At 28.0% G+C, this 55,179-nt stretch overlaps 6 protein-coding genes across 6 annotated transcripts in view; 2 read left to right on the top strand and 4 right to left on the bottom strand.

Annotated features, from left to right (window-relative positions):
- LOC132937020 (probable mitochondrial glutathione transporter SLC25A40) overlaps positions 1 to 2,683 on the bottom strand; it is a 4,161-nt gene extending 1,478 nt beyond the window's left edge. The window contains exons 1-5 of the mRNA XM_061003845.1: positions 2,566 to 2,683; positions 2,295 to 2,494; positions 1,846 to 2,236; positions 1,531 to 1,625; positions 913 to 994 (exon numbers count right to left, since the gene is read on the bottom strand). Coding sequence (XP_060859828.1) covers positions 913 to 994; positions 1,531 to 1,625; positions 1,846 to 2,236; positions 2,295 to 2,494; positions 2,566 to 2,683 — 886 coding nt within the window. The remainder of the gene's footprint in view (positions 1 to 912; positions 995 to 1,530; positions 1,626 to 1,845; positions 2,237 to 2,294; positions 2,495 to 2,565) is intronic.
- Positions 2,684 to 18,014: 15,331 nt separating this feature from the next.
- LOC132932495 (RING finger protein 141-like) lies at positions 18,015 to 20,006 on the bottom strand. The gene is made up of 3 exons (XM_060998885.1): positions 19,902 to 20,006; positions 18,601 to 18,685; positions 18,015 to 18,332 (listed from the first exon to the last, which is right to left on the bottom strand). The coding sequence occupies exons 2-3, from the start codon at positions 18,608 to 18,610 to the stop codon at positions 18,109 to 18,111; spliced, it is 234 nt and encodes a 77-aa protein (XP_060854868.1). The 5' UTR covers positions 18,611 to 18,685; positions 19,902 to 20,006; the 3' UTR covers positions 18,015 to 18,108.
- Positions 20,007 to 27,682: 7,676 nt separating this feature from the next.
- On the top strand, positions 27,683 to 31,814 carry LOC132936396 (meiosis-specific with OB domain-containing protein-like). The gene is made up of 8 exons (XM_061003119.1): positions 27,683 to 27,897; positions 29,214 to 29,374; positions 29,742 to 29,870; positions 29,946 to 30,015; positions 30,114 to 30,306; positions 30,369 to 30,522; positions 31,011 to 31,193; positions 31,528 to 31,814. The coding sequence occupies exons 2-8, from the start codon at positions 29,257 to 29,259 to the stop codon at positions 31,716 to 31,718; spliced, it is 1,038 nt and encodes a 345-aa protein (XP_060859102.1). The 5' UTR covers positions 27,683 to 27,897; positions 29,214 to 29,256; the 3' UTR covers positions 31,719 to 31,814.
- LOC132936398 (protein hold'em-like) lies at positions 31,754 to 32,336 on the top strand. The gene is made up of 2 exons (XM_061003121.1): positions 31,754 to 31,936; positions 32,148 to 32,336. The coding sequence occupies exons 1-2, from the start codon at positions 31,754 to 31,756 to the stop codon at positions 32,334 to 32,336; spliced, it is 372 nt and encodes a 123-aa protein (XP_060859104.1).
- On the bottom strand, positions 32,321 to 40,115 carry LOC132936397 (probable dimethyladenosine transferase). The gene is made up of 7 exons (XM_061003120.1): positions 39,925 to 40,115; positions 35,972 to 36,158; positions 35,633 to 35,800; positions 35,321 to 35,456; positions 35,027 to 35,248; positions 33,667 to 33,773; positions 32,321 to 33,507 (listed from the first exon to the last, which is right to left on the bottom strand). The coding sequence occupies exons 1-7, from the start codon at positions 39,971 to 39,973 to the stop codon at positions 33,465 to 33,467; spliced, it is 912 nt and encodes a 303-aa protein (XP_060859103.1). The 5' UTR covers positions 39,974 to 40,115; the 3' UTR covers positions 32,321 to 33,464.
- Positions 40,116 to 41,914: 1,799 nt separating this feature from the next.
- On the bottom strand, positions 41,915 to 45,291 carry LOC132934444 (mRNA export factor Gle1-like). Its single transcript, XM_061000744.1, has one exon. It carries the CDS (start codon positions 44,472 to 44,474, stop codon positions 42,672 to 42,674), a length of 1,803 nt encoding a protein of 600 aa, XP_060856727.1. The 5' UTR covers positions 44,475 to 45,291; the 3' UTR covers positions 41,915 to 42,671.
- Between the last annotated feature and the right edge of the window lie 9,888 nt (positions 45,292 to 55,179).

The following is a 55,179-nucleotide window of genomic DNA, read 5'->3' as shown; positions in this document are numbered from 1 at the left end:
TGCGGCAACAAGACTCAAACATAAATCTTCATAAAATTCATTTACATTTTTTTTAGAAGTTGATTCTGATAAAAACAATTGTTTTGAAGTGTTTAACTTACGCTTTTGAGCTTCTTGGTGTGAAAATGTATCTACATGTTGTGATAACTGAGACTTTTTAATGCATGGTACATTTTTATTACACACTTGACAAAAAAGAGTTGTGCCATCAGTTGTACAATTTATATTGTTTTTATTTAATGGTTGAATCCACTGCGAAATTAAATCTTTTAATTTAGTTGATGGTGTTTTCGGCATTATGAACAAGTAAAAACAAGTAACTAATGAAATATAATGAAATTATAATGTATACCTCGTCAACACTACACCACACGCGACAGTGCGACACTGCAGTGTTGTACCGTACATGTAGTAATAATCAAACGCCTGGAGCTAGCTATTTTTAAAGTGTAGTAATAATTCCATTTCTTGTCGGGCATCGTTATCTTAGATAAGTCTCTTATCTACTACAGAATATTACAGTACATTACTAATTAATGCATGCTATATGATGGTTATAATACGTATATAATGTATCAATATCATATCACTATTATCGGACACATAATTTATATTATTTACGCCACTGCAACAAAAAATATCGAATGTCTATACAAATTAATCGATATACCTATTCTCAAATATTCTTTATTGTACGAAATATTCTCAAATATGCTAAAAAAACTTTTGCCATTAATTAACCGGTTTCATGATTTGTAAAGATTTCGAACCCCCGTCTGACTGCATAGCCTCAAAAAAAATATGCAAAAGAATATAATTTCGGCCCTTAATCATCATCATCATCATTATTATTATTATTATTATTATTAGTATTGTTATTACTATTATTATTATTATTATTATTATTATAACCTGTAATAATTTCTTTTTCAGTTAATTCGACTTGACGAATTGTTTTGACAACATCAAATGGCGTAGTTAATGATGCAGCCAACTAAAACATTTAACCTTAATTAAATTATTGAAAAATAGAAATTTTATTAGATTACAAATAAGCAGTTCACTGATTTTAGAATGAATTATTTTATAGTTTCTGCGTTATTGAGTTTCTTAAATTTAATACAATTTGTTTGTTGTACAATACGATACGCTTAAAACGAAATAAAATATTTTTAATGGAGGGGATTTATGCACTGGATAGTTACTACATTAGCTAATAATTTAAACTAATGTGTCAACCTGTTATGAAAATCCAGGACAGAATATTGGTGATATAGATAGTAAAAATAAATTTTAATGAATACCTACCTACCTATTTAATAATAATACATAATTTTTATGGACAAATTAACAAGAAAAATCCCCATTACTCTTAATTTTATTGTAAAAGGTAAGACATGAGTTTCTTACACATTAATTTATTGAGATTATTAATATGAATAAATTAATACCCATAGGATACACTGTTTTTTTTTTTACTAATTCAACTTTTATTCAAGTAACAATTAAAATTAAATTAAACTTTATTACCGTTCCGGCTATGCTCCCTGCTATAAAGTTATACATAAATGATGTTGATTGGCCTGATATTTGTTTAATATATCCATACATCACCCAATATATACCTTCAAAAACATTACATAAGAAATAATTTATATTAATATTAATTATTTAATCAATAAAGTAGGTAGGTAGGTAATTTAATAAAATAAATAATTATTAATATTTTGAAATAGTCAACATTCAAATTTTTATTAGGTACCTTATTATCCTTTATCAGGACTTAAATAAAAACAAACGACAAAATTATAAAACCATTTGTAACAAAAAAAAAGTATAACTCACCAGAAAAAGGAACATCTCTAAGTAAAGTAGAACCAAGACCTTTCCATAGACCTTTATAGCCATGATACTTTAATAAGCTTTGCATTGCTTGATGTACTTCTAAATAACTAAGTTTTTTTGATTGCATTTTAGTACGTATGAGTTCTAATGGACTGACTGTTGTAGCAGCTCCAAAGCGAGCAACACATCCTGATACGCCAGAAATCCACAATGGTTGATTTTGATTATTGTTTGCATAATATGGTTTGGTTAAATCATGAATATGACATCGTAATTGTTCGTAAGATACAAAATAAACAATTGTGGCAGGTAATGCAAGTATTAATGTCGGACTCAACCCACTCCATAATGACAAAATTCCTTCATTTTTAGCAATTTGTTTAAACGCATCCTAAACAACAAAAATATTTTTAAGATTTTTAAATCATTTCAATTAAATAAGTGTTTACAAGTGTTCCGTTAAATTTGATAGGCCTGTTATACCATTGGACATTTTTGTTATATGGACTATCAGAGGTTTTTTTTTTTAATGTATTACTACATGGACAAATATGATCCATTAAACCATTGGAGTATACAAAACATTTATGTTTATTTGTTATTCTGGATTGTGCTTGCATGCGTACTTTTACTACATCTAATGGAGTAACTAAAAATGTGTAAATACATATAATTATGATTCAATGTTTAAACATATTTTAATACAAATAAATAACTAACCAAAAAAGGAAGTAATTAACGCTCCTGTACAAGCAGCAGCCATTTGTTGTACTGGTTTTATTCGAAACCGCGGATCATCAATCAATAATTTTTCATTTGAGTTATATTTAGAATCCATGACTTTACAAATAAGTTGAACCGAAAAAAATTGTTCATTAAAAAATATATTAAATATCTATTACTTGTATTATTATATCTCTATTGAAAGCTCTTTTCGGCTATTGAAATTCGTCATCAAATGAATTAAATTTAATTAGACCCTGGTTGACGTGTATGAGCCATAGACACGATAAGATACGTATAACAAATGTTACTTTGTAAATAGATTATTAGTAAATAATCTTGGTTACTAAGTGAAAATATAATAATGCATTTCCTCATTGATCTAATAGCCACTGGGTAGGGCACCACTGAACCAATAATAATATTATTATAAAGTCTTTGTTGTTTTTTAATTTAGAAGAAAATAACCTACGGTAAACGGGAATATTCACGTAATATTGTCTGGCAAGGGTGGGAAGTGAGCTATTTCAGTCTCGGGTGACGTGTGCGACACTCGTTAATACTCGGCGGTAGCTCGGAGTCCGTCAGAATAGCCACATGATCAATCATCATGTAAACTGTTTTATTTAATTATGTTAACATAATTAATATTGTGTTCAAAAAAGCATATTACTATTAAAATTGCAAATACCGTTTCGTTTATATATGTACATTCATAACATATTCATAACATGTACTAAACGACAGTACTTAAATGAAAACCATATAGCTGACATGTTGTTAACTAATATATTATTATATCACTACTTTTATAAAACTCAAATATTACATAAAACAAACAGAATTTTTCTCATATTGCCGCCAAAACTTCAACAAATGTCACGGACTAAGTTTAATGTGTTTTTTGACATTTGACTGACTTAACCGTTATTGATCACAGGACGCCATCGCCATTATTTAGTCGTTGGCGCAACTATAGGGGGCATTTAGGGGACTTAGCACCCCCCCTCCCACCAAATGTTTTGATTACCTATTTAAGATTTAATAATAATTCGAGCATGGGGTAGTGAGATACAATAGCATATGCATTACGCAATGTGAGTATAAGACTAATATTGTATCATAATTATTCAAAAGTCGATTGTATAAATATAAAATAAAACAACATTTTATATAGTTTATTTTGTAATACGTAATTGTTAATTAATAATAATATTTTTATCAAATTAATATTATGCGGGCATACGGCGGTCACTATCCAATATTCCAACTGGCAACTACCAGTATTCGATTGTGCCGGTATTCCAGGATTCTCCACTAATGAATTGTGTTTTTCGTTCGTGTTTAAATGAAACATTAATGCAAAAAGAATAGTAAAATAGTAAATTGTTTGTACATCTTAAAATACTCATAACTCGCTTTAAAATTAAAATATAATAATAATCTTACCTTTAAATTTTATATGAGGTACATACACTCTAATTTTAAAAATAACGTGATATGCTGAGCGTAAAATTTCGTATGTTGCGCACTTGTAAGACGGTGACAACATATACGGGTGCCACGTCCTCTTAAGTCTTAATAGAAAGAGATTTAAGTATTTAACCAATACTATAGATAGTGTTACTGTATTAGAACATTTTTTAGCTAACAATAAAAATAGAAGAACCAACGACCAGGCAGGGTCACGCTAAGTGTAAAAAGAAAAGTGCGCCTTAAAATATTACGCAAATTACATACAAAAACTGGCGGTCCATAATTACAGAAAGCAACAAGATTCACAAAAAAAAAAAATCTTGAGAAAGCATAGCAAATTTGTAGTTAAATAATTAAGCTTGAAAATTCAATTATTTAATTAGTTTGGCTACCGAAGACAAAGCAATATGTACAATAATAATAATAATAAAAGAACAGTACATCAGTATTATTATATACCTACATTAATAAATCCATGTTGTAACGAACAAAGAATTTTATATATAAAGACTTTGAGCACATCTTCGTTAACTCAATGTGTCGTTTTATTATTTATTGTATTCATGAATACTTTTCCACACTTAACAAAAGATTTGAACTACATTTTTTGAACTGATTATATAATGTTATGGGTTTTATACATTTATCTAACAGTAATGCTCTAATTATTGTCTAATTAATGCAATGATTGATGGGAAGAATTCTCAACACTTCTTCCATAGTACACTAACGTCAAAATCTTTGTTACAAACTAACTTTAACATTATTCAACAAGAAAAAACCAACTATGAAATTGTTTTTAAATCAAAAAATTTAAAAAAATAATAATTTTCAATTTCCAAACAGTTTTTATTTTTAATATTAAAGTAACTATTAACAACTATTTAATATACTGTATTGTATATAATAAAATTGAATTTAAATAAAATTCACATACTTTAAGTAATAAAATGTTTACATATTAAAATTTAAATATTTTAATTTAAATTGTGTAAATTAAAAATTCACATAATATTAAACTGTTTTCCTTTACTGGAATTGGCCTTTTTTTGAGATCGTCGTACAATTCCCAGTTATGCGTACCTCTTTTAGCATAAGCTGTATAATGGCCTATCGAATTCCTCAATCCACTTTTTCCTTTATAGAAATGTATAGCACCTTGAAGTTCAAATGTGATGCTTTCATACACAAGTATCTGTGGAATATCACTCAGTTTTACTTGAACCATGCTAGCTGCTTCAGTACTACACATGGATGAAGTTAGATCATTACCTACAAAAAATATAAATATGTTTAGATTTTTAGCTGTTGATAAAAATTATTTTTTACTTATAGAACTAAAAATATATTTACCTTCCCATTGCAAAACATCAATAAATAAATGGTGGGTTGATATTTTTGAATGTACAGTTTTCATACCATCACAATTCTCACAATATTATATTAAACTGACCATTATAATGCTAAATACTATGATATTATACTGGATTTTATAATGATTAATATACTCTACAGTCTACATTTAATAATTAACGTTCAATTGTATATAATGCTTTATTAATATATTTATTTACATACTATATAGCATATAGCTTAATTATATAGCTATATACATATTATTTATGAGTATAATAATATTTATAAAAGAAATAAACTATATTTTATATAATAATTTATTATTTATTATATCTAATACATACATTTATGCATAATGCATATATATTATATTAGTATATAATAATATAATAACAATTTTATTTTATTTTTTAACAAAACTTCTAATGTATTTTCTTCATACCATAATATTGTCATCTCTGTGATCAATTTTGTTAATTATATGCAATATAATAACAGTCAGATCACTAATTTTCTTTTAATAAATAATATTTAAAAAGTGTATGGATATAATATAATTGAGTACCTACATTATGTAGGTATATAATATTATTGATACTAAAAATGGTAATTCACCGAATACGTAGGTACAAATAAGCGATTTAAGGTTTATTACACACAATATTCATACGAATTAAAACGGTTAAATAATGTTTAATTTAGTCTTCGACGCTGAGTAGAAACAGTTTAAATGCTCGAATTTTTGCAGGAAAAATCATCTGATTAGCTAGGTTATCCCGTAGGCTTAGGCGATAGGCAAAGTGACGTTAGGTAGGTACAATTGAAATTCAAATTTAAAATGGTTTTGTTTTATTAACAAAATTATAATTACATAATAATAAAAACATATTATTACATAAATAAACAATAAATACATACCTATATATTTATATAGTTTATAACTTTCGTAAATTATTTCGTATGTTCTTCGTATTTCGTATTTGCAAAGCCCAAGAATTTTTTTGTCATTTAGGGGGGGGGGGGCGGAGAAATATCTAAAAAATGGTATCGCTCCTGGTACTTGGTGCTTTGAATGCAGGGTTCGAAATAGGTCACGCAAATTCACGCCAATTGCACGCTAAATATTGGCGTTGAAAAAAATTCGGAAAAAAATGTTTTTGTCGTCTGGTGGGTGGTGGGGGGGCTGAGGAAATGGCAATAAAGGGGAAAAGCCCACAGTACTTGGGGCTTTGGGTTTACGGTTTCGAAATAGGTCACGCAAATTCACGCCAATTGCACGCTAAATATTGGCGTTGAAAAATATTCGAAAAAAAATGTTTTTGTCGTCTGGGGGGGGCTGGGGAAAAGGCAATAAAGGGGAAAAGCCCACGGTACTTGGGGCTTTGGGTTTACGGTTTCGAAATAGGTCACGCAAATTCACGCCAATTGCACGCTAAATATTGGCGTTGAAAAATATTCGAAAAAAAATGTTTTTGTCGTCTGGGGGGGGCTGGGGAAATGGCAATAAAGGGGAAAAGCCCACGGTACTTGGGGCTTTGGGTTTACGGTTTCGAAATAGGACACGCAAATTCACGCCAATTGCACGCTAAATATTGGCGTTGAAAAAAATTCGAAAAAAAATGTTTTTGTCGTCTGGGGGGGGGCTGGGGAAATGGCAATAAAGGGGAAAAGCCCACGGTACTTGGGGCTTTGGGTTTACGGTTTCGAAATAGGTCACGCAAATTCACGCCAATTGCACGCTAAATATTGAGACAAAAAAAAGTCCTTAAAGTTCAAAATTCGGATGAGGGGGGGCTGTAGAAACGTTTCTACAGCCCCCCCCACTTTGTTTACATTTTTAAACCTGACCTAGTGCCACGCAAATTTCAAAACCAGTCACGCCAATTCACGCTAATTGCACGCTAAATATTTAACCGAAAAAAAGTTTGAAATTCGAAATGGGGGGGGCTGGAGAAACGTACGTCCATATTTCAATGCACTATCCGACACCTATGGTAACCAATAAACGAAAAAACAAAAACAAAAAAACATCATAGTAAAACCAATATTTTCCCAAAATAATAAATAATCAAATAAAAATTAGTGATATCCCAACAAAACTACCTAACCATTCCCTGTGGAAAAAAAAGCCAAGTATAAAAAAAACGGCTTAAACTAAAAGTTGTGATATCATTTTATTGGTAGCTAAGTCTTCGAACAATAGATATTATTTATGATATCTATAGTTCAAAGACTAAGCTACCTATAAAATGATATCACAACTTTTAGAGCAGTTTTTTGTACTAACTTTTTTACAGGGAGTATGGCGGAGTGTTTTTGTTAGGTAGGTATATCTTAACCAGTAAATTATAATCCATACCATATTTTATGTACAAGCACATAATATTATTCTTTAATACCTATATTATGGTTATAATGGTAATATTATAATAATGTAATGCTTGTTTTTATTTGAAGTAATAATTTTATGGTGGGTGGTGGAAGGCAAATCCCCCCGGCTCATATATTTTCTAAATTAATTTGTGGGGCTTCAGCCCCCCTGTGGCAATTTTAGCATATGTAGATTTTTACAAAAATAAGATGTTTTATTTTTGCTAAATTATTATGATAATTTATAATTATATTATTACCATTACATTGGTGACAGACTGCAGGTATAGTTCCTAGTTATCACTTATCGATGTCGTGGTAATGTCGTTTCAAGCGTTGATAGGTACTCGAGATTCGAGATTGGTGGGAGCTAAGATCATTATACAATCAATGTATATGATCAAAGGGTGGGTGCAACGATGTAGGGAATATAAGGTGATACCACGAAAGCCATTTCGATACGTCAGTTTAATAGTGCATTAATGCCTCGGGATGCACGCAGTCTAGGTAACGACACCTTTCGTTAATCTGGCCTGTTTTTTCTTTTTTTTGCATGTAATACACGTTGAAAAGAAGATTTTCTTTGTAAAATAATATAAGATTGTGAAGTTTAAACATATACAAGTGATGTACTTAACGAACTTCCATTAATTGATTTTTGATATCTTGTTGTAATTCCAAAACAAATTATACCGTATACACTTGCCATTTTCAACAAATATTTATATTTTATATAATAGTTTCCACATTATGGTAAATTTTTCAAACTATTTTGACTCATTTCGAGCTATAAAAAATTTTCAAATTTTGTAAATTATTTTACAGTTAGAAATTTAGAAATGTTTTTCTTTCCAGAGCTAACATTAGAAATGTTAATAAAAGATTCGCCACATTTTTTTCTACCCTTATTAATAAAAATTTTTGATAGGTTCCTCACACGTGAGCATGCAACATATAGAATATAGTTGGGATAAACATGAATTTTCCAAGTCCAAGCCGCAAATGGATTATCGCCGGAGATCCCTTCCTTGTCCCTTTGGGATAAAAATTCATACTTGACGCTGTACAATACACGGGAAAATGGGGGCACAGCCAAAACCACGAACGACTAATTCCACAAGCGCCGGAGATAAGAAATAAAACTATATACTTACTTAAGTAAATGGTTCAAGCCGTTCAGGGTCTTCAATTCACTTAACTTAACTTAACCTGCACTTACTTTTCACTGATGAATACTGATGAATACGTCGTACCGAACTTCGCCTATTATACCTTTGAAGAATGAAATTTCTAGAACGAAGCATTTTATACGACGTCACTCACTATTCTCGAACATTGTTGATCTTTCTGGAAAATTCTATAACTTTTTTTTCACAATTATTGCAATAAAACAATATTAGGGCCTTAATCGAAATAAATACTATCCTATAGATTTTTATATTGAAGATAGCTAAATTACCTGGCGTTACTCGGGAAAAAATTTTAATTAATTAACTCCTTTTGGGTATAATTCACTGTGCATATAAAAGCCAAATCATATTATATTTTAATTTTTAGCCATCCCGCGTAGCGTTGCCCACGAGACTCCTGACTCGCTTATGGTTACGTGAACAGTTAACAGTATATTATCACTTATCAGGTAGGTAATCTAACTAAGGTACACAGCGAAACAGCGAGGTGGGTGATAAAATAAAACCTATATTATTATAATGTTAGTATATGTTTGTAGTTCAAAAAATTTTTTATACAGCGTAAGTACCTAAAATAGTATTAAAGTCATAGTTTATCATCCCAAATTTTTGGGAGCATTTAATATTTATATATTAATTTATTTCGGAGGTTATTTTATTTTAATTTATTTCATTTTATCGGCGTAAACGTAATCGTATATATAACCTGCAACCAAAAGCAACCATTAAACAAAAAAAAAAATTTCAATTTCCACCGTGAATCTTAAGATCCCTGTTTGACCACCTCTTCAAAATATGAATAACAGAAAATCCTTTAATATTGCACATCTAGATCAATAAAGGAACCACTATTTCAAATATCAAGTACGTACGTTTTATATTTTAAAACCAATATTGTAAATTTAAACTAAATATTGCTTGATAGATGGAACCACTGTTGTATTCTTTCAACCCCCCCTTTTACCCCCTTAGAGGTCGAATTTTGAAAAATCCTTTCTTAGTGCGCCCTTACATTGCTTAAGGAACCTATGTGGAAAATGTCAAGTCTCTAGACCCAGTGGTTAGGTCTGGGCGTTGATGAGTGAATCGGGGCGGTCTCCTATATGTATATTATTATTATAGATTATAGATAAGCGTCGAACGTCGGACGGAATATTGGCGGCTCGTAGGAATACATCGATGAAGCTCGTCGGGGTCGAACTGCAGGACCGGTGTCGGAATGGACCGGACCGCTAGTTCGCAATTGCGGACGGGGCCTCGGCTTAATTATGGTAATTGGGGGCCCCTGATTTTGTACGTATCAATATTATTACTATTCGTTTAGAGTAAATAGAAATACGAAATAAAATTTTTTTTAATTTTATTAGTTTTTGTTTACGATCTTGAGAAGTTCTCAATAATTATTAAAATAATGACATTATCATTATCATTCTACGAATTTAAGGGGGCTGAAGCATACCATGTTTTAAGGAGTAGTGCTTAGGCATTTAATATTACATGTACATTTTGGCTGTGTCAATGTGTGAAAAGTAAATGAACATTAGTGTGTGTAATCCGTTATCGCACTTTTCACGATGAAATTTGAATTCCCGGATTTACAATTTATTTTGTATTGTCGTAACAACTATCGTATTATTTCGTTTCCGTAGTCATTAGCTTTAATTGATTTATAATCGTTCGGAATGCAGGTAATATTTAATATTTCTATAATATTCTTAGAAATGTTCTAACACCCGTACGCGCATCCGCATGTCAATGAACATGAAGAAAATACTTTTGCTCCGGCTGTAGGGCAGAAATTTGATGTAAACAGTACTAAAAGAGGAATAACAATTCACCTTGTTACGATTGACTTATATTAATTTTGAAAAGATGAGCGTATTCGTTAGTCTATTTTCTAGGTTTTCTTGGAAATATATTTACGACTTTATTTTTAGTTAATATAATATGATGCATAGTAAGTTTATATTTTTATCAAAATAAACTTATACTTGACTTAGTTGTAGATAGCGACGAAATGAAAAATATAAGAATCCACTTCCGAGCAAACTAAGAAAAGAGGAATACAAACTAAATTTACTTTTCAATATTGAAATTGAGCTACTGGAAGTATGTTTAATTTTCTTTCGCTTATTGAGCTAAACTTATGAAGAAAAATGGTTGCTCCGGCCCCCTTAATATAGCTGTCTAATTACAAATATTATCATTGAATATAAAAAGTGTAAAATTGTTGTGACTAATAAATAATATTATATTGTTATATTTATACGGGCGTATGCGTATGACTTGGTATTCGCATTATCGCTTAATATAACTGAATTATTATATTTTGGATAAGTATTGTACTCGTGCACAATTCGACACAATTTGAATCGGCGTTTTTCTTTCTAATGTTTGATGTCACAGGTAGTGTAGCTAGTGTAGGGTCTACGCCAGTGGCGTAATTTGGTCGTTGGATGCCTGGATAAGAGGGATTTCCCCTGTCTGACAATAAAAACAGTCCGATCTTGTCGTCAATTTTCTTAGAACCTGCAGAAAATGTCTAAGAATTTGAGAATATGCTTAATATAAATAAATTATAAATTATATATTGAAAATAGAGTAAAACCAGTTAATATATTCGAATGGTTGAAATGTAGTTATGTGCGTATTTAGTTATTTTTGCCTATATGGCTGTATGATAAATATGCAAAATGACAATTGTATTGAAAAAAATAATGTTTTATGTAAATGAAAATTGGATTGCGAGCGAAGCGATGTTTTTTTCTGGGCTAATCAAAACATTTACCATTTGCTTGTTGGGGGCCCTTTTTTTCCAAATCGCGGACCGGGCCTTTTCGAGCCAGTCCGGCACTGAACAGGACCCTGGTTGTTTCAGACGAAAAAATAAAACATCCACAGAGCAACATGTTCTAGGGCCGTTTCACATGGACGCGTATACCGTACAAGCACGTTTTCATATACATTTGTTAAATTCATACGCGCCACTCCGACGATGGCCCGTTTCCCTCGCTGGTATGAACTTAATCAATTTAAACTAAAAACGCGCGCGTAAGATACGTACCATACGATACGCGTATGATACGCATCCATGCGAAATGGGCCTAAAGGACGGGAAAGTTTTAAGTCTTATTTTAAAGTCTGTCTCGGTGTCCCGACAAATGCTTTCAGGGCGCTTAAATGTCCCGTTCCTTAAAATATGTCCCATTTTTATAATTCGGAAAAATATTTCAACATGTTTTTTACATAATCTATAAATAGTTTGTATAATTTTCTTTTTTTAAATGTGATGTGATAATGTAATGTAATATGTATAATAAAATGAAGTGGAATTATATTCAGTTAATCTACTCTGTTACTAATAGTTTGTAATGACTATGGACGCAACTATAGACTGTCTAAAAAGGTATACCGGGACGCAAATAGGCTATGGCCCTTTTTAAACCTTTTTTTGCGGGACGCAACTTACCTATTGATAAATATTTTGGACGCAAGTAATATGCACCGAAAAAATGTCCTAAACAATTTTCTAAGAATTGATCCCGAATTTCTTCAGAATCAAGATAAATTTGTGAATTATTTTTTTTTTTAAACCAGATTACTAAATTAATTTATGTTGTTTTTGTACAATATGTGTACATATTTATATATTATTTATATTTTTATTTAGTAAGCTAAAACGTAGACCTTGGAAAGCATTGTTTCTAGCATTCTAGAAAAATGATACAAATACATCGAAATCCACGACCTAGTATAATAGGCTCGACCGATTTTGCTATTTTTTTTATGTTCGTAATAGTTTAAATAAGTTTGTTAACGTTTTTATACGGAAATAAATGAATAAAGTTGAATTATTAGAAAATTTGTGAAAAGCTGAAAGTGCTTTTTTGAGAGACTGCAACAATTCTCACTTCATGACTGACTGTCTGACCAACGTAGAGTCTAAGTTATGATAGCTGGAGACATGATATTTTCAGTAAGGTTGTACTAAGAAAGGATTTTCCAAAATGTTCACAAAATGATTTTGAGATTTATGATAGACCACAAAAAAATGTTAACACCCTTTTTTATTTTTTTTCTTGGTTGACACAAACTGAAATATAATAAATTCGATCTTACAATCAAAACAAAAAGAATTCTTTAAAAAGACTGGTCGTTAGCCTCAATACCGCGGGAATCATCGTCCGTCGACTGACGTTTCCATTATATAGTCATTGAAATTTGGTTGACACGGCATATTTTGTTAACTTCTGCTTCGTATGAAATAATAATTTGTGGGTAATGTGATATATTATTTTTATACATTCATATTTACAACAGTTGAATAATAGTGTGTACAACCTATAATAATATACTTTCAAAGTTCAAGGACTTGATAATATTTTTAAATTACAACAAAATAACCAAAATATAGGTAGTTATTCTTCATTTGAATATTTAATTTCGTAAAAATTTGAACTTCAAATTCAAAATTAAGCGTAACAAATATATCAACCTACTATAATAATTAAAATCAGATTATATGTTATTATTAACCTTATGATTAAGTAAGTATATTATGATTTATGACATAACAAAATATTATTATAAGCTTGACAAATGTTTAAATTTGAAAAAATATAATATTTATTTATTATTTTTCACAAAGATAAGTCATATTAAAATAAAAAAAATATGTATTTATTATTTAACCTATAATTAATATAATATTTCTATATATATATTATATATATATAACAAATACAATGGAGTCATGATAACTCAAAGTTGAAGGGAGATAAAAAATCGCTTCGAAATAACAAACTAAAATTTATCCTAACCTAGTCCAATAACTTAAGTGGGTGACGCTCTGCGTACAGTAGGTTACAAGTGGGTCACTGTAATGGATGGGGTTAAATTTGAAATCAATGATATAATATCATAGTACCATTCATACGCATTATACGGGATTATCCCGTTGTCCCGACAAAAGTTATACAGGACGCCGTTTGTCCCATTTTTTCAAGTCTATCCTGTATTAATCTTTTTCTCCTTACTGATGATTTATAATTTTTTGAAATTTATTTTATAAAAAAACTGTTTTCTCTACTATATTTTTGTATGACAATATCCAATAGAATATTCGAATCTATACTTTTCAATGGTATTTTTGGATTCTTGTTTTAACTATAAATTATGCGGGTAGAAAATAAAAAACTAATAATGTCATACATCACTGTCGACAACGTAAAACGTACATAATATTATTATTATTATATCGGTGTGTGGCAACGTCGTCGCCTAAGCAAGTACCACCCGCGTGCCACAGCCAGTTTGTTGACAATTGTGTGCGTGTTGCGGATTATAATATCTACTTGTATTTTATAATATCAACAGTATTAAATATTTATATTAAATTATATCTATGTACAATTATAAATAGTATTTATTATTAATATTGATACACGAGTGTGTAACTAATAAACTATATTACTTGAGAAAATTTAAAAAAATGTATCCAATTTCTTATGGAAAATAACCAAAAAAATTCAAATTTAAAATTGGATTTGGATCATTTATTTGATGAATTCAGTCACGTAGAACAAGTTTTTAAATCGGAAATTTACGAATGGCAAAACAATTCAGCCTAAGTTGAAGTTAAGTGGTGTGAAATATTTGAGTAGGTACCCTAAAGCTCATAACATTGAAACGATTAATATATCAGTAATCGTAAAGTATTCTTTGGAAATTCCGGATACAAATACTGTTGCAGTAGAACGGATGTACTGTGGACAGACGAAAAAAAATCGTTTTTTGGTTGAAACTATCAAATCATAATAAATTATTCATTTCATCGTAATAAATTACGATGGAAAGGTACTTTAAAAGGAACTCAAGACCTTGTGGAACGATGTGGAACTTTAAAGTTTACTTGTGTGAGCAGTGAAGGGGCATTTATAGAACCATCGATTAACATTCCCAAAAAGCCTAGGTTAGCTTTAACGCATCTGTCTGCTAAGGATGTGAGGTTAAGTGCATGCAATACTGGAGTATAGTCATGAGGAGGATGGACAATTTTTAGCATGTATGCTGCGGACGACAAAAAGCGCCTTTGAATTCGCTCTAAGTGGCAAGAATCAATTATGAATATATGTTAAATCAACGACAAAACCGTCTTAGCTCAAAAACGACGCTCAAATGTGTATAACAATGACACTTATTGTTGTTAAAATAACTACAGATTTCTATGCGTGTAGTTAAACACAAAAGTAGTAGAAGAATAAATTTACAAGCCATCATCTACTTTTGTGTACATATAAATAATGTGTTATTTGTACCTATTTCAAAACTATTATACAGCACACATTTAATTTGTTTTTTAAATTATTATATTTAGTAATGTAGGTAACTAAATAGTGTCCTGTATTTTTATTTTATTTTTATGGTCATCACCCGTATTGTATACGAAAAACGATTCTGAGCGGAGACGGTTTGTTAGCCTAAGATATTTTTAATTATATTTATATTGATATTATTAATACGGAAGCCGGCATGTTGAATTAATATTATTTGTATATAATAATATATACTTTAGAAGTTTCAAATAGGTACCCACGAATAATATTTTTAAATTGCAAAAAAATAACTAAAACGTTATTCTTGATTATTTAATATGTAGTTTCGTCCAATTTTAACTTAAAATAACTATAAAAAAACTATATTTATATATTGTTAGATACTTAGATATTTTGGTTATACAATTAACTATTTACGTGGAACTTTGTTTTAATTTTACAATCCTTAGCTATACAAGTTGAACATTTATACATTTTTAACTTAGTAAAATAGTTAGCAAAATTTGAAATTTAAATGCTTATAAAAAAAAATAGTACTTACCTATCGATGTATTTTTAATATTTTTCATCTGCTATTGTAACGATATATCAGGCGCTTTGTATTAATTGTTCAAGCTTTTTTATCCAACGAACACAATGTAGACAAATAGAATTGTATTATCATTCATGGAAAAAAAACTAAAAAATTGAAGATTGAAAATGTCCGTATCTAAGCATCTCAAAACGAGTCAAAACATTTTGAAAATTGTATGAAGTATAGAAAATGATAAAATAGCTGGTGGTGGGGTCACCGGCCACTTTTCGTGTCACGTACTATTATTATTATTAATTAACAACATTGAAAAGATATTTACGAGTATTGTGTATTTGTGTATACGAAATAATGTTTATTATTATTATAAGTCATGTGCAATTAAAATTGGTTTAGAGATTGTTTATAGTCCATAGATTTATGATATAAAACATAAAACCTGAAATATATAAATAGCATCTCATGTATTGCTCGTCAGACTTATCAATTGTCATTAATTTCAGACGCATTACAAATACGGAAAGAATATACGGCTGGTTGGTTTTTATTTCTCAATGAATAATATTATATTCTATGGAATTTTGTTTGGGACGGCGGTGGTTATAACTTGTCATCTGTTCTATTATTCGTATTTTAATTATAGTTTAAAAATATTTAAAAAATTCTGGGAATTTGACATATTTGTTGCGACAGTAATATACTAATATAGGCTAATTACATAAATTAATTAGTATATTATTTTATATATTATTAACCGAATACAGAATATTAATTACTAATAAGTAATAAGTACTAAATAGGAATAATTTATAGTCTTTTCAGAATAACGTCATATATTTTTAGCCCTGGATGTTATGTTACGTACAAGTTGTGCCTCAGATAATGAGAATAAAAATAAAACATTTTCGAACAGATCTAGCTAATTTTCTCCAAAAAATTTATCTTGTAAATTTATCTAGATAAGTTAAATTTTTATCTAAAATAAATACTTAGATAACTTATATTTATTTATCTAATTAAGATAAAAGATAAAAAAATAATTATCTGGATAATTTATCTAGATAAGTCCTAACACTGTGAGTGAATAAAGAAATCTGTTATCATATAAATTGATGCCGGTGAAATACAGATTTTAGTCGACGACGGTACGTGTATTACGTAGGCATACATAAATATATTCGTAGTACCGCGTGTACTATACTATAATAATCGTATAATAATCAAAATCTTATAATTGATATTAATTAATTAGAAACAATATAAAGTTAAGTATAGACGTAAATTGTAGATCACACGTATATGATGTGTACCCAAACGTTCTCTGATTTACCTGCAGATATACAATTATAAAATACGTTTTATTCAATGGCTGTTTGTAACCAAACGTGTCGGCTTTTAGGCCAATGTGCCCAAACGTTCAGCGCCTGCATCGAGTATCTACTATTACAATATATATCTATATGAGGACAGATATATGAGTACCTATCTATAGTATCGCGATACTGATTTTTAAATATCTTGTCCATCCCCGAGTATGCACCTATAATATTAGTAATTTATATTACAATTATTATTTACTATCGTTAAACCTACAACTGTAAATTGTTGGTAAACGGCCACTATTTGTACTGTCCATTGATAGCTTAATGACCTAGAACCATGATATAGGGACTCGCATTTTCCTTAATTTGTTAGTATAGGTACATATTTTATAATTTTTAAATTGTAATGAATTTGAATATTTTTCATAATAATATGCAATACAATTTTTAAACTTTTATATGACTCATAAGTGTTTGGCTTCTGAGGACCCGATGTAAGTATCTACCTATATTAAAACTTAAAAATAGTAGCTTACAGCTTAACAAGTTAAGTTTGGAAAAATTATTTACACTTACCTATTCAATACACACAATGATACATATATTTATTTTTGATAAATCCTTTTAAAAATATCCAGACACTAAATATAGTCAGTGGAGAGTATATCGAATTTAAAATTAAATTAAATAACAATTAAACAGAACAGAAGTTTTCTCGTAAGAAAAATAAATTTTAAAAACAAATATCTTTTACAAATTTTATTTTAATCAAATATACACATGAACATTTTTAAGAAACATACAGGTAAAATAAAATTGTTTTCCTTGTAACTAATTTCATTTGTAATTAAGGTTTTTGAAAGTAATCATATTAAAATAAAATTTCAGTTTGCATAAATTGGGGAAAAAAATTAGATTAATTATTGTAAAAGGAGATCTTTTCAAAAATAAAAGTAATTTTAATCAATCGACATTGGATCTATATGTGATATTTGATTCACTTGCCTACGGCAAATCGGACAGTTATTTATATTTTGTTCAGTCATTTTTACAACGCACGCCGAACAAAATTTATGTTCACACGGTGAAAGCTTGACACAAACACATTTATCATAGCAAATAATGCAGCAGCATTCTCTGGATGAATCTCTTGCTCTGCAATTGTTAATGGCTGGTCCCTGGCCTAAAATTGAATTAAATGTTTTATATTAATATAGAAATTATAACATGTAATTTTATAAAATATACTACTATATAATATGTTCATAGTAAAATAAGAAATTCAAAAAATGTTCAAGTGGGTGCATACTTCAAAGCCCCTAAAATTTTTTTTTAAATTGAAATTTTATCATTTTAGGAGAATATTTTTCAGTCTTTATTTACGCGGGGTTATGCCCGAGGGGGGACACTGAGTTCACTGCTATTATTCAAATTAGTATCTTGTTTTATACCTTGGTTCATTTTTCTGCTACAACTACTTTTGTCTTCACTGCACACCGTGTTCTTAATCGGTTTTTCCAATTACTTTCTCGATTTCTAGATTATCAAAAACAGAAAATATTTAAATCTGCAATAGACATAGTTCCAAATTTGTAGTAATTAGGTATATACTGTATCAGTAAGGCACAACCATATTCGATGATTCAATTTCGATGGGAGAGAGGAGGGTAGGAATACTATGTATATTACGTATAATTTGTAAACTTCATATTTCGGAGGTGGAATAACTACCACTGGTTGTTCCACTATAATAGGTATGTATAGGTATGAAAGTATTAAATACATGATAAAATTCAAATTTGATGTGGAGTAACTATCCTTGATTTTAATTCTGTCAAAGTAGAAATTGACGTATTCACTTTGACAGCTGAAGATCAATTTGTCAATTAGGTAGCTAGTATAGTAACAAGCAAATTAACAAAATAAATATACATAAATTAATTGTTATTGATTAGTTCTATGGTACCTATAAGTATACAAACAAAATTGTATAACAAAAAACACCCATTATTACATAAGCAATATTTTTTTTTAATTTAAGATATTTACATTTTAAATTAACCACTTTTATAAATTTTTTTTAAAAAAATAATTGTCTACAAAATGCTTAATTGATGTATTAATATAACATTTATAAATTATAACCATCAAATATTGAGCAAATAGTTGCGTATTGATGATGAAAGTTCAGATAATTGGTGTGAATGTGAAATATAAGGTGTCCCTCAAAAGCTTTAATAGTAGGTACTAGCCGGGATATTTGTATAGAAATCATAAATATAAATATGTATATTTATGAAATAACCAATATGACAACATGTATAAGATAAATACAAAATTACTAGGTACTGAATCATTTGGCATGTTATACTTTTAAAAATTTACAGTATTAGGTTTTTAAAACTAAAATCCATCCCTTAATACAAACATCAAATTGAACAATTATTTTTTCTTAGTCTTATATATTGTTTACATTATGAGGGGGTTACAAATAATAATATTATCTAGGATATTTGGTGCGGCACCGCACAAGAAAACAACCCATATGAATAATACATAGGTACTCGTATAATAGTTTTAGCTGAAGCATTTGCAGTGTTATTATTGCTATGCAAGATTGAATATTTGAATTATACTTGAATTTTACGTTATAGTTATAATATAATATGTTATAATAAACTACCTACCTATTTGGAAGATTTAGAGTGGGGTGAATGAGAGAAAATAAATTATAGTGCACTAGCTCACTCACAATAGAAACCTGTGTTTAGACGGACGACGATTCAAATACAGTTCAAATACAAGTGTAACGTCTAAGATTTTAAATTATTGTTCACAACTACGTTCTACGCTTCACGACACTTGACTGACGATTGAAACGTTTGCACGAATTGATAAAGCTGGCGCCCTGCATAATAATAATAATAGTCGACGATTACGCACGAATGGTGCGCACGATTCGCGTGGCCTTGTCAATGTGATTGATCGTCAAAATAGGTCACCACCCCCCAAACGGTCACCCAACAAGTCAATACCCAATAGCAACAGATGTTGCTTTTAGTATTATTTATTGTTTAGGAATTTCGTGTATAGGGTACAGATGCGGCATGATCATACATTTTGTGGTTCACTGAACCACCAAAAATCCTGGGGTGGGTGTCATTTTAATAGGTAGGTACTTGGTTTTGGTAATCAGTGTCTGGTATAGCCGTATACAGTATAGGTAATATAAAAATGGTTAATTTGATGGCCAATTCATTATTAGCAACAAATAGATACAATCACATAGGTACCTACATTAATAATCAACTTATAAATTTTATAAACCGCTTTATGACCAAAAAGGAGGGTAAGTGGATGTCGCTCTGCTGTACAATACGTTTCAAGTGGGTCACTGTATAATGGATGGTATTAAATTTGAATTCGATGATATAATATCATTGTATACGAAATACGATTCTGAGCAGTGACGGTCAGTCAGCCTATGATATTACCAAGTATAATTAATGATATTATTGTGAATAAAGTAATTTATATATAACCTATTTACGTAGAGCCTTGTTTTAAATTTTCAGTCCTTAGCTATAAAAGTTGAACATTTTATAAATTTTGTCAAAATTTGAACTATAAATTCTTATAAAAAAAAATTGTGCCTATGTATTTTTAATATTTTTCAACTGTGTGGATATCTTATATTATGTATTAGATTCTGAGCGAAGCGATGAATGTATTGATTTTACGATGATGTGTGTTTTTTTTTTATTTTTTTTTTTTTTTTTGTTTCTGTCATCACCTTTTAGGACAGTAAAAGTGCTTGGATTTTCTTCAACAGTAACTTTTCTGATAGGAAAGTGAATCTAGTTGGTACTTTGGGTGGGGGGGGAGGGGTCAAAAGTAAAAATTAAGGGAATAAGGGAATTTTTACACAAATTCTGTTTTCGAGAAAATCGATTTTGGTTTTTGGTGCAACTCTAAAACAAATTACCGTAGGTACATGCAATTTCGACTGAATGTTATAACATAAGACCCCTAGGTTATTGTTTCAAAGGCAGATGAAAAAAAATTAAAAATCCTTAGTCACAGTTTTTATTTATAAGCATTTAAAGTTCAAATTTTGACAAAATACGGAAAAATCACAAAAATTATTTTGAGTTGAGAATTCATAAAAATTTTTCTTTTTAAATCTAAGATTTGAAAATGTAATACAAGATTATCCATAAGTTTGTCAACCTTTATCAAAAAAAAAAAATTCTACAAGAAAATCAAATTAAATTTTTATGAGCGTTTGAAATTCATATTTTTACAACATTTGATATTCACTCGATATTTCATGTACATAACGATTTTCTTATTTTGTTGTAATTAAATACGTATGACTGTAGATACTTGAAAATTTCACTGAATGTTTGTATTAGCATTTTCTATACACGATAAAATTTTGACTTTTTTTGAGCTGTATACGGACATTGTCAGTTCTCAAATTTTTAGTTTTTTTTCTATAAATATATATAAAATTTTATTTGTTGAAAGCGTGAAAATTTAATATAAGGCTTCTGATCGTTCTTATAGCAGTTGAAAAATATTAAAAATGCACAGGCACAATTTTTTTTATAAGGATTTATTGTTCAAATTTTGACAAAATTTATCAAATTTCAAATTTAATAATTATTTTGTAATTAAAAATTTATAAAATGTTCAACTTTTATAGCTAAGGATTTAAATTTAAAACAAGGCTCCACGTAAATAGGTTATATATAAATTACTTTATTCACAATAATATCATCAATTATACTTGGTAATATCATAGGCTGACTGGCCGTTTTCGCTCAGAATCGTTTTTCTTATACAATGATATTATATTATTGAATTAAAATTTAACACCATACATTACAGTGACCCACTTGTAACCTACTGTACACAGAGCGTCACCCACTTAAGTTATTGGACTAGGTTAGGATAAATTTTAGTTAGTTATTTCGAAGCGATTTTTTAACTCCCTTCAACTTTGAGTTATCATGACTCCATTGTATTTGTTATATATATATATATATATAGAAATATTATATTAATTATAGGTTAAATAATAAATACATATTTTTTTTATTTTAATATGACTTATCTTTATGAAAAATAATAAATAAATATTATATTTTTTCAAATTTAAGCATTTGTCAAGCTTATAATAATATTTTGTTATGTCATAAATCATAATATACTTACTTAATCATAAGGTTAATAATAACATATAATCTGATTTTAATTATTATAGTAGGTTGATATATTTGTTACGCTTAATTTTGAATTTGAAGTTCAAATTTTTACGAAATTAAATATTCAAATGAAGAATAACTACCTATATTTTGGTTATTTTGTTGTAATTTAAAAATATTATCAAGTCCTTGAACTTTGAAAGTATATTATGTTAATATCATGAAGCCCGGCAACTATAGCCATTAACTTTTTTTTCTGTTTGTAGGGGAGGAATTTGTAGGTTGTTAAACAACGCGTGTTTTTGGGTTGACAGATTTTTTAGTGGGCATCTGTAGGTATCTGCCATGCCCGGGTAGGGGATGGCGGCACTTCTTTCCGGACACCGTGGATACTTGCCCGAAGAAAAATACCACCCGCTGCCGGGTTCGAACTGGCGGCGGCGTGCGTCACAACCGACGCCTTAATCCACTCGGCTACTCCGCTACACTGCTACCTAGTTTCTTACTCCAAAAGTCCAAAATAATATCTAATATATTTTTTTTTGAATCCATAGGAATTGCATGTCAATGTTGCTTGTCAATATCAGAGTAGATACCAGTGTTAGTAGGTACTAAAAATACTTACTTGTGTTTTTCAGATAAGAATTTTCTAAAAAAGTTATCGAAATGGTTGTAAAATATATATAATTATATAAATCACATCTTTTTATTACAAATGTACCTAATATTTTTTAAAAATAATTTCCAAAAAACAAAATGAAAATTAAACGGATAAGTGTAAGGCACTCTGCTGAACAGTAGGTTACAAGTAGGTGACTGTAATGGATGGTGTTAAGTTTGAATTCAATGAAATAGGTAATATAAATATATACGAAAAACGATTCTGAGCGGAGACGGTTTGTCAGCTTAGGATATTTTATATTATATTAATACTGTGTTTTTAAATTTTTTATATTTTCTGGTTACAGAATAACCTACTTACTGGGAAGCTAGTTTTAAATTTTCAACCCTTAGCTATAAAAGTTGAATATTTGAAAAATTTTTAACCAAAAAACCATTTTTAAATTTTTTTTATTTGATACATTTTGTCCAGATTTAAACTTTAAATGCATATAAAAAAAAGGTGGATAAGTGGATGTCGCTCTGCTGTACAGTAGGTTACAAGTGGGTCACTGTAATGGATGGTGTTAAATTTGAATTCAATGATATAATATCATTGTATAAGAAAAACGATTCTGAGCGAAAACGGTCAGTCAGCCTATGATTTAACCAAGTATATTTGATATACTTATATATTTACTATATATATTTTAACCACAAAATAATTAATAAATTATAAATTTGATAAATGTTGTCAAAATTTGAACTTTAAATGCTTATAAAAAAAAATTGTGCCTATGTATTTTTAATATTTTCAACTGCTATTAGAACGATATATCAGGAGCCTTATATTAAATTTTCACGCTTTTTTAACCAACAAATAAAAATTTATTGATATTTATAAAAAAAAAAACTAAAAAAATTGAAAACTGACAATGTCCGTAAACAGCTCAAAAAGAGTCAAAATATTTTCAACATTTTTTCGTGTATAGAAAATGCTAATATAAACATTCAGTGAAATTTTCAAGTATCTACAGTATTCGTTTATTAATTACAATAAAATAAGAAAATTGTTACATGAGAAATCGAGTGAATATCAAATGTTGTAAAAATATAAATTTCAGACGCTCATAAAAATTTAATTTAAGTTTCTTCAAGACATTTTTTTTTGATAAAGGTAGACAAACTTATGAGTAATCTTATATTACATTTTCAAATCTTAGATTTAAAAAGAAAAATTTTTATGAATTCTCAACTCAAAATAATTTGCTAATTTTCGTGATTTTTCCGTATTTTGTCAAAATTTGAACTTTAAATGCTTATAAATAAAAACTGTGACTAAGGATTTTTAATTTTTTTCATTTGCCTTTGAAACAATAACCTAGGAGCCTTCTATTAAATTTTCAAGCTTTTTTACTCAACAGATCAAATTTTATTGATATTTATAGAAAAAAAAACTAAAAAAATTGAAAACTGACAATGGCCGTAAACAGCTCAAAAAGATTTTTTTGTAAATTTTATGGTGTATAGAAAATGCTAATATAAACATTCAGTCAAAATTTCAAACCTACGGTCATTTGTTTTAGAGTTACACTAAAAACCAAAATCGATTTTCTCGAAAACAGATTTTGCGTAAAAATTCCTGTTTTTCTTTAATTTTTCTTTTGTTTTTCATGTCGCTTGTGAAAACTACTGGGAAATTTTTACTTTTGACCCTCCAAAGTACCAACTAGATTCACTTTCCTATCAGAAAAGTTACTATTGAAGAAAATCCAAGCACTTTTACTGTTCTAAAAGGTGATGACAGACACAAAAATTAAAAAAAAATTAAAAATCAATACATTCATCTCTTCGCTCAGAATCTAAAACACACATCATTGTAAAATCAATACATTCATCGCTTCGCTCAGATTATGCTTTTATGCATACCTATATATTTTTAATATTTTTCAACTGCTATTATAACAATATATCAGTAGCCTTGTATTACATTTTCAAGCTTATTTACACAACAAATAAAATTTTATTGACATTTATTCACAAAAGAAAATAAAAAAAATTGGAAACTGAAAATGTCTGTCAACAGCTCAAAATAAGTGAAAATATTTTGAAAATTGTATGATGTATAGAAAATGCTAATATAAACATTCAGTCAACATTTCATGCACCAAAAATCAAAATTGATTTTCTCAAAAACAGATTTTGCGTAAAAATTCCCGTTTATCCTTAATTTTACTTTTTTTTTCACGTCGCTTGTGAAAACTACTGGAAAATTTTTACTTTTGGACCCTCAAAGTACCAACTAGATTTACTTTCCTATCTGAAAAGTTACTGTTGAAGAAAATCCAAACACTTTTACTATCCTAAAAGGTGATGACCGACACAAAAAAAAAACAACACATATCATCGTAAAATCAATACATTCATCGGTTCGCTCAGAATCTAAAAAAATATACCTATACTTAATAAATTGATGGGCACAACATTTTTTCATAGTCATATTAAATTTAAATTTGCTAAAATATTGATTTTTGAATTTTTCATATTATGATTCTTGCTAGTTATTATATATACCTATTACCTACCAATTGTTATTAAAACAATATTAAATTGACAGACTTTAAACTTTTTACCATTATGTATTGTTATTTTACTACATTTTTATATGTTCCATATCGTACCTGGCAATACATTTTCAACATATTTTGACTAATTTAAGCTATTTATATCACGAACCAATTCAAACTATTCTACGATGTACGCGATATTGACAATAATATAATAGATAATAGGTATATTCTAGGTTTATGGCTAAAATAAATTCAACATACCAAACCTACAACAAATAACTCATATCTAGTATAGATAAATCATAAAATATCCTAAGAAATAGAGACTGACAAACCGCCTCCGCTCACAGCTGCTCAGAAAAGTTTTTTTGTTACAACTTACTGTTAAATTCAAATTTAACACAATATCCTTTATAATATCTTTAGGTTGGTAGGTACTCAATGGCGAGGTTCACTCAAAATCTTCAACAAAGCAAAGCAACTTCTCCGGTATTTTAATATGTTACTCATATAATTTCTTTCAGACTTTTTAAATGCATTTAATTATATTTTAGATTCCGTACAATCATTAGTCATTAGGTATTGTATGTAGGTACTATGAAAACATGGTAAATTGACAAGTTTTAGCTCACACTCAGTACTCAGGACTCAGGCACTCAGTAAAACATATTTTGCCAATAAACGATGAAGATGTTGATTTCTCTTGCATACTTCTACCTACATATATAATGGTCGAGCTATATATAACAATAGATACCTAATTTATTGGAACAAATTCACTTTAGCTACCCAGCGCGTTTTTGGAATTTTTTTTTTTTCGAAATATACGTATTTTGACGAGTTAAGAACAATGGTGCAAAAAAACAATTGACGCAAACAATTATTTTAGAAGTTATAGCCATCCAAAATTTGCGTTATTACGTTTATACGTATGCGCGCTACACTACTTTAATACCGAGCGCAGCGCCTATAATTAATTTTAAAAAAAAAATCGAAAATATGCCTCGATTTGTTGTGTAAAACCACCTTGGACAGGCCTCGGAATTAAAAAAAAGTTGTTAAAAAGCAAAAAATCTGCTAGCGTTGCCCACTCGCTCGCTGCGCTCGGACAAAAAAATCGAAAATATCCCCCGATTTGCTGTGTAAAACCACCTTGGGTAGGCCTTGGAATTAAACAAAGTTGTTATGGCCAGTCTATTGAAGTCACATAAGTATAATTATAGTAGCTCCCTTCGCCTACCGGCTCCGGTCGCCAAACTCTAGGTCCTCCGCGCGGCATTAAGTAGTGTTGCGCGCATTCGTATTAAACCTAAAATCTCAAACTTTGCATGCATCTATGGCTACAAATTCCAAAATAATGGTTGAAATACGTATAATTCCAAAAATGTGCTGGGTAGCTAAAGTGAATTTACGCCAATTTTTAAACAACTAAAAAAAAAAACCAATAGGTTATTTTATCAAAGTTCAAAGTAATAAATTATTACAATTTAATACCATTGACGTTGTGTGTGTTTGTTTGTATTAGTAGGTATGTGCATTGTTGTATACTATGATTATTTATTAGTCATTTTAACTAAAGCTTTTTTTTATAGAGCTTAATTATTATTTTTTACTACTTTTTTAAAAACTAATTTTTGATCATGAAATATTATAATTTATAAACGTGTAAAATGTCCAAAAACATTATAGGTACTATTAATTAGTCATGATATTAATATAGTAGGTATCTACGTCGTACGTGTAGTAATTCATGATTTATAGTTTAAACAAGGTTATAGATATTATGTATTATTCAATTATTATCTATAGCCATGATTTAAATACACCTTGTACAGATAACTTGTACACAGAGCCATAGAGGCACATAACAAAATAATGTGCATCGACTTCTATGCTAGAATAAGACTGAAGCACAGTTTAAGGAGTAGGCACTCTTAAGGTACCTGTATTTAGGAATAAACTGTGACTGAAGACACTTAAAATGTACATAGATAACGAGAAAAAATACGCAGTGAAAAGTCCGGTCATCGACCGATATATTGGTTATTCATCTCGATAGTCCGGTTTCCGGTATCCGGTTAACTTACCACCCGCACATATTATACCAAAGCTGCGTCGCGGTCGGAACGGTTTTTAAAATTCATTACAAAATCTGTTTATTTTCTTGTCGAATCGTGAGGTAGGTTAGCTAACCAAGTTATTGACATCCGACGTTTAAAGTTCGAATTCATTGAACTTTTTGGCCTAACCTAGCACATGCCGCGAGATAAGATTTATACATCAATCTGTATTCTAAATTATGACTTTAATATCCGTACGGTACGGGTGTGAAACTGTGACCTGCGAGAATCCGGCACCAAAAGCAACGGTAAGTAATTTTATGTCGTATATAGGTAGGTACCAATACCATTGATTAGATATATTATATTTTAATACTTTGATTGTATTTATACCAAAATTATAAGTATGATTATAAGTACGTATCTAAATCTTTGCAATGTTATGCCAATAACGTTATCTTTGTCGTTGACGCTGAATATATTTTTAAATATTATAGGTAACTCTACCTAGTAACAGTTATGGTGGCATATAAACAGTTAAACAATTAACACAAAATATAGTGTAGCTAATTAGGTTATTTAGGCTGCAGAGTGCAGATTGAAAATTTTGATGGAAAAATTAAAATACTAACCTATTAAGAAGACAAAGATCTGTCTTCGAAGTTGATTAAAATCTGAATCTCTTAGTTACAGTGGCGGGCCAAAAAGCTCAATATTGACGCAGCTGCGTCAAATATTCAAATGGGTGGTGGCAGTAGGGCCGAAATCTATGCTAAGGTCTGGGCTAAGGTCTTGCGCCACGGCTCAACCTTTTTCAGCCATATTGTATTTACATCATAGGTACCTAACTTTGTTATAAGTAAATAATGTATACTATGATAATATTGTGAGGTTGTGGTAAATACTTAAATATGAAATTACGTCATTTAAAATGTAAGTCTGCCACTGCTCAGTTTTATATACCTTTATATTTTGTAGCCTATACATATTATTTATTATAAATTGTAAAATTGTGTTACTGGTAATTAAATTAATTTATAAGTTAAATATTGAAAGAAACATTTAAAAAGACGTCAAGAAATATAGAAATTTAGTGGTTTAATTATTAAAAGACTAAAAAGTTAATACATTTTCCAAATAAGTTTCAATAATTATATTTTAATTGTTGATACCTACACTATAAAAATATATGTATAAATAGGTATGTTGAACCATTGGTTTAGGTATAATAAAATTTTACAGGATGATTCACCAAGCATGCTCACCACCTTTTTTCCTCAATAATGTCTTTAAGTACCTATACTTAAGAACTCTAAAAATCTAAATTATTCAAATTCATTATTAAAGAGGAACGTGGGTCCATGGGGGTGAGCATGTCTGGTAAATCACCCTGTAATTAAGTTTACTTTTGATTGCATCCAATATTTATAAATCAATTTATTTTATTCAGTAACAATATTTTAAGAAGTATTAACACATAGAACACTTCAGAATATTTTAAATATTCCAGTCTTAGGTATTCTATAATTTATAAACTATAATCCAAATTTATATTTATTTATTTTTTACTTATATAATATTAAACATGTTATCTATTCATTATTATATTATATATGCTGTTTAGGTTATATAGGTACTTTAGAATTACTAAATAATAATTAGAAAAAATGAATACCGGTGTTATGAAACTGAAGCTTAATTCAATATTCCCAGGAACAACAAACATTTTGGTAGTTGGGATTATTATAGCAAAACAAAATCCTAAAGTAATTGTATCAAAACAAGGTAAAATAATAATATTTTAGAGTAAACTATTGTCTGTTAACATAAAACGATAAACACAAATATAATGTTATATTAAATTTGAATAAATGATTTATGTATAATTTTAGGTTTTAAATCATATTTAAATATATACCATTACCTTCCTAAAACTTAAGCAATACGCATGTATTGAAACAATTTTTTTTATTCATAATAATTAAATGTTTGGTTTATAATTTAGAATTAAAACTATAAAAAATAATTCAGTATAAACATTGATTATAAATATCTATGTACTATTAATTATTATATAATAAATAAATATTTAAGATAATTAAAACAAAAACTAAAAATATGAATGTGTACCTAATTATATATTTTTTAACAGATAATAAAGAAAAATCTGTCTTTTCGTTTACTATACGTGACTCTCCAGAAGATGTGGTTAATATAAGTGTTTGGGGTTCTAATGCTTATACTACACGTTTGTATAATGATTTTAAAATTGGAGATGTTGGTTTGTATAAAATAATATGCGATATATATTAGATAGTGTCTGTTAGTTTTTGAAATTATTTATTTATGCTTATAGTTGACTTAGTTAATTCAAATGTTACTTATAACATGGGTATCAAAGATAAATATATGCCAAAAAGTTCTAGGTAAATGTAATATACTAATAAACTTAATGACTTAAATGGTTACTTAAATTGTATATTTGTATACCTACCCATCTAATTTCTTACTATTAAATATTTAGCCCATTCTATTTAACATTAAATGAAATGTCATCTCAAATGTTGCTACATGATGTTCATGATTCTTTGAAGTATAAATATCTTCTCAGAATTCCCACTTGTCCACGACACATGTATATTAATATTGAGGATATCCATTCCAGTGGAAAAGAGATGAGTGGGAAATTTTGTTGTTTGTTGGCTGCAGTAAGATGTGTAAGTTATTATCAACTGACAACTTATCAAAAGTGTTACTTAACACCTAATTTAATATTAAGGTAAAGTTTACTAAATTAATAAAAACCAAAGTTGGCAAGGAAGCATTCTTAAAAGAAATAATTGTCATGGACAAAACATACCCAACACTTGTAGTAAGAATTTGGGATAAGGAACTATCAGAAAGAGCTGCACAATGGATACCAAAAAAAACAAGTAATCAATTATAAAATTATACTGTTAAGTCATGACTCATGAGTTAAATGAGGAAATTTTTTCTTTTCATTAAATATACCTAGGTATTAAAGGATTTTTTTTTATAGCATTGAAACATTAATAACAAATAAAGATAAGATAAATTCAAATAAATTAACTATTTTTACTAAAAAATATATATATATTAATTTGATCTAGTGTAAAACTATCAAATAAGTTTTAAGTATATAATATCATCTTTTCATTGAAAGATTATTTGATAATATTTTTATTAAAAAATCTTCTTATACCAAAATAGTATAATACCACATACTTCAGTTAGTTGGTATAACTTTTTAAATAATTTAATTTAATTTAACTCAAAGTTATATTAGTATAACCTGCCATAACTCACAAGTCCCATTAATGTATATAAATTAACTAAGTATGTCATTAAGTTTAAATTAAAAAGAAAAACATAATTAATTGGTTATATTTTTGCATTTTAGTCTTGTCTTTCTCAAATTTATACTTGGAATGGAATGTCTTTAAAAGGAGCATGACAGCTGTTGTTTCCAATAAAACAATTATTACTGAAGATCCAATTACAAATGAAGCTAACGATTTAAAAAATTACGCAAATACACACTTGACTGGCCTGTCTACTAAATTAAACATTAATATTCCCAATTGTAATTAATACTTATGTTTATGGTTATAGTAACTATTAATTGTTATAAGAGTTTTGAAGGAAAATATATGTGGTTCTATACTGTACATTGTACTATTGTTGATTTCTTATTTATTTCCTACATAACAAACATGCATAATATAGTTTTTCTTTTTATTATTTTTACATAATATAAATATTTTAAAATTTAACTATGTTACTCTATAATAGTTACCGATTACACCATATTAGAAATTTTATTTTATTTATCTAACACGCGAAATATAAAATTTCATATTTAGGTTAGAATACTTGTCTGTCCAACTAATATTTTAAATGATTTTTTATGTTTTCAGTGTCAACTATAACAGACATTATGACTTGTAAACGAGTTTTAGTCAAGTCTAATGAAATTAGTAGACAATTTACAGCTATCTTATATGCAATTGTGAGCAAATTTAATATTGATGGACTATCTCCATTGGTTTTAACTAAGTGGCAAGTAATTTTATTACTCTTAATTGAAATTGTAATAAACAGTTCTTAAATATATGAAACACTTTGTGCAGTAATCTATGTGGTATGAATGTGAACAGTACATACTTAATGTGTCTTAATCCAGAATGTACTTCTAATTTTAAAATGGAAACTGAATCATATGAATTGGAAAGTATATTAAATATTCGATTATCAATAACAGATTCTACGGGTACTCTAGAAAACTGTATATTGCATCATCAAGTTGCCACCAAAATATTAAACAAGGTAAGTAGTATTGAAAAGGAGTAATAAGTTTAGTATCGTAAAATACAAATTTAGAAAGAATAATGAAACGCTTTATTCAATAGTGTAGCAACACTATCTTTAAACATTTATTAATATTTCATTTGGCTATAATAAAATAGTTTAACAATCATAGTAAATAAAACTTATCAGTCATAATTAGTAATTACTAGTTATATAATATTTTTATCAGGTAAATTATTTTCAAAATTTGAGTTTGAACCAAAGGACAGAATTAAAATGGAAATATTTATTCACTAATTGTATGATCAAATTAGTGATAACAGAAGCCCATCCTGATGAAAAGTTAACCATTTTAGTAGTAGATATAGAAAATGAAGGGCCAATATCTAAATTTATATCATGTATACCAATATATTAAACTTAATGCACAATTTAAATCTCAAAAATGTAATCTTGTATTTAAAAAGTATGACTTCATAATTTGTAATTAAATATTTTAAATGTAAAAAATTAGTTTCACAAAGCAGCATGTACCTGTAAATACTAAAATTAAGCGGATAAAGTTTAATGTACATTATAATTTATATCTAAAAATATAATAGTTTATTGCTTCATGAAAGTATACCTAAACCATACCATTTTTTTTTTTAAATTTTCATAAGGTATACAATTATTATACTTAACACGTTGAGTGCCATGCGGCCGCCGGCGGCCTTACTTAATGGTATTTTTAAAACGTTATCGGGTTTTTAATGTTGACATTCGTGAAATGTTATCAGCATTATCTCGGGAAGTATTTGGTCTAAAAATATGATTCCAACATTAGATTTAGAAGCATAACTACAGCGCCAATCATATAAAACAGGTAGGAATATACATTGGTTTTGAGGCAGCCTGCGGCCGTATGGCCTCCTAGGAATAATATGGTGCGGCAGCCGGCGGCCTCATGGCACTTAACGTGTTAATAAAAAATTATAAAAATTGTTTTTTAGCTCTAGACACCATCAAAAATATTTAATTATTTATAACTTTTCCCCACAATATACAGATATACAGTGTACACTCGCCAGACAATTTGGAATAATAATGGTGACGCTTTAAACTCAATAAATGAGCTAATGTTTTTTTTAAAATAATTTTTATATTAAAATTAGCTACATTTATTAGTTTACAATACTGAATACGCGCATAATGCATATAGTTTATTTCAATACAATTTGTTTAATTATAAATGATTAGTGATTACTGTTCAGAGAAACAAGTCTGGGAACTAATAACTGATTAACAACAGCCACGTTCCTTAAATAGCCATCTATCTAGTTATTGGGGAAGACTATAAAAAAATTATTATATTTTTATACTGACAAAATAAAAAGGGAGTTAATAATATTAAAATTAAATAAAAAATAAACTTAATTTTTATTACTTATAAATCCCACTAAAATTGTAAATAACTTAAAAAAAAATGATTCTATACTTGAACAAATTTCTTTATTTTTCAAGTCCAAGTTGTAGCAGTTTTAAATTAAAAATGATTTTTTTTTGTTCATTGAAAATGTATTCCTTCTTTATTAAATGCGAGTAGTAGCCTAAAACAATAATAAAAAAAAAAAAAATTAAGCATATATTATATACAACATAAATGTTTAATGTTCAATCAATTGAGTTTTAAAATATACAATTATTTTACTGGCCAAAAAACAATTTCCCGTTCATTGAATTTAAAATGAATACAAAGGTTTACTTACTCAATAAATTCATCTATATCCATTTTTCTAGCTCTTTTGTCACATAAATCATTTTTGTTTAGAACATCGTCCAGTTTTTGTTTAATATCAAAGTCGTCTCCTATTTCCTAATTTTAAAATAAATAAATAATTAATATATTTATAAAAAAACATGGCAATATTATAACACATTTTATTTTTAACCAATTTGTTATTAAAGGACTATCCAAGAACAAATTTACAAAAGCTAAATCATTAGTATTTGGTATAACTAAAAACTAAATAGTCAAAAATATTATCTGTTACTTCATTTGATTAGTAGAGACAATTAAAAATGGTACATAATGTCATGGGTTTATCTGTTGGCTCCCCAACATACACACATTTCCTTAAAGTGTCTTCATTATTGTATTTATATATTAACACAAGCTTAGATATTTTCCTACAATTTGATATCAACATCCTATTGAAATAATAAATCTTTAAGGTAAAAAACTTTTATTACATTCATAAATTATATATTTTTTTTGTTAGTTCATAATATTTAACAAATAGACACAATATAAACATGTAGTGTATCCGGTATTGAGTATAAAACAATGGGTTAATTATCTCTGTCAATTTACAATTTTAAAATACTCATAACTCACTTTAAAATTAAAATATATTAATAAGCCTATAAGATTCCCAGGATAATAATCTTACTTTCATAAGAGGTCAACTCACTCTATTTTTTTAACTAACGGAGCCAAACGTGATCTGCTGAGCGTACAATTTGTTATGTTACACACTTGTAAGACAAACGTGATGTCTTTGTAGTGTCCTCTTAAAGGGCATAAAAACCTAACCTAATCTGAAGGGGGGGGGGGGGTCCACTGCTGACTGTGTTTCTGAACTTGAACAGAGTATAGATTAATACTACAAATTCAATTATTAAATTTAACATTTTTATAATTGTATTACCCCTCCATTGTGCTTATTGTAATTTTATTTTTATACAGATTGTGCAAATAAAAACAAATATGACTAAAAAAAAAAAAAAAAACATTTTTATTTTATTTATATTTAATCTGATATGTATTTGTGTTTATGTGTGATTATAATTTTGATATACTTTCTAATTTGTTTTTAGTGTTCAAAACTATTAGAGTAAATATTGTTTATACCGTTGATGTATCACGTTAGCAGTATTTTTCAGTATATATTAATAATTATTAGGTAATAGTAGTATATATTACATTTTAAATCACATTTTTGAAGAAATGTGTGTATTGTAATGCCAATAAACAGGCGGCCAGCAGATGAAACCCGTGACATCGCGCATCATTTTTAAATGATGCTTAAGATAAATTTGAAAATAAAAATAATGCTTTTAACTAACTTGATTTTTTAAAGAACAATATACTCTATAATTTTTCTCTAATGTTACTGCAACAGCATTTTGTTTAAAAATTGCACCTAATGTTTTATTTTTCCTGGAGAATGCAATTCTTGTTAAGCCATCCCATTCCTTGAAGTTAATGGCAGGTGGTGGATTACGAGGTTCTATACGCACCACATTGGACTCTACTTTTGGTGGAGGTCTAAAATTATTTTTTCCAACCTAAAACATTTGAAAAAATATACATTTTAGTAATAAATAAACATTTAAAACTAAAAGAAATCTATAATTTACTTTCATTATAAGATCAACTCTAGCTAATAGCTGAGTGTTGATTGATAAACGGCAGTAAAGTTTGTCACCAGGCTTGGCCACAAGACGATATGCGAATTCTCGTTGGAACATGAGTACAGCACACCGGAAAAAAGGCCTGTACAGAAATTTAAAGTTATAATTTGTTTTTGTTAAAAGTACCAATCAAGAATACGACGTTATATTATTCTCTTTATATAAAGTAAATGACATCAATAACGCTTGTTTAAGAACTATTTAAGTAAATACATTTTTTTTTGTGTCAACTTAATAGAACATTTCATAATATTTTACCTGTGTGAAAGTAACTTGAAAACCAGAGGAGATGATATTTGATACGGAATATTAGCTACAACTACATTGAAAAATGGTAATTCAGATTTAAGGACATCTCCAACTCTTATTTGCAATTTATTTTGGTAAGGAGTGTTCATAACACGCTTTTTCAACTCGGCCACTAACCTAAAAATACAATAAATTTCCATGTTTTATTAAAAATATATTGATTCATTTTGATATAAATTTTGGTTAAATATTCATTAAATAGGTATTATATAATTAGAAAAAAAATGAATACTTAATGATTTAACTATTTAACACCTAAATCAAAGATATTATTTCAAGTAAATTTACCTAACATCAATTTCACAAGCTACCACTGTCTTAACACGTTCCAATAACTTAACAGTTAAGTTTCCTGTTCCAGGGCCAATTTCAAGTACAGTATCTGTAGGTAATAAAGCTGACTTCTCTACCATTCCTTGAATAATAAGTGGATTTTTCAATATATGTTGTCCAAAATCTTTTTTGAACATTATTCCTAAAAATTAACATAATATTAATATTGTGTATTTTATTGTTATAATATCCAGTATTCTTTCGCTATTTGCCCCTATTTAATAACAAAAAATATTGGACTACATGACTATATGATAATTAATTGATTAAAATAAATTTAATCAAGTGACAAACTACTAATATAATTTTATTTTCAATCTCTAACCCACCAAATATGTTGAATACGAAAAAAAGGATTTTTAAATTATTAGATATTATATTGAAAGTATTGGTGTATTATTTTGAATGTCCTGACTCCTGAGCATCTTCTTATTCGTTTACACCAGTTGCTTTTTTTTTGGGGGAGGGGGAGGTGGGTGTCCTCCATGTCTAAAAACCCCTGACTTAAAAAAAAAAATTCTAATATATTGGACATTGGTGTTATCATTTATTTTATAGTATATTAGTATACTATTTTTATTTTATTATAAAATAAATGGTTTTTTACGACCGGGTCATTACGATAATAAAAATACCCGCAGCGAAAATACAATAACAATGAAAATATTGTGAACGTATGCAGTATATTTTAATCTAGTTTATCAGTTTAGAGAATTATACATTTCATTATTAATGATTATCATTAACTAGTATTTATTATCAATGATGATACTATTATGGTATTATTTATCAATTTGTCATTCATTTTTTTGTCTACCATTGTGTACCTACCAGATGTAAAAATGTTATTATTGGACTTCAAGTCATTAATTTCAACAGACAAAAATGAAGCTCACTTCTTACGCCTGGCACAAAGTACATGGTTGACTTAAATGAATGTAAAGAATCTGTGTTATTGGCTGAGTTTAAATTATGGCAAAGACGTTTAGAAAATATTAGATCATCAAATATACCAAGAAATGCCATGGAAGCAATAGTTTTATGTAATAGACAAGTTTATCAAAGTGTATTTGAACTCCTACAGATTTTTGCAGCTTTACCAGTATCAACTGTATCTAGTGAGAGGTAGTTTTCAAACTTGAAAAGAATAAAGACATACTTGCGAAACACAATGTCACAAGTAAATCAACATTGGTTAATTTATTCTTTTATAACTATGAGTTTTTAAATCATTTTTTTAATATAGGGGCGGTTAAATGGCTTAGCTATGCTATCTATCCACAGAGACGTTGGAATTGTTGTCAATGAAGTGATCGACAAACTAAGTTTAAAGAAGAGGCGCTTAGGATTTTACTATAGATTTATTTTAGTTTAAAAACTGTTAATTTTAAAATAATGTTAATATTTGAAGGTTATTTTTAAGATCAATATTAGTAATCAGTATTAAGTAATAACCTACAACTTGTCTATTAAACCATTTACATGAGTTTCAAATGTAAAACTTGTTGTCAATTTCTAACATAGTAATATGTTAAAAAGTAAGTTCAATGTTTTTTTACATCAGTTAATAACTCTAAAAATGTTGTTTGTGAGATTCAATAAATGTTTAAAAACATACTAGGGTTAACAATTTTATCCATAAGAATTGGCAGCTCAGTATAAATGCAGTTTAGTTCCCCCTCGCCAATTTGAATTCTTTTATCGAAACTTAAGTAACTTTACAAGTTATAACCGATGAAACAATCAGAATTTGTTGCTCAGACTTGGTTTCAATGGTATAACCTAATGGAGTTAAGGATTTTGCAATTTTGCGTATGTGCTATGCGTATTTTCCCACCATATAGGTTAGGCTAACCAAGAAGTCCTACCTTCGAGTTTTCCGACAAGAGCCGGTATATATAATAAATATTTAACATTATATATATTTTATATGGAGACCGGATTTTTATGTTTTTACATATTTTTACTGAGAGTATGCAGCTCCAATTGGATAAGCTTACACGGCGATTCATTTACCTATGAACTAATATACAAAAAGAATATTTTGTGTAAAAAACATTTTTTAGGAATATATTGAACCCAGTATGTTTAAATTTGAATATATTATAAAAATCTAATAAATACCTAATAAAATTTTTTTATTTTTATTTTCTACCAGAAGGAGTGCTTCGGTTTCAACATAATATAGTACCTTATCTTTTAGCAAATTGGATCAACATGGTACTTTAAAGAGGTCATTATTCGATTTTCTCAATAATTATTTAATGCAACAGAAAAAACTACTGACAAATTACGAAAAACCGCTTAAAATAGAATGTTAATTTCTAACGCGTTTTTTATCACCGTAGCAACGGATAAAAAAATTATAATATTATAATATTAATTTAACTTAAAGGCTATAATAAATAATAAAAATGTAAAAAATTCACTGATGAACCATCTCCGCTCAGAATCGTTTTTCTTATACAATGATATTATATCATTGAATTCAAGTTAAATACGATCCATTATTATGTAACCTACTGTACAGCAGAGCGTCATCCACTTACCCGCTTTTAATTATTTTTATTATTATTATTTTTTGAATTCATAAATCTGAATTATTTAGGTTTGAGTTTGAATACATAAGTTTGTGTTACAACTGTTAAATATAGGTACACCAGTATGGCAGTATATCACCATATTATAGATTAAATATAACTGTTTATTTTTATAAACTGTTACTTTTATTTGTTTTTTTTCAGTGTTAAATACATTTTTATGAAAAAGAATATTTTTGCATATAAAAGATTATTTTGATGAAATTATAGAGTATAGAAGCATCTTTTTTTTAAGATTTTAAGCGCATATAAATCCGGTCTCTAATTATATAGTATTATACATAGTTTTATTTTAGCGTAATTTTTCCATTTATAATTAATTAGGTTAGATACATTTTTAATTATCGTTGTATTTGTATACTTTAAATATAAAACGTTGGTACCCAATAAGATATTGTATTTTTATAGTATCATCTTATATTCCTGTTAGCAAAAAAAACGGTTTTAAGCTGGATATTTGGTAAAATTCATGTTTTTGAAATTATGCTATACATTTAAGTTAGAGCCATTAACTAAACTGAAACAATGCATTATTTAACCTACCCAGACTTAGATAATAATGCCATAGCAGTAAACTCCGATTCAGACACTGATAGGGAAGTTGATATAGAATTGTTAAAGATTTAAAATTGTATTATAGTATATTATTATTTAATTGATATATTTATTCTATAATTATTCTTTGTTATTTTTCTTATAACTTCTAAAATAATCATGATTTATAAATTTAGAATGTCCATCGTTTTAATTGTAAAATAGTGTACCTAAATAATGAAAAAAAATCTTTAAAAAACATTAACTTTTAATATGTTTAGACTTAAAAACGTAATTTTTTGATTAATTCAAAATTTAGCAGTTTTTTTGCAATTACTTTAAAAGTAAGTTCAAGCAACAAATTCTGATTGCACCATCGTTCTTAAGATCGAGGAGTTACATAAGTTTTGTTAAACAATTCAAAATGGAGAGTGGGAACTAAACTGAATCTGTTTTGGCAGCTCTAGAAGCTTAACATGATTCACTACTAATTCACTCAAGGCCTATGTGGTGAAAATACATACAATGAAAATCAACAGTAAAAATTAATTACAAACAACTAAAACAATGCATTATTCACTGAACTTTTTCTAGCCAAAAAAGGAGCCCAGAGGAGAGTAAATAGCATCAAGGCTAATTGTAATATTATGAATAGTAGTAATAGTTATGAATTATCGGAAAACGTTACTAAAGTAAGTTCAAACGAATTACGAAAAGCATTTTTATGAAGTAAAAAATGAAGTAAAAATGTCTCTAAATATTTTGAAATATTACCTTGTCTGCCATAGTCACTAGGACCTTTTTCCTTTTTCACTTTGGGCATATTGAGCAGATAATATTATTTTGTTTATTAGTATACCTTAATTCTTGAGTATTCAAAAACACTAGGTAGTCTTAAAATATAATACATCAGCATTTAGCGATTTAGCACTTCACACATGTGCTGTTATTTATCACAAGACTTTTAATCAAATCGTTGCCTTATCATTATTGTTACCAGTTATGAAGGTAAGCAAGTAATCCAGGATCCTGGTCCTGGTATTTATTTAATATTCACGTCACGTTTCTTTAGAAAAGTTGATAAGTGATAACACGTTCCTTGATTTTTCTATGGGTTATACTGTAAACAGACTATATATTATTTTTATTATTATATTTTGCATAATATTAAGTAAAATTAAACTAATTAATAGGTACAATCACATATTTATGTTGTATTTACTTAGTTAAGGAATGATCTTTCCGCATTGGGCAATAGGCAGTATTTGAAATTGAAAACAATACTGTATTGTATTTAAACATTTTAAATATTTATAATAATCCCAGTTATGTGTTTTCATAAATTATGTATACACCTATTGGCCATATTATACTGTACAGTGTACATCGCCAGTTAGTAAGGTATCGGCTGATAGAGTTTTAGGATTTCTAATGTTTGATTGCAGCTAATGTATAATTTAATAATTACATTAAATTATATTTTCTACAAATGTTTGTACTAATTTCTCATCATCAACCTAAAATAACGTAATGGCCAAACACTCGTGACCGGCCTATTGAGATTTTCTCAGTAGCTTGGAGTCTGGGCCTGACTCTATAACAATGTTACATGTCATGTAAGTAAACATCATAATTTGTCAACCATTTGACATTCATAACTTAATTTATTTAATGATATTATATAAATTGTAGACAAATCATAAAAGCCATTACCAAACGGCAAACTATGATCAATCAACAATCTTAAGGTTTTAGATTTAGAAATTGAATAATACTTTATGACTTAATTGTTGACCACTGCTTACCTAAAATAAATATTTTGGATCAATTGCGTCATCTTAAGAAAGTAAAAGAGTAATAGTCTTAAGAGAATGCTACAAAGTATTAACTAAATTTTTCATAGTTGTCTTTTTAGGTATTTTATCATATTCAATTAAATTTGTAAGACCAATACTATGGATTCTAAAAACATGAATATTATTTGAGTGTTCAAGCATTGTGATTATTTTTATATTAAAGTAAAATTTGAATATTTAATTTCTACTTCATAATATTAAAATATTAAAAACGTATCTACTATTTAAATGTAATAGGTACTGGTAGTGTTGATCCCATAAAATGTAAATTTGCTCTTGATAATATGTATGATTACAAACCATTGAAGTTTTTGATGACTGATGACTTAAAGATTGTTGAAAAGCCTTAACTGATTTTTACCTATGTATAACCGTGTAAAGGCGATTTTTGATTTACATTGCATAATAAACCTTCATCATATATTAACATTTGAACTGACTATTTCCGTATTTTATACTACATAAGTCATAAAGACCAATTAGGAAATACATTGCCTTACTCGTATGAATATACATTTTTTTTGAAACATTAGAAAACAATAATATATTATATTTATGTATCAAAATTAAATCAAATAAAATATCTTTACTACTTAAGACACTGTTAAATAATTTCTACGTCTACAACTTGTTAAAGAAATTTGATGTAACTTTATCATTTTAGGCTTATTGCAATATTTTGATTGCATGCGTTTAATAATTAATAATTAAGCTCGTATTGTCTGTCAATATTTTTAAGTTACTGTAATACTTATCTAATATACAACATAGTTTTTCATCTTGAACGGTTTTGTTTAGACAGTCCTATAATTAAAGAAAAAAATCTAAAACCTTTTTATTAAATGCTTCTATTTGTTTTTTCTATTCAACCTAATAAATCGGCTATAGACTTACTTTTTAATTATTATAAGAAGCTATGCAACCAGTTTTTAATAATGTACTTATACATAATATGCTATGACAATCTTCAAGTATGTTTTTATCTAGACATTTATTTTTGCTGTAAATAAATTTAAATGGAAGAGGAAACTTAAATAAAAAAAAAACAAGTATTCTGTACACATTCTGTTAATTTTATTAACACTTAAAAAATTCAGTTGCAGCAAAGTTGTAAAATTCTTAAAAAAATTAGTAAATAAATAACTCAAAACAAATATTTTCAAAATAAGTTGCATAATATTATGAACACGTTAATACCAAAAAAAAAATAAAAATAATATTTGTGTATAATCAGATCAAAAAGCGATTCATTGACTATAATAGACATAAACCATTTTAAAAATGTAAATAAAATCCAACATTCAATAAATTAAGTTAAAATTTTAAATTAAAAAGTAGTGCTGTTAACAATCAAGCAATATATTATATAGACACATCATAATAACATTTTCTCTCAATAAATAAGTATTTTACTCTCAATAAATAAGCATTTTTTCTCAATAAATAAGTATTTTTCTCTCAATAAACAAGGATTTTTTTTTTATCAATCAACAATAATTTTTTTTTACTAATAACAAGTAAGTTGTTCCACGCTTTTTTTGTATTTTGTATTTTCTTATTTTTTTGTATTTTTCTTATTATATTATTTTTTTTTTTTATATAAATATAAAACAATTGTAAAAGTTCTCAATCAAATAATTTATGCTAAATACAAAATAAAAATTATCAAAAATCAAATAGTATACCTTTAGGTTCTTCAATAGACCCAGTACATAGACTTCTTGACAAGAAGCTATTTAAACGAGTAATAGGTCCTCCATTACCTTCGGGTGTCACCAATATGATTTTTTTTAAAAAGTGTGTATTAATATATTTTAACAATTTAATGAACTGATTTCCATATCTTTGATGCATTGCAAAACCAACAATTTTTAGAAATTCAACCAATATAGTAGCTGTGATGTCTGCAACTGGGTTTTGATTTAATGTTCCGGCTACAAAAATCCATGCTTGACTTAGACCAATTACTGGTTGGTCACATTTTGATGAGGTAACTATAAGAGATGCATAAAGTCGTATAATACCTGTCATACGCTGTAGATACTTGGCATCAGATTCAACATTTCCTAAAGAATCAAACTTGTAACCAAATGATTCATGGTCTATCTGCTCACAATTTAAATGTTTTGCTATAGGATAATAAAATGGAACAAGCAAAGGACATTTTTGTTTCATTTCGGCAAAAAGGATTTTACCAAATTGCTGATGAGCATTCCAAAGCTTAGTTATAATTGTTGCAATTTCATAAGCAGCTTGAGTCTTCACACATATTACTTCCTCTGCATAGTTCACTATTTTTGTAGCTAAAGTTTGCATACAAAATGCTAATGCTTCCTTATTCTCACCAATCATAACTTGTGTGTTTGCGACGCAGACAAGTTTTCCACTCAACAATGCGTTTAGTTTATTATATTTATCAGTTAAATGTGTGACATTTGTAGTTGATATAGTATTAACTAGTGTGTTAATTACTTTAATTACATTTTGCCTAAATATTTTTGTTGTTGGATCATTTACAAATGGTAATTCTCTTACATTGGTTAAGTTGTTAATTAATAATTTATTATTTTTCACTAAAGCAACATATTGTCGTCTGACATTTTTAACTATGTTCTCAACCGGCTTATTAGCACAGAATATATGTAATAAATTCTTTTTTTTATCCATTTGTACCTTTAATGTTTCTATTTCTGCTTGAATTGGCATAACTACATTATTTTTATATAATGTTAGGTCCTTTAACAAGCTTTGTGCGGCAATTAATGGAGCTTCTTCAACAACTTTAATATTCTTTAAGACATCTAATCTTGACTCCATTGAACGATAATCTTCGATTTGTTTGCCAACTTTTAATACTAACTGTTGATCGTTGAAGTAACTATTTAAAATATTTCCTATTAAAACCGCTTTTGTCAAGACGGCTTTGAAACAAATTTCTCTACCACGTTGTTGGTGATCAATGTTTATTGCCTGTTTATTTGCCATGTGTGCGCGTTCTTTAATTTGATCGAAAATCATTTTATAATTTTCTTTTTTAACCATAATTTCATCACGTTGAAATTCTGATTTTAATGAAATGTCAAATTTTCTATTTCGTGCCATTTCATCTTTTTTCTGTTGCCACACCTCCATTTTTTCTCTCATTGTTTGTTGAATTATCATCTTGCGCATAAAATCCAAACGCATACATGAAACGGATCGCATATCATTCAGCCATGTATTTTCAGTTTTTTCCTTTCTAACAAAAGTTGAAGGTGAATAATGACTGACTGACTCTATGACGTTTTCCCTTAAATAATGGCTGTTGACAGCTACAAACTGTTCTCGTATTGATTTCAAACGGCTTCTGAAGAGCGATATTGTACTAGTTTTATTATTGTAATTGAAATTATGGCAGACATTTTTTTGAATATGAATAGCGTGATTGTCCATGTTAAAATTAAAGAATGGTGATGCATTTGGAGCCATAGTTTCATAGGTAACGAATGTGTACGGATTTAAAAAAAAAAAATAACTCAATAGTGGTGTATAGTACTCACGTGGTTTTTGGACGTTAATATCCCAGCGTACAATTTAGAACATATAATAATATTAAGACGCGCACCGTGCACACTTCTGGCGTGTTTGGTATTAACTGAAAACCTTAATCTAATGTATCACAACTACACGGCAATAAGCTATGTACATTATCTGTCTCGTACCCCCATATTTTACACTTTTATAAAACCCGTTGTACCTAGCAGTATGCCTTTATTATATCTACCTACGTTAATTGAACACCGATAAACCCATTATTACGATAGCGAAATACCAATTTCCCAATCTTATTCTATAAAATGAACTTTATTAATATCGATCGCGAGTCACGACTAATATTATATAGAAAGTTTGCTTTATTAGTTATAACCGAAATGAAAAAAAATTAATTTTTAAAGTTATTTACTACATTTACGTTTTGCGACTTTGGTAATAGCCATTGTCGCACGAATCATTCAAATTAATAATAATTATTATAATATGTAAGTAGCAGTGCCGTGCAACTGTCATTGGTGCCCCAGGGCAATAATATTTGGCACTCCTATTAAACATACATATTTAAACATTTGCCGCCCTTTAAAATGTTACAAGTTTGGCCTCCCTAGGGCACGGCTCTGGTAAGTAGGTATCTGTAGAAAATTAAAAAAATGTAAAATCGATATTATAATGTATTTTTTGTTGTTGGTAGGTACGCCTAGGTAGTAGCCTAGGTAGTAGCCTTGGTTGTATACCTATCATATTTACCCGGGTTCAGATACTAACAGTCATTATTTCGTAATAAAACATACTCATATTTTATAATTCTTATACAGCTGTGCGGTAGACGCTACTAGACGGCAGTGACATAATGTATGTGTTTAAACTTTAAAGGTGGAGATTCCTAAAAACTTGTCACACACTACGGGTTTATTTATCCCTGTTTGGTGTTGTTCAATATTCAAACTATTTAAACGGATAGTGTATGGAGTTTAAATCGGACAAAATACACCGTAGGTACACCGAAACGAAATAAAACTGAGTAGCTTGATTTATCAACATGTTCGATGTTCAATATAGGTATAGGTAACAGAAAATGTATGTTCGAACTAAACCGTACGTATTTTAATAAAATAAGTAAATATTATTCATTGATCATTATTATACAAATAGGTTATTATGAATAGGTAATTATTAAAAAAGTTCATAAAATAATTAAATTAATAATAAAAAAAAGGTGTTTAATATTAACTAAGTACCTACTATAATACTATCCACTTAAAAAGAATACGTCTAGGTATATATATTTTAACAATTAACAAGCAGGATTCAGGAACTTAGTTAAGTTTTTTAACTGTTGAAATTGTTAACAATATATTATAATTATTAATTACAAATCGAACTTTAAATCTTCTAACAAAATGTCAGTGAAATGGGGTGAACAAGTTTAGCTGAGTATTATCATAGTAGCTATACATAAATATGTACAGTCATATAATATTTTATAGAAGTAACTTATAAAACATAATTTAATATTAATCTATATTTAGTAAATAATTGTATGGTTTTTGTGAGGTAATATAAGGTTACAGAATTTTACTGAAAAAGTTTTTTTGTCGCGCGACTTATATAGGTTTAAAATACTTAATTTTCTATAAGAACAACTTTTGAGGAACCTTGTATTACATTTTCAAAGTTATTGACATTTATGGAGAAAAAAACAGAAAAGGTTAAGCATTTAAATATTGAAATATCTAAACATGTCAAAAAGAATCAACGAATTTTAGTATTTTGAAAATGAAATCATGTTTAAAAATGCTTATATAAGTAGGTATATATTTTTAATAAAATAAATGTAAAATCTATGGTTATTAATTTTTTAATTACAAAAATAAAACAAAATTGATTTTAACTGGTGCTGCGTAGGTTCCTAAATAATATATAGTCACACGTTTTTCCTTCTGTTTTTTTTTAAATTTTATTTTTCCCGACTATTTAGAAAATCAATGGAAATCGTTAACTCTCCGCAAAGTACCAATTCGCTTCTAGAAAACTCTCTCAAGATTTAGCATTTTTCTTCTAAAAAGTATCGTTGGCATAAAAACACAAACACACACACACACACACACACACACACACACACACACACAGCATATTATATTCAAAATTATATAATTGCTCCATGATATCGCCTCAGAATCTAATATACGGTTGTTTTTATATTCCAAAAAATAAGCATAGCCCACGATGACAACTGACGATGGATATAGATTATATCAACATGTTTTCCGTGCTGCGTGTGTACTGTGTAGTACCTATATTGGAGGTATATATATAAACTATAGACATATATAATATAGTTGCATTAGTTTTACACATAAAGATAAATATTATTATTATACGTGTTGAATTGATTTCTCTTTACACTGGTAGTCTACAAAAATGGTTAACGGTTTTATATTTTATTATTTTACACTTAATTAATTGTAATATGTAATAATTATAAGATATGACATACTATTTAATGTTTGAATATAAGATGCAAGCAAAATAGGTTGATAGTGTGAAATTATGTCATTAAATTCCTAGTCACGAAGACTAAGTTAGTGTGTATTGTGTGTCGTTGTGTGGTATATGCATCCGATGTATGGTAATTCGGTAGTAGTACTTTATTGACATTATGAAGAAGACTACGAATTTGAAAAAAAAGTAGGTATATAAAAATATATGTTTTAAACTTTCAAGTAATATAATATTGTTCTCGTGGTGATAATATCTTTAAAATTGAAACTATAAATTATAACATTAGCCGACTGTCGACACGATCGATATTATTGCGTTTTACTTTCAACTTATGGTTCCAATTTACAGTCGTGACTCATAATATTTAGATTTTAACAAGTACCTATATTTAAAAATATTTAAAAAAAGTTATTAGTTTCTGAATTTAAAATGTTTTTTTAGCTTTACTCAACAAAAATAACGAGAATTTAAAAAAATTGTAAAAAATAAACTACTTAGATACATGACTTATTAAATTATTAATTAATAATTATACTATAGTACCTATATTGTCTATATCCATATTTAATTCATGTTTATTTTATTAATTTTTATTTATTTATTTTATTAACGACCATTATAGTACCTCTATCAAATATGCAATAACTTATAATTTTTTTTATTTAGGTTATCAAACATTTGAATATTTCTATCTATATTTTTAAAATTTTTCTAAAAATGATTACATATTGCATAAAATCACTTTAGAAATACACGGAAAGAAAATACAAGATGACCATTTTGTGTGCTATGAGAAACCGACTTTTAGCGGGTGAAAGACTGAAAGAAAAAACAAAAACTCGGCAACACCATGATTAAGACCAAAGAGATCTATTTTGTCATGACAGGACAATTATTGGCCGGCCATCGTGCTGTGTGGTCGATAAGCGTCTGACATAGACATAAATATATAAATATTAATTATATTTTGTCTATGCAACAGTGTTGGGTATGGTAATGTCAATAAACGTGAGCGTTGCACGACGGCGTCACACAAAAAGGCCGTCGTAGGTAGCACTAAAATAATAATAAGCATAAAGCTGCGTTTACATGGGGCGTGAATTTGAGAGTGAACCACGCCACGCCACCTTCGTTCGTATCTCACGACTGAAAATCAAACATTGTTTGATTCTATCACGTTTTGGTCGTGGGCCCGAAAGCGTGGTTCACTCTCGTGATTCATGTCTCGTGTAAAACTAGCTTAAGGCGCTTAGAAGAACGCAGCTAAGATTACACAATTATTAAGGTGGCATAAACATATTTCTTGAGTGATCAAGATTTACTCCCTCCCACCCCACTAGGTATAGCCGTAAGACGTATATAGAAAAGAAGAAAAGAATACAGAAACAGACATAATATTGTCACTTTCAATATTACATGTTAAATTAAAAGTAAACAATAATAGGTAATAATAATATTATATGAAGGTCTGCACATACAACTGTCGCAGTTGTAATAAAATAAATTGTACTCTATAACACGACGAAAAGGTACGACGAGTAGGTATCTAGAACTATTCCTATACTAATTTCTGACAATCTGATGTGATAAAATACAAGCTGTTATGACTTATGTTCATATTTGTAATCGTCGTGAGAACACAGTAGATAATTATGTAATAATAACAAATATCATAATAGAAATTATGATTTACTTAATTATTTGAGCCTTGGGTATTTGAACAATATAATGGGATGGCCTGTAAATATTTTGGGAGGCCCAGCCACCCAGGCCACCCCCTAACTACATGTCTGGGCGCTTATAATAAATTGAGACACTATATACCGGTAATTCGAGGCCGCGAGGCGCCTTTGCCTAACCTTCAAACATAAAACAAACATCATTTTTTTACTGATTTTGCAGAAATGTTTGTTTTAATATTAGGTAAATGCTTATTTAAAATCAACTCACTGCAAATGAGAATTTTAAGAAGACGTTGAACCTGCATGTGTTGTTTCCTTCTTAATATAACGCATAATATATCAAAATGTACGTCCAGCAGTTCCAATTTTGTGTTGTTATAGCTTAAATAATATTAGAGTGAATTGAACTATTATTGAACTTAAACATAAGATCATTATCTGTGTTCTCTCATTTATTTTTTACGATATTTTAGTTTTTAAGTGAGTTATAACTTTATGAGTATGTAAAATATCAATATTTGAAAATGCTCAAATTCGCTTAAAAATTAAAATACCGTAAAAATCAAAGAGAGAACACAGATAATGTTCTTACATTTAAGTTTAATAGGTTAATTCGCTCAAAAGTTTAAATGAACGACAAAAAATTGAAATTGCTAGACGTACATTTTGCCATTTTGGTATATTATTATGATTTATGCGTTAGTTGTTAGTAAGACTGGGACAACATAATAATGTGGGTACGACCACGACGTCCACTAACCTCTTAAATTGTGCTGAGTGCCCTATGGCCTATACGACTCTATAATAAAATTTAATGTTAGTATGTACCTACACACTTTTATACTATTATACTACAATGTCACTCATAAATACTTTTATTAGTATAGCTGCGTTCAGACCACGACTAAAGATATTATAGATAAATTATTATCTATAGCCGCGGTACAAACCGAAACGCATAGTATAATATTGTTATCTACCCATGGCAATTTAATACGAGAGCGATACGCCATACGCTGATAGATAGTAACGGTTTTTGTGATGTTATATACATAAGAACAGTTGTATTCAATTGTACACTATACAAGACCGTGCTAATTGGTATATAATCACTTGTCATCAGCGTTCTATAATGATTTGAAAAAACCAAAAAGTGAACAAATAGGTAGGTAACCGATATACTGCACAGACGCACAGTAGGCAGGATCGGATCATGGGACTTTTACACCCAGGGAAAAAAATAAAATAGGTACACCACTTTTTCAGTAACATATTTTTTTCTCATAATTTTTAGGGAAAATAGACTATAGTTTACTTTCATGTTTTACTGATTCACAATCAAACCTCCCTCCAAAAATATTAAATTCAGTTTTTCTGTCCATCATTAAAAGTGTAATTTTTAGGGTTACCTACCTATATAATATTATAATAGTACCTGCACAGATTTTTTTTGTTTTTTCGATTATTTTGAAAAATAGGTTCCTAGATAGATTACTTACTAGGAATTTCAAATTTTGAACCCGCAAAAGTATCAACTAAATTTACTATTAGAAATTCAGAAACCACCCAAAGTTTCATATTTGAAGATCGAAGCATTTTGTTCTACTATAAAACGCGTGATACACATACACAAAACACACACATAATTGTAAAATCAATACATTAATCGAATATCGAAAAACTCAATATCTTTTGAATATTGCTTAATTTAACTATTGCAATCGCTAATCGGATTGGTAATTCCTATTTCCTGAGATAAGCGCGTTCGAATATACCAACTGACAACTGTTGTAGGTAGTATAACCTGACCGGTGTAGTTTCCCGAAAAAAAGTAACCACAATAAAATACGGCACTACATATCGCGCGGTGTATACTGTATAATAATATAAAGAATAATAAAATATAATATAAAGATATTATAGTACTTTGTGAACTAATAAATTGGACCGAGATAGGTAATCCACTCCAGTGGTGGATTAGATAATATTATATGCATGTACTTGTATACAGAGTGTAACAGAAAGACTACAAATAAAAATAAGAAATTGATACTAGTTAAACGCATGACAAAAACTATGAAAATTAAACGAATAATAAATAGTTTAAGAAATAACTATGTGAGGAAATTCCCAAAAGGAATATTTTGAAATAAGTTATTAGGTACATTTTTTAAAATTAAACTACTTTCACTTAAACAAAGATTTTACTATAACAATTTGTCTAAAAATCTAAACATTAGGTTTACAAATTGGCTATTTTGAATTTTTCCAATAAAAATTATTGTTTTCAGCATTAAAAAATAAAAAATAAATGTTAATATACTATACTAATTGTAACGAAAGTGTCTCTAAATTATTTATTTTATATTATATATTGATTAGAACAAAAGTTATTTCATTCGTCAGGTCTTTCTGTTACACATTACATTTTTGAAAGTACAGATTCATACTACTCTTTGAAATCTTCTGATATCTCTAAAAACAATATCTAAAACTTAAAAATCTGTAAAATCAGTTGAGTAATTTTTGAGTACCCATAAGCCTTTTACTGTAAATTTAAATAAAAACAATAAATTAAATATTACTTTAATTCAAAATTTCAACTTTTAATTTTTATAAAAATGTATGACAATCTTCAATATTTTTAACCTGCTGCTATTATAAAAATATTTGAAGACCTTGATAAAATGTTAGAGTCGTATTAGAGCCTATTTTGACCCAGTGAAAACATTTGTATTGATATTTGTAGAAAAAACTAAAAAAATCAAAAATTCAAAAACATTAAAAATATTTTTTTAATTTACCATATATACCTAGACAATTATAAAATAAACATTTGGTGAACATTTTAAGTATCTACTCTATTCGTTTTTGAATTACAACAAAATACAAAAATCGTTGGAGAAATCGTTAGGGTTAGGATTATGGGTGAATCCAATATCGTAAAAATAACTTCAAAGGATCATAACGGATAACTTTTAATGTGAATTTTCGGAATTTTTTTTGTCGAAGGTAGAAAAACTTAAAAGGAATATTTTTAAATTTTATAGATGAAAAAGAATGTTTTTATTAATTTTTAACTCAACATAATTGCAATTTTTCATGATTTTAACAAATATTGCGATTCTTTTATAGCTATTTATCAACAAAGAAAACTTCACGTTTCGTCATTTTTAGATTCTGAGTGGAACGATTAATGTATTGATTTTACAATGATGTGTGTTTTTTTTTTATTTTTTTTTTATTTTTGTGTCTGTCATCACCTTTTAGGACAGTAAAAGTGCTTGGATTTTCTTCAACAGTAACTTTTCTGATAGGAAAGTGAATCTATTTGGTACTTTGGGGGGGTCAAAAGTAAAAATTTCCCAGTAGTTTTCAAAAGCGACGTGAAAAACAAAAGAAAAATTAAGGAAAAACGGGAATTTTTACGCAAAATCTGTTTTCGAGAAAATCGATTTTGGTTTTTGGTGTAACTTTAAAACAAATGACCGTAGGGACATGAAATTTTGACTGAATGTTTATAATTGCATTTCCTATACACCATAACATTTTCCAAATATTTCGACTTATTTTGAGCTGTTTACGGACAATGTCAATTCCCATTTTTTTAACTTTTTTTTTCTATAAATATCAATACAATTTTATCTGTTGAGTAAAAAAGCTTGAAAATTTAATAGAAGGCTCCTAGGTTATTGTTTCAAAGGCAGATGAAAAAAATTCAAAAATCCTTGGTCACAGTTTTTATTTATAAGCATTTAAAGTTCAAATTTTGACAAAATACGGAAAAATCACGAAAATTAGCAAACTATTTTGAGTTAAGAATTCATAAAAAATTTTCTTATTAAATCTAAGATTTGAAAATGTAATATAAGATTACTCATAAGTTTGTCTACCTTTATCAAAAAAAAAATGTTTACAAGAAACTCAAATTAAATTTTTATGAGCGTCTGAAATTTATATTTTTACAACATTTGATATTCACTTGATTTCTCATGTAACAATTTTCTTATTTTATTGTAATTAAAAAATGAATGACTGTAGATACTTGAAAATATCACTGAATGTTTGTATTAGCATTTTCTATACACGATAAAATTTTGAAAATATTTTGACTGTTTTTGGGCTGTTTACGGACATTGTCATTTTAAATTTTTTTAGTTTTTTTTTTCTATAAATATCAATAAAATTTTATTTGTTGGGTAAAAAAGTGTGAACATTTAATATAAGGCTCCTAATATATCGTTCTAATAGCAGTTGAAAAATATTAAAAATACATAGGCATTAATTATTTTATAGTTAAAATGTATAAAATGTTTAACTTTTATGGCTAAGGATTGAACATTTAAAACAAGGCTCCACGTAAATAGGTTATATATAAATTACTTTATTCACAATAATATCATCAAATATACTTGGTAGTATATATCATATACTGACTGACCGTTTTCGCTCAGAATCGTTTTTCTTATACATTGATATTATATCTTTGAATTCAAATTTAACACCATCCATTACTACTGTGACCCACTTGTCACCTACTGTACAGCAGAGCGACATCCACTTACCCACCTTTTTTTAATTATTGTCGATAAAAAATATTTCGTTCAGTCAAAAAAATTGAAAATGTATAAAACACCGCGGTCCTCATAAGTTGTTGTTAGTAGAAATTATAAAAAAGTTGAGCGTAAATCAAAATTTTTCTATATTTATCTAAGATTTGAAATTCTTATACAAGATTCCCCTTAAGTTTTCCTATATTTAACAAACAAAAAAAATTTACCAGAAAGTCAATTTAATTTTTTACGGGCGTTTAAAGTTAGGCATTGAATATTCACCAGTAAATTAACAAATTCTTATTTAACGATTTTCTTATATTGTCGTTATTAAAAAACTATTCGTAGGTACTTGAAATTTTTATTAAATGCTTATTTTATCATTTTCCATACATGAGAAAATATTCGAAATATTTTAACTCGTTTCAAGTTATTTATACATTTGAAATTTGAAATTTTTTAGTTGTTTATTCTATAAATGTAAATAAAATTGTATTCGTTGGGTCAAAAAGCTTGAAAATTTAATACAAGGTTCCTTATAAGTTGTTATAATAGCAGTTGATAAATATGAATGATCCATAAGCACGGTTTTTTTTTTCATAAGTATTTATAGTTCAAATTTATTGTTGTTAAAAAATTATAAAATGTTCAATTTTTATAATTACGGATTGGAAATTTAAAACAAACTCTCATAAATATTTCATACTGTAACCAAAAATTCTAAAAAATATATAAACACATTTACCTATTTTTTACAGACAACTTAAAATTAACAACATAAAATTACATATTAAAACGAAGAATAATGATTTTAATTATATTGTTGTACCTACTTAATTTAAAAATATTATTTGTGAGTAGGTATATAAAACTTTATAGAGTATACCTATATTATTATACTTTATACACATAATGACATTTTTTATTGCTATTTTTTTCGGCAAAAATGAATTTAACCTACTGTTGTAGTAATGCCTATAATATTAAAATCAATTACTTTAATCCCAATAATAATTTTATCAAATAATCTTAGTTATATATTATAGGCTGACAGACCGATTTCTCTCAGAAGATTTTCGTATACAATGATTTTATATCATTAAATTCAAATCCATCACAGTGACCCACTATTGTAATCTACTCACTACTGTACATCAGAGCGAAACCCATTTACCAGCTGTTTGTATTCCAGTATACTATAGTAATAATTGATATTAATTATAGAAAGTATTTTAATTAAAAAACATTTTCCCGAAGTATCTATTTTTATATTTTATAACTACACTGAATGTCTTTAAAAAAAAGTATAAATAATACTACAAGCCATAAGGCTTACGCGTGTATGATTCAATAAGACCACGGGGGTCCTAAATAATACTTCTAAAATCACGATATGAACCTAGAAAAATAGTCTTACAACAACATCTGCTTCGACTACACGTTATCACTAAATCCTTCCAGATAATAATTTTCGAGTTAACTACTATTGAGTGCCATACGACATACAATAGTTTATTATTTTTATTTAGATGCCTATATAAATTATTATAACAGTCCGACGATCTAACTATTATTGTACCGCTGTCTCATGTCTGCGCGGCAAATGATAATAGGTCACACCCGCATGTGTTGTCTTCGTCTTACACACGAACAACATAGACAAAACGCGTTTACGCAGTCTGTGTAGAACTCGCTCAATTTTGGTTTTAAAGTAAAAATACCTATTATAAAATTTAATTGTGACAATATTTCTGAGGGCAAGTCGTCGCGTTTTTTTCCATTATACCCAATATAACGTTCAATATATCATTTAGAAATAGAAAAAATGTCAACATTTTTAAAATACCTTTAACTTTTCAAAATTTAAATTTTTAAAAAAAATTGCAACGATTTGCCCTCAGA

The sequence above is a fragment of the Metopolophium dirhodum genome, chromosome 1 (assembly GCF_019925205.1).
Source record: "Metopolophium dirhodum isolate CAU chromosome 1, ASM1992520v1, whole genome shotgun sequence".
In the NCBI taxonomy this organism is placed as follows: Eukaryota; Metazoa; Arthropoda; class Insecta; order Hemiptera; family Aphididae; genus Metopolophium; species Metopolophium dirhodum.
Note: the sequence above shows the minus strand (reverse complement) of the source record. Positions and strands in the feature narration are given on the sequence as shown.

Excerpts from the sequence above, each read along its gene's own strand:
- LOC132936396 (XM_061003119.1), top strand. The coding sequence starts at position 29,257 with ATGAATACCGGTGTTATGAAACTGAAGCTTAATTCAATATTCCCAGGA. Across the intron at positions 30,307-30,368 it reads TGTTGGCTGCAGTAAGATGT|GTAAAGTTTACTAAATTAAT; the intron begins GTAAGTTATTAT and ends TTTAATATTAAG. Across the intron at positions 30,523-31,010 it reads ATGGATACCAAAAAAAACAA|TCTTGTCTTTCTCAAATTTA; the intron begins GTAATCAATTAT and ends TTTGCATTTTAG.
- LOC132936398 (XM_061003121.1), top strand. The coding sequence starts at position 31,754 with ATGAATGTGAACAGTACATACTTAATGTGTCTTAATCCAGAATGTACT. Across the intron at positions 31,937-32,147 it reads CCACCAAAATATTAAACAAG|GTAAATTATTTTCAAAATTT; the intron begins GTAAGTAGTATT and ends TATTTTTATCAG.
- LOC132936397 (XM_061003120.1), bottom strand. The coding sequence starts at position 39,973 with ATGCCCAAAGTGAAAAAGGAAAAAGGTCCTAGTGACTATGGCAGACAA. Across the intron at positions 36,159-39,924 it reads TAGTGACTATGGCAGACAAG|GAATAATGTTCAAAAAAGAT; the intron begins GTAATATTTCAA and ends GTTAATTTTTAG. Across the intron at positions 35,801-35,971 it reads GCTTGTGAAATTGATGTTAG|GTTAGTGGCCGAGTTGAAAA; the intron begins GTAAATTTACTT and ends TTGTATTTTTAG.
- LOC132934444 (XM_061000744.1), bottom strand. The coding sequence starts at position 44,474 with ATGGCTCCAAATGCATCACCATTCTTTAATTTTAACATGGACAATCAC.